General features: G+C 39.7%; 1 protein-coding gene across 3 annotated transcripts; it reads right to left on the bottom strand.

The window, feature by feature from the left end:
• Window positions 1-4,971: 4,971 nt before the first annotated feature.
• GPR19 (G protein-coupled receptor 19) lies at window positions 4,972-42,402 on the bottom strand. Of its 3 annotated transcripts, XM_043965759.1 has the most exons (4): window positions 42,196-42,402; window positions 17,067-17,241; window positions 11,629-11,705; window positions 4,972-10,585 (listed from the first exon to the last, which is right to left on the bottom strand). In XM_043965759.1, exons 2-4 carry the CDS (start codon window positions 17,181-17,183, stop codon window positions 9,316-9,318), a joined length of 1,464 nt encoding a protein of 487 aa, XP_043821694.1. In that variant the 5' UTR covers window positions 17,184-17,241; window positions 42,196-42,402; the 3' UTR covers window positions 4,972-9,315. The 3 variants fall into 3 exon arrangements, with proteins under 3 accessions (XP_043821694.1, XP_043821695.1, XP_043821696.1); XM_043965760.1 differs by lacking the exon at window positions 42,196-42,402 and having other exon boundaries at window positions 11,629-11,709; window positions 17,067-17,170; XM_043965761.1 differs by lacking the exons at window positions 11,629-11,705; window positions 42,196-42,402 and having other exon boundaries at window positions 17,067-17,206.
• Window positions 42,403-64,614: the final 22,212 nt, after the last annotated feature.

The raw sequence follows: 64,614 nt of genomic DNA, 5'->3' as shown, positions 1-64,614 counted from the left end.
TAAATCCAATTCACTGCAAGTCATGACATCATCGTGACGTCATGTTCCTCTTTGAGAATGAAGGACAAACAACAACAGCCTCTTAGAATTCCTGGTTTTCTTCAGGACTCAGCTCAAAAGTCAGTATCCACAGGGGGCCTGTTTTGATCCCCACCCACCCCCCAACCCCCACTACAGCCAATGTTCCTTCCATCAACTCTGTATTTGGTTGTCTCCTTGCATTAGAATGAACATAGTATTCTAAATAAACTTATCAAATGAATATCCAAAGTGTAACTCAATATCTTATCCCCTAATTACATTTCTCCTCCAAACTTCTCTTCACTGCCAGCTGACCCCAGCTATCCCATAGGGCTGTCTTGAGCCTCTTTCTCTTCTCCCTCTATACTGTTTCATTTTGCAATCTCATCAGCTCCCATAAATTCAGTTACCATCTCTCTACTGATGATTCTCAAATCTACTTATCTAGCTCTAACCTTTTTTGCTGACCTCCAGATTTGCATCTCTAACGGCCTATTAGACATCTCAAATTGGACATCCCAAACATCTGTCTTAAACTCAACATGTCCTGAACTCAACTCATTATCTTTCCTCCCCAAACTCTCCTCCTTTCTATACTTCCTTATTACATAAAGGGCACCACCATCCTGCCAGTCTCCCAAGGTTCTCAGCCTAGGTGTCATTCTAGACTCTTCATTATCTCTCTCCTCCCAACTTCATCCAATCCTTTGCCTGTAGATTTTTGCAGCATCTCTTGAATTCACCCCCTGCCTCCTTTTATACTACCACCATCCTAGTGTAGGCCCTCATCAGCTCATGCTTACATTCTTTTTGTGTGTGTGTGAGGCAATTTGGGGTTAAGTGACTTGCTCAGGGTCACACAGATAGTAAGTGTCAAGTGTCTGAGGCTAGATTTGAACTCAGGTCCTCCTGACTCCAGGCTAGGTGCTCTATCCCACTGTGCCACCTAGCTGCCCTCTCATGCTTGCATTCTTACAATAGCCTACTGGTTGGCTGACCTGCAACAAGTCTTTCCTCACTCTGATCCTTCCTCCATTCAACCACCAAAGTTATTTTCTTGAAAGTCTGGTCTTCCCATGTCATGCCTCTCTTCTCAGTAAACTCAGTAAACCTTGTACCTCCCTGTCACCTTCAGGATCAAATATAAAACCCTCTGTTTGATATTCAAAGTCCTTCATAACCTAACTCTCCCCACCTTTCTAGTCTTCCTACATCTTAAACTTCAGCCCCCTTGGCTTCCTTTGCTGTTCCTGGAACAAGATACTTTATCAATTCCTCCATGTCTAGAATGTTTTCCCATCTCATCTCTGCCTCCTGTCTTCCTTGGCTTCTTTCAAGTCCCAGCTAAAATTTCACCTTTTACAGGAAGCATCTTCCAATCCCCCTTATTCCAGTGTCTTTCCTTTGTTGATTATTTCCAATTTATCCTGCATATACTTGTTTCTGTGTTGTCCTCTCCCATTGGATTGCGAGTTCCTTGAGGGCAGGGACTATCTTTTGCCTTTCTTTGTATCCCCAACACTTAGCACAATGTCTGCCACATATTAGGAGCTTAGTAAATGCTTATTGACTGATTAGGGGCAGTTAGGTGGTGCAATGGATAGAGCACTGGCCCTAGAGTCAGGAGGATCTGAGTTCAAATCTGGCCTCAGACACTTGACCCTGGGCAAGTCACTTAACCCCAATTGCCTCAAACATCCGAGGCCATCTCCAGTCATCCTAGTATCTATCTTGCCACTGGACCCAGATGGTTCTGGAGGACAGAGTGAAGCTGGTGACTTTGCACAGCTCTGCCTCACTTCAATTCACTGCAAGTCATGACATCACCTCCCAAAGTCATGGTCCTCTTCAAGAACAAAAAACAATTATCTGATTATTTCTTTTTGTAACACTAGCCATCACATGGAACCCTTTGGTTGTGTGGTAAGCAATGCCTTTCTTAAGTTTATAGAGAGATATTTTATTACTGTTTAACTAGGGAAGAGGTGAGATATCTGCACTGCCCACCAGATGGTGCTCTACTTGAGGGTGTAGTCCAGCCTCTTCAATTGCCCTGGTTCATCATTTGGGAAGCTTTTTCTTAAGAAACTGCAGCATTAAAAAAAGAAAGAAAGAAAGAAACTGCAGCATTCATGCAGGCCACCAGAGGGCCATCAGCTCTAAAATGCCTAGAATATTACTGAGGTGTTGAGCCCAGGCCTGAAAATAACATGCATTAACACCCTCACTGGCTGTTTGAATTTAATTTAGGAATGAATGGGAATATTATTCAAAATATTAAAATATAATATGTTTGCCCTCCCTGGCTCAGATCCCCCCCTCATCTTTGGATCCCACTTTTCAGTTAACTTCCCACACTATTCCTAGATTCAGAAATTTAACACAGCGTGATCACAAAATTCATAGTACGTAGAATAAAGTGAAAAGCAAACCAGACCAAATGCTCCTGTATTGAAACATTTACCTCCAACCCTCTCCTCTTGCTCCTCCCATCACCCTCTCAGATCTTCTAGTGTTGCCAAAAGGAATCAAGACTACATACATTATATTATTGGCAAGGAAAAGGGGAGGGTGCTTATTCCCTATTTCAGGGAGAGACAGACACAGAGACAGAGACAGAGAGACACACAGAGAGACACACACAGACAGACAGAGAGACATATACACAGACAGATACAGAGAGACAAAGAGACATTCACAGAAAGACAGAGTTAAGGGTAAAACTTGCATCTCCCTTTAAAATCTACTACATGGGCAGCTCTTCCTGGCTCTTTGGCCAGTTTCCTTTGACACAGCCCCCTCTCCCTGCTGCCAATAGAGGGAACAAAGTATTGCACCAAGTTCTTCAGCCCAGGAGAGCTCAGCATTTCACAGGGTCCCTAGTGTGTTCTCTAATTCCTGACACAAAGGTAATGAAGCAGTCCCTGCCCTCAAGGAGCCTGTATTCGTGTGTGTGTGTGTGTGTGTGTGTGTGTGTGTGTGTGTGTGTGTATGCGCGCACATGCATGTGTATGTACATCATGTATATGGTTAAGTGAATGCCAAATGCACATAAAGTAACATAAAGTAATTTTGAGAGAGGAAGCACTTATGGGGTAGATCAGAAAAAAACTTCTGTAGGAGGTGGCACAATCAGTTACACATTTACAAAGTAGGAGTGGAGGTGTGTGTGGTGCACTCTGGGTATGGTAGACAGGGCACAGAGGGAGGACTGGAATGTGGTGGGGGCATGGAGGTGGGGGAGAGCTAGCAGGTCACTTTGACCAGAAAAGAGAAAGCATGAAGGGACGTAATATGAAGTAAATCTAGATGAATGATGGATTCACTGTCCCATGACAAACCTGGGCATATATTTTAAGAGGGAGAACAGAGATAGGCAAATGAAGGAAGCTGAAAAAAACATTGAGAGAAGAGAGGCTTGGGGCAGCTAGGTGGCACAGTGGATAAAGTACTGGCCCTGAATTCAGGAGGACCTGAGTTCAAATCCAGCCTTAGACACTTGACATGTACTAGCTGTGTGACCCTGGGCAAGTCACTTAACCCTCATTGCCCAGTCCTCCCCCAAAATAAACATATTTAAAAAAAAAAGAAGAGAGGCTTTACTCAGAAGGCATATTTAGGTCCTCAGAGGGAAGCTCATGCAAATCCCCTCAAGGGAACCTGAAAAGCCCAGCCGAAAGGAAACCAAGCGGCTCCAGAGATGGTGACAGTAGAGCAATGAGGACTTCCTTGGCCAAGCCTCTGGGGATTCATTGGAGGAGACTCTATTTTGTTTTCCTCTATGTTAGTGTCGGAGATGAGGACTTGTTCCTTTGAATGTGGAAGACATGAGTCAATTTTTATGATTCTCAGGGGAACAAACCCTTCCTTCCCATGAAGCTGGTTCCTGTAAACCCTAAGGTTTTGGTTCTAGGTCACAGATATGCTCTTGACTTGATTAACCATGAAATTAATAGCTTCATGCCTCACAGAGAATAATTTCCTAGCATTATAGAATGTGCATTTATTAAACATAATTTTAAAAAAGTATTCCTTGTCGTCCTTGACTGTGTTGTACCCAGGGTGATTGACCAATTTCCTATCCCTAGTCTCACTGCTGAGTGGGAGGCTAGGAGAGTAAAAGAAAGGCACAGGTATGGGTAAGAGTTCATGGCAGGATTGTAAACTTGGCAGACCCAATAGGATTTTTTTTTTGGCTCTGGTAATTTTTTAAAACAATGCTGGCTCGCCACAATATTTTGAGTGGTTATTTCAATTCTGCAGAAGAAATTATTTTGGAATTTCCCTCAAAGTTGAGATATTTTATATTTCTAGCACATTGATTATTAATAATTAATTATATCTGCAGTGACTTCTTGATACAAAAGAAGTTTTTAAAGTAGCTCTTGCCACTTTGTTGTTGAGAAATCTGGTACTTCCTGCCGGGGATTTTGAATAGCTGGACAATACTTACCTGGTAAGCATAGTAAAGCAACTAGCAATTCTGCTAAACCAGAAGAAAAAGGCTCTTTGAATTTTGATCAGTCTTCTGTGTACTGAACTAAAGCCCATAATCCCTAATGCTGTTAGTTTTCTAATAATAAAGAATAAATTCTAAAAAGAATAAATTAAATGAATAATCATAACTAATCACATTTACATAGCGCTTTAAAATTTGCCAAGTGCTTTACAAATATTCTTTCATTTAATCCTTACAAACATCCTGAGAGATAGATGCCATTATTATCCCTATTTTATGATGAAGAAATTAAAGCACAGAGAGGCAAAGTGAGACTTGCCCAGGGTCACATAGTTAAAAGACTTTTTTTTTTGGGTGGGGCAATGAGGTTAAGTGACTTGCCCAAGGTCACACAGCTAGTAAGTGTCAAGTATCTGAGGAGGAATTTGAACTCAGGTCCTCCTGAATCCAGGGCCAGTGCTTTATCCACTGTACCAGCTAGCTGCCCCCAAGACTTTTAACATTCAAAAGAAACCAGTAAAATAAGAAAAGAAAAAAAAAAGGGACACATCTATAGGCAGGAAGGGACTAAAAGCCTCCCTTCTTGGGACACAGCCTAGTGTAAAGAACAACCAAGTTCTAGTCTCAACTTTGTCTGCAACTCATAGTGTGAGCCTGGGGAAATCTCTTCAGTTCTCCAAGTCTCAATGGGCTCATCCATTAAATGAGGGAGTTGATCCTTTCCAATTTGAATTGTCTACCTCTCTCCTTTAAACCAAGTCAGAGTGGTGAATATTCTTAGTTATGTTGCTTCCAACAGAAGAGCTGAGGATTGCTAAGGTGCAACAGGGTAGGCTGCTGGTGTCAGTTGGGTGGCTGTAAAATGTATGTGGTCATTGGTTATGCCTCTAGGGAATGACCCCCATTTAGAGCTGCTCTTTCTCAGGAAAGATTTTGGGACAGGGCATCCATCATTTTCCTTTTCCTGCCACCATGAGTAAAGCAGTGGAGACATAAGAAAACATGCGCTTGTACTGGAAGTGAGGCTATTTTGCTGTCAGGAATAGCCCATTTCCTTACTACATGATACCTGGGAAAGGGAAAAATCAAAGACCATTTCACTTGGTGTGTGACTTTCTCCAAAATGGGGGACATGGAAAAATAGTATGTTAGAGGGGAAAAGGACTTTAGAAACGTTATGGTCCAAATTCCTCATTTTATACATAATTAAAAGAAGGAACAAAAAAGGTAAATGACACCCAAGGCAATCTGCGAGCATCTAATGCATGATGGGCAAGGAACATTACTTCCGATTGGCTCCTTGTGGCTCTATCCCAATATAATTCAGGTCATACACCCTTTGTGGACTCTTTATCTCTTTGCACAGTCAATTCAACTCAACAAACATTTATTAAATGCCTACTGTGTGCACGGCACTTGGCTAGGCACTGGAGATACAAAAATAAAAATGAAACAGTCCCTGCCCTCAAGGAGCTTACATTCTACTGGGGAACTCAACATATAAACAGATAAATTTAGTGCAAGGAGAATTGAGGAGGGAGAACTCACAAATGTGGTAGGAAGGAGAGAGGGAGATTAGGTAAACCTCAATGCAGGAGCTCAATCTGAGCTGAGCCTTGAAGGAAGCTAGGGATTCTACCAGGTGGAGAGGAGAAAAGAGTACATTCCAGGCATGGGGAACAAGCCTGTACAAAGGCACAAAGGTCAGAGATCTGGAATGTAGCATGCATGAAGGGGAGTACTATTAAATCAATCTGGAAAGGGGAGTCAGATTGTGGATGACTTTAAATGACAGACAAGAATTTTTGTCTAATCTTGGAGGCCAAAGTTATGGAAGGTTCTTTAGCAAAGAAATGATGAGGTCAGACTTATGTCTTGGAATATTAATTTGGCTGTTATGTGGATAGTAGATCATAAAGGGGAAAGACCAATTCCGAAGCTATGGCAATAGTCTGAAGTGATGAAGGCCTTGAGTAGTGGTCTTATTGATGGAAGAAAGGGAATAATACAAGAAATATTATGCAGATAGAGGAAAAAGACTTGGCAACTGATTAGATGTAGGGAGTTAAGGAGGAGAAGGAGTCAGGGAAGATGCCAAGGTTATGGATCTGTGGGACTGGAAGGATGGTGGTATCCTCTATTGACAGGAAAGTTTGAAGGGATGTCAGATTAAGGGAGAAAGATAAAGTAAGTTCTGTTTTGGATGTGCTATAGTCAAGATGCCCATGGGACATCCAAGTGGAGATGTCTAATAGTTAGTTAGCAAGTGGGAGTAGAGTTCAGGTGGGAATTTGGGGCTGGAAATACACATTTGAGTCCTCTGCATATAGGAGATAATGAAAATCATGTTTGCTTAGGAGAGCTCCAGAAGATTATGCAAGGAGAGAAGGACAAGGAGTGGCATGTGGATGATGATTTAGCCAAAGAGGTTGAGAAGGAGTGGTCAGACTGATAGGAGGAGAACTGGGAGAAGGAAGTATTCCAAAGGAAGAGAAGAATATACTGGGGGAGAGGGAGTCTGACAGTTCAACAAACTTCTTGGCCGAGAGGTCAGCTAAAATGATGACTGAGAGAAGGTCGTTTGATGTAGCAGTGGATACTGAGACTCTGGGACTAAGATGTGGGTAGGTGTGGAAATGGAAGCAATAAATACAGATAATTCTTTTCTGGAGTCTAACCATAAAATGGAGAAGAAACACAGGATGATAGTTTGCATGAATGTGACTGGTCAAATGGATGTGAGATCTTGGGGATCAAGATTTAGTTTTCTTAGTTACCCAATGAAGATGAATAAAAAACACCCACCTCCCAGCTGCTCATGTTTTTAACTCAAGCCTGTTGCTAGGCAAATAGGAGATTGAATGTTGTTCTTTGAAGTTTTGGGAATTTGTCCAAATTTTCATCCAAATGTACCACAGCTTGCTTCATTCAGCTTTAGGACTGAGAGAGGCAATAGTCTGAGAAGAGTCTGGAATAACAAACCACAGAAACCCAGAAGGGTTTGGGGAGCAAAAATGAATGGGCACATAGACTGTCTTTGTCAGCTTTGGAACTTGGGTTTTTGTTTGTTTGTTTGTTTGTTTTGTTTTTTAGTGAGGCAATTGGGGTTAAGTGACTTGCCCAGGGTCACACAGCTAGTAAGTGTTAAGTGTCTGAGGCCGGATTTGAACTCTGGTACTCCTGACTCCAGGCCCGGTGCTCTATCCACTGTGCCACCTAGCTGCCCTGGAACTTGTTAATGGAGGCAAGTGATTGAGCTTATAAGGTCAGTTTTGCTGGTGAGCTCAAGAACCCGCAGCTTGCAAAAAATGCCAGAAAAAATGGTGCTGCTTCTTTTTGACACTACCAATCCCCTCCTTCCCTTGATTCCTATTCTCTTGTTCTACCTTATCTCCAAGGTGAGGGAACTTTAGGGATATGGGGGCAGCAACTTCCTAGAGTTGAAAATGAGAAGTGTTCTCTCACCAACCCAATTGCCTACTGATAAGTAATAAGGAAAAGGGGCAAAGTTTACTAGGTTTTCTTTGGGAAGGGGTGTGTGTGGGGGGAGGGGCGCGCGCTGAGCTAACACCAAGAAGCAGCTGGAATCATTTTCCTACCATAAAGCCTGGTGGTGGAGAGTGTGGTTTGCTTATGGCCAGTAGGTCTTACATAGTAACTGCCGGCACCACTGCTCAGTGACAATGGAAGGGGAAAAGAGTAAACCAAAGCCACAGTCTAAACGTGGGGATATTTGATAAACATGCAAGGTTTTAGTATGAGCCCTTTATTTTTTAACTAAAAGTAAGTTGATTGGATGGGAAGAAGACAGATACCAGAGATAGGGGCTCAAGTCACAGGGTAGTCTAGGTCTGAAGTATGTATAGCAATGTGACCTGAAAGTGATGAGATAGAAATGGGCGTGACTTGGAAGATGCTTTCTGTTCTGGGTCCTAGGGTGTTTGGGAAGAAAGGTGGGTTCTTTAGTCTCATATCATTGTTGGGACGGTGAGGAGGGGTGGGGATAAGGGAAGCACACAGTCTCATTAAGAACTACCAAATAAAGGGAAACATCATTTGCCATTCCCACCCTTGGCATTCTCTGGGCACAGCACATGCATCAGCTAATTTGCATCAATAATATTTCAATCCAAGAAAGGAAATGAACATTCCAAATGCAACCCAGATTAGAAACAAATGGGAAGAAATTATTAAGTCAATTGCTAAACTGTTGGGGTTTCTGCAATCGCCTTAGATAAGAAAGAATTAGAAAGTAAAGTAGATAAAGAATCTAGCATCAAAACTGATCACTGACATAAGGGAACATGCTGTTCTCCAAAATTATCCTTGATTCCCACTGTGGATCCAAATGGGAGTGTCTGGAAGAATGTTGGTTACATAAAGCAAATAAATAACATTAACCTGGGGTTATCTCATAGAAGTCAAACCTAAGAAAAGTGAAAACTAAACCAAATGTATGGAAGCCCTAGACTTACAAAACAATTTTATAGAAAAAAAAAAGCAACACTTATAAAAAGTATATTCATATGTACTATATGGCCTTGGCTTGGTTTATGTTTTTTTTAACCATCAATGAACTATGACCAAAACAATCTACTTCATTTCCTTAAAATACAGTCAAACATAAATTCTAAGGTAAATGAACTTCAAAAAACTAGGAAGTAACTAAAATTATCAAAAAATACTATGTTACAATTAAACCAATGCATCTTAACAAAATAAAACATTTCTCCCTAAAATTTGTATGCGAAAAAGTAAATATCCATCCATTCCTGAAGTTTTAAAGCTTTTTAGTCTATTTGGTGCATAATAGTTATCAAAAGAATGGAGAAAAATTAGACAAAAGTATTTGGTGGATTTGAATTAATGGGCCAAGCAAGCTTTTTTCCCTTGGCTTCCCTGTCAAATGAGTCATATATTGAGTCTTTGGTTACAGTTTTGGCTGTGACAGGGATGTCTGAAATGCCAACATAATTTTTTTTGGCCACTCTTGAACTGGTTGTGATAGTATAGGCATTGCTTCGGTAGCATTTCATCGAAGACATACAAAAAGTCTCCTTCATCCCTCTCCTGAAGTTGGCATTATAAATGGAATATAAGGTAGGCTTGGAGGCTGAAGAGCTGAATGATATCCAAGTGATCACTGTGAATACCAAGGAACTTTTCCTATAGTCTCTTTCATGGGGATGCCATAGCTGGACCACATGAAAAGGAAGCCAGGAGAGCAAAAATATTAGATTCAACATCAGAAACATTTTGATAGTTTTCACTTTTGTCCTTGGAACAATGTTCATTGTCCTCTTCACTGTTCGACTGTCAATGCCTATCCTCCAAATATATTTGATGACCTTCTGGTAGAAGATGATGATGAAGAAGGATGGAATCACAAAACCCACCAGAAAGTGAATAATACTGTAGACAGTCCCATCCCAAGAATAAGGGAGGAAAAAATTACAATGATGATCCCAGCTGGAGCCGTAGAAAAAGAATACAGGGGACATAAAGGCGGCATCAAAGATCCAGGACGCTGCAATCATTTTCTTGGCTTTTTCTCTGGACACCTTGAAGCTCAGAGGGTAGACTATGGTATAGAACCTGTCTATACAGATGGAAAGGAGCACGTAGATCTGCACCCCTGGTGTGAGGTGTTGAAAGTATCTTACTAGTTTACACATAACATTACCCAGCGTCCACCTACCAGCTGTGACCTGCAGTAGGACAAAAGGAGCACTGGCCACACTGATGAGGAGGTCAGCACATGCCAATGAAACCACAAAGTAGTTGGTGGTGGACTGAGTCCTCCTGCTCCTGTGGATGACCAGGCAAACCAAGGCATTTCCAAAGACAGAAAACAACCACAGAATCCCAAAAATCACGCTGACTGCAGCGATTTCTCCGGGCATCGGTTCATATGTTAAGCTGGTGTTGTTTCTTTCCAGTTTGTGTCCCTTATATAATTCTGTCATATCATGCTCTATCAGAGGCATGGATGTCTTAGGGTGGCTGTTGTTCGGAAGTGGCACCAGTACTGTTGGGATAACCAGAGGAAGCTTGCTGTCATCCATTGCATGACCAAGAGCCATGTCCATTCTTTCTCTCTCAGCTCTGAATAAGAGAAGAGAGAAGCCTGTTGTTAAAAGGGAGACACATATCTTAACTGCTAATGAGAGCAATCTATAGTAACAAAATAACTTGGTTGGCTGCCATCATGCTGCCAGTAGCAAGGCTTTACATTGGTTGGCTGCTAGGCTGACTCTGAGCTGAAAATGACAAATATATAGGAGAAACATCTTCCAGTCGACAGCTGGCATTAAGGATTTGCTCTGGGGGCAGCTAGGGGGCGCAGTGGATAAAGTACCGGCTCTGGATTCAGAAGAACCTGAGTTCAAATCTGGACTCAGAAAACTTGACACTTACCAGCTGTATGACCCTGGGCAAGTCACTTAACCCTCACTGCCCCGCAAAAAAACCCAACAACCCCACAAACAACAACCAAACAACAAAAAAGAACCTGCTCTGGTCTCCAATACTCAGAGTCTTTAAGAGCTTTCTTAGATGACCCAAACACATATGCTCCCTCACATGTGGGCCTCAGGCCCCACTTTCCCTGCCTGAAGCTGTTATTGTTCATCCTTTATTCTCAAAGAGGAACAATGACATCATGAGGGTGATGTCTTGCCTAGTGACAGGGAGAGAGGTTTCTAAGAGATGCCAGTAGCTCCACTTTTTGGAATTCCTTCCTATTTCCTTTCCATTGGGATTTTGGGGTCACCGAGAGCCTGAGAGCAAAAATAAAAACACAAATAAACTGCTTATGTAGTGAGGATATTTTCATGACTTGAGAAGGTGCAGGAATTCTGGGCAAGTATGTGTAACATTCTTGAATGTCCTAACATGGAAGCGTTGTGTTGGTAAAAGGAGAAAACTTGGGCAGATGGGATTATGTAAATGTCACTCTGGAAAAATGCAAGAGCAGTCAGAGCATCTGGCAACCTAAAAGCATGATGTCCTTAATTGTGGAATTATTCTACTTATGAGAAGCTCACAGTCTGGCTGGTATATTGAGTATGTGAAAGAGAATGATAGAAATAAAGTTGGAAAGCTAGAATGTAAATAAAATGTAAGTCACTTGAGGGAAAGGAACTTACTTCTGTGTGTGCATCCTCCAGGGCCCATCAATGTCTTGCATACAGTAGTCACTCAGTAAAGGTTTCTTGATTGCTTTCTGTCTTAGGGAAGGGAGAAAAAATTTGGAACTAAAAATCTTATGAAAACAAATGTTGAAAACTATCTTTACATGTAACTGGAAACTAACAATATACTTTTATGATTAAAAAATAAAGCTTTCTTGAATTGGAGGGTAGATTGGGGGCAAATTATCAAGGGCCTTCAATGTCAGGATCAGGTCTTGATACATTTTTCAGTGGATACAAAAGTCCACTGAATTCCATTGGGCAAATATAGACCAATGTCATGCATACTGACTAATGACATTATTTTGAAGAAAAAAAATACTATGATGTGTAAAGCATAAAATATACTATGTTGTGTGTGTGTGTGTTCTTACAGAGAAGTAAAGACTAGGTCACATCATAAAACTCTAGAATCTAAGAGGTAAAAGGAACTGTAGAATCATCTAGTCCAATTAATACGTGAATAGGTCTGCTCTTGACAGTATCCTGACAAGTGATCATGCATCCTCTGCTCGAAGACCTCCAAGCAATGGTGAAGCTACCAAGGCAAACTACCCCACTTCTTAAACCTATCAAGAACATTTTCATCAAGTAAAAATTTGCCTCTCTTCCTCAATCAGTTCTGCTAGCCTTAGTTCTCTGGTTTCAAAAAAACTATGGTGATCCCTAACCCAAGTGACAGTCCTTCAGATATTTGAAGAACTGTTTAATATTCTTCCTCTAAATATTTTCTTCTCTAGGTTGAACATCCCTTAATTATAGATCACACTTTCTGTGGCATCCTGAGAGGGAGCCTAGAAAATGCATGGAGTTGGACTTGGACTCAAATCCTGTCTCCATTGTTTATTAGTTGTGTGAACATGGGGAAGTTACTTAGTGCCTCTGCACCTCAGTTTCTTCATCTGTAAAATGGGGATAATAAGATACTTCCTGCCAAGATGGCTGCCTGAATAGAGGCAGACCATAAGGCTCCCACAGACCTACTCTAGCAAAAATCTGAAATTCACACTAAATAATCCAATGAGAAACTACACTATATGATCTCTTTTACCCTAGGGTAACACAAAAACTCAGCCAGGAACCCACAGATATTAGAAAAAGATTGTCATCAGCAAAGCCAGGACTCACAAAGGCAAAGAAGGGTGTAGCTTCCCTACATAACTAGAGACTGGCCAAAATCACATGTAGCTGGCAGGGCTCTTAGCCTAGAGGCAGCAAGAACAGGGAGCTCCCCTACCCAAGTCCCATGGTCCTATAAGCCCATAGTGGGGGCCCTTGGAAACTCTGGAGAGCAGTATAAATCTAGAAAGATATATTTATATGGGAAATTGAAAGGGCCTGTATGATGATGTAAGACTAAAAGGAGAAAATTCAAAAGTTATTAAGGGAATCAAAAAGGAAAAACAGGGGCAGCTAGGTAGCACCATGGATAGAGCACTGGACCTGGATTCAGGAGGACCTGAGTTCAAATCCGGCCTCAGACACTTGACACTTACTAGCTGTTTGACCCTGGGCAAGTCACTTAACCCCAATTGCCTCACCAAAAAAAAAAACAAAAAAACAGAGGACCAGGGGTTAGATTTTCTTTTCCTGAGTTTTAAGAGGGGAAAGAGACAAGTAATTAAAAGGAACCTGCATTCTGCAATTGATAAGTGGTTAAGGGATATAAATAAACAGTTTTCAGAGAAAGAAATCTAACTTATTAATAGCTATATGAAAAAATGTTCTAAATTACTGATAATTAAAGAAATACAAATTAAAACAACTCTGAGGTTATCACCTTATACCCATCAGAATATGTAAGTTGGCAAAAAAGGGGAAAATAAATGCTAAAAGGGATGTAGGAAAATAGGTATATTAAAGCACTGCTGGTAGAATTGCAAACTGGTCCAACCATTCTAGAAAGCAATTTGGAACTATGTCCACAAAGCTATTAATTAGCTATTAACTAAGTCCAAAGGACTACAAAACTGTGTATACCCTTTGACCTAACATGTAACTACTAGGTCTATACCTCAAAGTGGTCAAAGATAGAGGTAAAGGACATACACACATATAGATGTATGTTCGCATACATATATACATATGTACATACGTATGTCTCAGCTCTTTTTGTTTTGTTTTATCATAAAAGTATTTTATTATTTTCTAGTTACATGTAAAGACAGTTTTCAACATTTGTTTTCTTTTTTCTTTCTTTTTTTTTTTTTTGCAGGTCAACATTTGTTTTCATGAGATTTTTAGTTCCAAACCTTTTCTCCCTCCCTCCCTTCCCTTCCCCCTTCCCAAGTCAGAGAGCAATCTAATATAGGTTATATATGTAAAATCACATTAAACATATTTCTGCATTAGATTTATTGTGAAAGAAGAATCAGAACACAAGAGAAAAACCTCAAAAAAGAAAAAAACAACAACCAAAAAGTAGAAACAATCTGCATTCAGAATCTCCAATTCTTTTTTCTGGATGTGGAGAACATTTCCTATCATGAGTTCTTTGAAATTCTCTTGGATCATTGCACTGCTGAGAAGAGCCAAGTCTATCACAGTTGATCATCATACAATGTTGCTGTTATTGTGTACAATGTTCTCCTGGTTCTGTTCACTTCACTCAGCATCAGTGCACTCAAGTCTTTCCATGTTTTTCTGAAATCTGCCTGCTCATCATTTCTTACAGCACAATAGTGTTCCATTACGTTCATATACCACAACTTGTTCAGCCATTCCCCAATTGATGGGCATTCCCTTGATTTCCAATTCTTTGCCACCACAAAGAGATCAGCTCTTTTGTAGTGCCAAAGAATTGGAAACTGAGAGGATGTCCATCAATTGGTGAGGGACTAAACAAGTTACGGTATATAAAGTTGATGGAATACTATTGTACTATAAGAAATTATGGAGGAGATGTTTTCAAAATTACATAGGAAGATTTGTATGAACTGATGTAAAGTGAAATGAGCAGAACTAGGAGAACAATTTCTATAATAACAACAATGTTGTAAAGACAACTGTGAAAGACTTAGGCTCTCTGATCAACACAATGACCAACCACAATTCCAGAGGACTCAAGATGAAATATGCTACTGACCTCCAGATAGAGAAGTGATGGATTGAAGATAGATTGAAGCTTATGTCTTTTGGATATGGTCCATGAAAGAATTTGTGGGTTTTTTTGACTATACATATTTAAAACAGGTTTTGTTTTTCTTGTTTTCTCAAAGAGGGAGGAGGAGAGGGGAAAAGGAGAGAGAGAATTAATTAGAACCTAAATCTTTGAAAAATTAATTAAAACAATTAAGTGCTTGTCGATCTGGGGAAAAAAACTTTTAAAAATTTTCAAAGAATTTACTTTTGTAGAAAGGAAGAAGGAGTTGGAACTTGCTATTTCTCATAATTGTTGACGAGGAGAAGAGTTTATAAACATAGAAGACAGAGTAGGGTGGGGGAGAGGCCATCTGATGAACCTCACTTTTATCTGAAATAAGCAAAGGTGGGTGGAACAAATACACAAATAATTTAGTGTAGAAATACAGCAATCTCAACAGGAAAACAAACTAGGATGAAGAGGTGGTATTGGGCATTAAGAGAGAATAATACATGGTAGTGAAGGGTCAAAATCAAACATACTTCCTGATCTTGAAGGGGGATTAAAAAGAGTTTTTAACTTTAGGGAATACTCAGCAATTGGGGAATAGCTGAACAAACAATAATGGAATGTTATTGCACCATGAAGAATGCTGAAAGAGATGGTTTCAGAATGAGCTGAACCAGGAGAACCATTTATACAAGGACAAATGTAAAGAAAAAATAACTTAGCTAGACTTAAGAACTCTGCTCAGTTTATTGACCAACGAAATCTCCAGAAGATCTATGATAGCATTTCATTTCTTGACCAAGACGTGTTAGACTCAAGGGGCAGAAAAAGACATATATTTTTGGACATGGCCACTGTTGTGAATGCATCTTACTTGACTCTACTTATTTGTTACAAGTGTTTTTTTTTCTTTTCTTTTCTAGGCTTCTTAATTGGGAAGTGTGATTGGGGAAGGAGGTTGCTAGTGATAGTAATGCCAGAAAGGACCACTGAAGAATTTTTTTTTTAATTTGCAGATAAGAAGAGAAGCCTGGTACTTAAAAAAAAAAAAGCAAGTGGCATGAAACAGTGGTTCACAATTTCATATATGATTATTTTGGTTATCTGCTATTGTTTGGAAATGCTCTATTTTGATGTTAAAGTTCAGAATAAAAAAATTTTAAACAAAGAAAATGGGGATAAAAATACCACATATAGGTACTATCTACCTCATAGGGTGGTTGTATCATATATATATATATATATGCATATGTATATGCATATGTATATATGTATCCATATACATATATTTGCACATTTTAATGCTGCAAAGTACTTTACATATTTTATCTCATTTGATTCTCACAACTCTGTGAGGTAGAGCTCATTATTCCCATTTTAGAGATGAGGAAACAGGCTGAGAGAGGTTAAGTAACTTGCTAGTAAGTATCTGAGGCAGGATTCAAACTCAGAACTTCTAACTCCCAATCCACTCTATCCACTGTGCCACCCAGCTGTCTTATTATTGTTATGACATGATTTCGAATCCCATCTGCAGCTTGGTTTTCTTCCTCTAGAGATATTCTGGCTTTTCAATGGCCTTCTTGGATGTAGGGTCCAGAGCAGAACACATGACTCTAGTTATATTGTAGGAGAATAGATTCAGAGAGAGAAGTGACTACAGAGTTTATCTTATCCAACTTCCCCATTTTACTGATGAGAAAAATGGGTTTCTGAGAGGATAAATGGTACGCAAAACATCACTAGCCAGTGAGTGACAGAGTTGGGTTTAACTGACTTCAAACTTAGTGTCATTTCAACTGCAGCCTGTTGTCCCTAGTGTATTCTTAGGGCTCATTTTAGCATAATTGTATACTTTATTTGGCATATTTTGTTTCTATTAATTTGGGGGGCTGTCATGTCCTCCAACTGACTCATATTTGGCCTTTCAGTTCACTGAAAATTCCAGATTTTTCACTCCACACAAACCATTGTTTCAACATGCCTCCCTAAATACATATGGTTGTTTTTTTTTTTAATACAGGTTTGAGATTTTACATTTATCTCTATTCAAGTTAACCTTTTTAGAATTCACTCATCATCATAGCCCATCAAGATATCTGGATGCTGATTATGTCATTTACCATGCTAGCTAGCTCTCCTTCCCTCTTCAGTTTCAAGTATTCAGAAATTTTATCAATATTCTGAACATCCATGCCATACAATGAAATTATCTACCATTGAATGGAAAAGGGTCAATAACAGGGTTCCATGAAATCCCACTAAAGTCCTTTAGAGAGGTTGAAACGAATCCGTTAATTACCATTCTTTGAGTCCAGTCACTGAACCAGTTCCAAATCCACCAGATTATACGATAACTCAGCCCACATCTCTCCATTTTGTCCACAAATATATCATGAAAGACTTCATCAAATGCCATGTTGAAATCCAGGTATATTATGCCTGTGGAATTTTATTGATCGTCCCATCTAATAATCCTGTTTAAAAAGAAAGAAGGAAATGAAGTTAGCCTGATATGATTTACTGGCTTTTTAACACTTTCCTTTTCAATATGTTTGCAACCTGTCCTTATAAAATCCGGGCTTATAGAATGCTGGGCTTAGAGTCAGGAAGACCCAAATTCAAATTTGATTTCAGACACTTACTAGCTGTGTGATCCTGGGCAAGTCACTTTAACTCTATCTCAGTTTACTCAACAGCAAAATGGGGATAATAAGAGGATCAACTGAAGTAATATTTGTGGAAATGCTTAGCCCAGTGCCTGCCACACAGCAGAAACTTAATAAATTCTTGTTCCCTTCCACTTCCCCTTTTAGTTTGAAAATCCACTGTCTTTCCTCTTTTGAAAACCCAGGTAACACTTTCCCAAAGCACCTCTTTTATTCTCTAGAAATTTTCCTATTCACAAGTCTCCTTCATATCTTGTGTTGTAGTTCATCTGGATCTCACAACATGTGTTCTTTTTTTTTTTTTTAAGTGAGGCAATTGGGGTTAAGTGACTTGCCCAGGGTCACACAGCTAGTAAGTGTGTGTTAAGTGTCTGAGGCTGGATTTGAACTCAGGTACTCCTGACTCCAGGGCCGGTGCTCTATCCACTGTGCCACCTAGATGCCCCACAACATGTGTTCTTACAGAATTGTGGCTTCTCAGAGTTGGAAGGCACCTCAGAGACCATCTAGTCTCAAACATACCTGTAGAAACTTCTGTATAACATAAAATGATCCTCCAACTTGAAGGCCTCCAGTTAGGGGGAATCTACTTTCATCTAAGTCAGCCCCTTCCACTTGTGGATAGCCCTGACATTAGGTGCATTACTTTATGAAACACCTGGGGATACTCCCTTAACTCAGAGTGAGTCCCTCTAGACTAGGCTACCCTCAATTTCACATTCTCTGTGGGTCTAAACTCACTAAAAACCATAGTTTAGAAGTACTCATAAATTTGTACACCTTTATGGGTCAGCAAGGGCAGCTAGGTGGTGCAGTGAATAGAGTGCCTAACCTGGAGTCAAGAAGAATCATCTCCCTGAGTTCAAATACAGCCTCAAATACTTATTGACTGTGTGACCCTGGGCAAGTCACTTAACCCTCTTTGCTTCAGTTTCCTCATCTAGAAGATGAGCTGGAGAAGGAAATGGCAAACCACTCCAGTATCTTTGCTAAGAAAACCCCAAATGGGATCACAAAGAGTCAGACAAGACTCAATAACAACAAAAATTAGTCAGCAAGAGTACACAATTAATTGAAAGCAAAGACATGTAATGAAATAACAGTAAGAAAAGTAGCAATAGATTATTTTCCTCATAAACTTAGGGTATATGTGTGTGTGTGTGTGTGTATATATATATATATATATATATATATATATATACTCACAAATATGCATGCTATTAGTGGGAAGAGTGGACACGCATATGGAAAACACGTTGCTGGATCTAATACATGGATAAGCAATTCATGCCTCAAAAGAAGTCCAAAGTACAGTCAATCTTCAACTTTTTCAGGGGTAATTTTCCCAGAAAACAGTGCAAAACTTAAAAACGTGAATGTTGATACATTGAATTTATGGGAAATTGGGGATTAGGTTCCTGAAACCACAAAAACCTAAAATCTTTCACTAGAAATTGCTGATAATATACTTGTATGCATATAATTCTTCATAACAAAACATTAATTCTGATAATATGCACTTTCCTTAACACAGTAACCATGAAAAAATCCATGAAGTGCAGTAAATAAAACAAAATTGGTAACATGCAAAACATTTTTTCTTGCTATAAATTACCTAGTGAGAGAAGTGATTAATAATTAATGATTTGGGGAGATTCAGAGTTCCCCCTTTTCTCTATCCTCATTTCAAGACCTCAGTTTCTGAAGGCTGAGCTAACCTTCTCTTTTATCCCAGTCCACCCATCCTTATAAGGAATTTCTCTAGTCTAAGGTGACTGCCATTCCATCAAGCTTGGGTGGACAGACCCTTTCGTTTAAATTGTCTAAGGCTGTGGGTAGTCTGGGTATAGAAATAGTCTCTTTGTCCAAGGGTGACATGGTATTACTCTCAGCCCCTCATTGGAATAAGCCTACTTCTTTCACTAATTGTTAGCCAATCAGAGTTGGTTGCCAACTTGGAGAACACCTACTCTTCCAAGGACATAAAAACTGTGAGTCCAGTCACCATCAGGGTCTTTGGTTTAAGAGAGAAATATCCAAATGACCACCCTTTTATTAAAACACTGGCATTTTAAATAAAATGATTAAATTACCCAGAAATTATGTCTCTCAAATCTTTTAAAATACACTAGAATTCTGTGACCTTCCATGCTAACATCTCAACAACAACAAAAAAATTTCAGACAATATTCACTTTTCATTACACATGAAATCTACAGTACCATAAATACTGTACAACAAATAAAATTCTTAAAACTGAAACATTTTGGGGCAGCTAGGTGGCAAAGTGGATAAAGCACCAGCCCTAGATTCAGGAGGACCTGAGTTCAAATCAGACCTCAGACACTTGATACTTACTGGCTGTGTGACCCTGGGCAAGTCACTGAACCCTCATTGCCCCACAAACACACACACACACACACACACACACACAAAACAAACTAAAATATTTTTTTAACTTGAATCTTACCTTCCACTGTATCAGATGGTGCTATAGAGTTGTATTGTCTATGCAGCCAACAGTGGCTACAGACATTCTGGCATGAAGTTTATCTAACACCACCTTTATTTTCTAACTAAGCTACACCTGTAAATGCAGAATATCAGGAATAGCAGGAATAGCAAACATATCCTTACTAAACATAATGCAATAAAATTATATTCAATAAAGGATCTTTAAATAAAATCTTAAAACTTAATTGAGGGGCAGCTAGATGGCACAGTGGATAGAGCACCGGCCCTGGAGTCAGGAGTACCTGAGTTCAAATCCAGCCTCAGACACTTAACACTTACTAGCTGTGTGACCCTGGCCAAGTCACTTAACCCCAATTGCCTCACTAAAAAACAACAACAACAAAAAAAAAACAAAAAAAAAACTTAATTGAATAATCTAATCCTAAAGAAATGGTGTATCAAAGAACAAATATAATATAGTAAATATAAGAACAAATCATAAAAACAATAGGTAATTTTACAAAAGAAAATTATAATGAAACAACATTAAAAAAAACCCTTTGGAATATAGCCAAAGAAGTCTTTAGAGAATATATCCATTTCTAAATACTTTCATCAAGAAAATTAGCTCAACTCTTTTTTGAAAGAGATCATATCACTTCAATGAGGCTGAGGCTGAGGGAGAAGGGAGTAATTATTTCCACTTGCAACTCGCAAATGCTAAGGAGGCATATTGAGATAGAACCCCAGAAAGACCTGAGTTCAAATCCAGCCGTAGACACTTATAAGCTGTACGCCTCTGGGCAAGTCATATTACCTCTGTATTGCCTTAGTTTCTTCAACTGTAAAATGGGGCTAATAATAGCATCCACCTCCTAGGGTTGTGGTGAGGATCAAAATGAGAAAGTATTTGTAAAGCACTTTGCAACCCATAAAGTGCTATGTTAAAATTAGCAATTGTTATTCACTTAATTTCTTAAACTCGATTAGTCACAGTGTTGCTTTTCAAATGGCTCAAATGAGCAGTTGCATAGGGTTTTCTTTAGAACGGAAAACACACTGTATATTCTGCTCACCTTAAATTGTACCTAATGAAGGTCCGTTTATGAATCATGAGCAGGATGATGAGCACATGGTCATCATTTTCAAGTCCATGCAAGGTCACTAAGGCCTGGGTTTGCTGTATTCAGAGAAGAAGCCTATTATTGGGATTTCACTGACTCCTCAATTCAGGGGACATCTGTTATTCCACCCTAACCTCCTATGTAACAATCATTTATCTCTCACTCACCCACAGATACATCTGTTTTGGCATGCTAGAAGAGGTAGATGTGACATATTGAAGGTCTGAAAAAAACATGATCACACCCGCCCACCATGTACCTTCACATGTTGATCTAGAGATGCTCATTGGAGCTTCTAGGTAGGAAGGTATAATGGAATGGGTGTTGCCTCCGACAACAGAGGACTTGTCTTCAAATTCTGATTTGGATGCCTCTTTCCTGCATAACTTTGGGCAAGTCACCACCCTTTCAGACTTGACCCTCCTAGTCTTTAAAGTGAGGGGGTGGAACTAGATGGCCTCTGAGGTCCAAGTGTAAACCTATGGTCCTAGAAGAAGGAGCGGTCAGCCTTCTAAACCCCAAAGGGAACCTACAGTTTGGATCCGAAGGAAGAATTCATTAAAAGAATCACATGGAATAGGAAAATTCCACATTGTTATTTAAAGTTTGGATTAAAGAAGTGAAGCAGCATAGTGCAGGAGAGAGACCAGTAGAGTTAGAGGATGTGGGTTTCAATCCCAGCTCAATTCCTTTTTCCTTTTTAAATTTTTTGGTTTTAAAATATATGTATGTATTGTATAACCTATATTCGATTGCTTACTACCTCAAGGAGAGGGGAGGGGAAAGAGGGAAGGAGGGATAAAATTTGGAGCTCAAAAACTTTAAATAAAAATGTTTATTATAGAAAAAATATGTGTGTGTGTATATATATATATATATATATATATATATAATAAATTCAACATGCATAGTTTTTCCTCCCTAACAGCCATCCTGCTTGACTGTTTTCCTTTAAATCTCCTGTTCACTTATGTACATTTAAAAATGCTTCATTGATATTCTCTTCTTCCTCCATCCCTTCCATCTTTCCCTTCCTCCCTCCTTCCTTCCTCCTTTCCCCTTTTCCTTTTCCCTTCTTCCTTCCTTCCCTTTTTTCTTCCTTTCCCTTTTTCCTTTCCTCCCTTCCTCCTTCCTTCTTTCCCTCCATTGTTCCTTTCCTTCTTTTGTTTCTTCCCTCTCTCCCTTCTTCCTTCTTTCTCTCCCTCCTTTCCTTTCATCCTTCCCTCATTCCTTCCATGCTTCCTTCTTTCCTTTTCTCTTTCCCTTTTTCCTTTTCTCCGTCCCTCCTCCCTTCTCTTCCTGCTTCCTTTCCTCCCTCCTTCCTTCCTTTGTATATTTGCCTTTGCTGTATATTCCTTTGTAAAAATTAATCTATTAGTAGGTAAATGGAACTAGGGTGCAGAGGAACTCTACAAATGGGAGGAGGGGGTCTGGAGTCAATGGCAGAGACTAGACATTGACAAATCTACCCCCCCCACACCTTAAGAGTACTGAAAACTCAAGGGGAGGGGTAAAATGTCACTTATCTGGAATCCAGGCAGTGAGAGCCAGAGTAGTCACTGTTACATGTATAATATACCAGCCAAGGATATAGCCCAGATATCTATTGAATGCATGCTACATATCCATCACTGTGTTAGGTATCATGAAAGATTTAAGATAGATATGACACTTGCTCTCTGTCTTCAGGGAGTTTACAGCCTAGTTGGGGAGAAAAGACCATCGCAGAGAGAAAGACAAGACAACACAGAGTAAGAGTGATGAATTGTGTGTTGTGGAGGCACACATACATCTTTCTTAAGAGACAGATTCAGGGGCAGCTAGGTGGCGTAGTGGATAAAGCACTGGCCCTGGATTCAGGAGTACCTGAGTTCAAATCCGGCCTCAGACACTTGACACTTACTAGCTGTGTGACCCTGGGCAAGTCACTTAACCCCCATTGCCCCGCAAAAAAAAAAAAAAAAAAAAGAGACAGATTCAGTATTATATCTCTGTTCTGTACAACACTTATCAGACTATATAGGTGGTTCTCAACAGCTTCCAGCTGGAATCTTGGATTCTTGTATTTTTAGGTCTATCCTCTTGGGGGCCCGATTCAATCTTCCAAGCCTAGCCTTCTGTTCCCTCACTGAACTTTGTTTACAGCTTGGCAGTTACTCAGCTGCAGGTCAGATTCTTGTAAAGCTTGCAGCTTTACATATAGCAATTGGAAGTTGAGGAGGGATGGAGAGACTTTGGAAAAGTTACTTTAGGAGGGGAGACTAGGTATGAGAACAATTGACAATAACAGGCAAATGTAAAAATATTTTGAGTTTTCTGTAGTTGCTCTATTAGTTTCCTCTCCAAAGCCAAGAACTTTCTTTATTTCAGAATTGTTATATTTGGTGCAAAGGCATCATCATTATAATTTTTTATTTAGGATTTTGATTTTAGGGGTAGGAGGAGCTAAACTGGATTGTCACTGTGCTAAGACTATATCAGAGTCTCCCAGTGTGAAGCTGCAGTAAAAAAGTTCTAGGCAAAGGGCTAGGGAAAACATGATACTATTGGCATATCAGTTAAATATGAATCAGTTTGCCAACAAAATGTCCAGTATTATTCCCAGGCTTGGAATTAGGCAGTGGCAGATGTGATAAAGCTATCAAAGGGGACCATTCTGCTGCATTTACTTTACTTTAAAATGCTTATATTGCATTTTTAAAGAGAATTAGAGGTTTAAAAAGCAGACTTTGAAGACCCACAACACAGAAAGTACGCTGTGTGTGTGTGTGTGTGTGTGTGTGTGCGCACTCATGCGCGTGCATGCGGAATGGGGGAGCAGGGAGAATCTCTAAAGGATTATGGCATGAACATATTTTAGAGCCAGTGATGGAGAAACAGGAATGGTATGTGCATGCATACATATAGGATCATAAGATCAGCCAAGAGCATGGGCAAAAGTAATTGGATATCATAGCCTAAAGGGGTCTTGGCTAGGGTTCTCTTTGGTCCATTGTGTTAACAAATGCTACCAGTTAGGCTAAGCAATGCCAATTGCTGCCAAAAAGAAGAAGAAGGGTCAAAGAAAGAGGAGATGAAGAGAAAAGGAAGAGGGAAGAGGGAAGGGAAGGAAAGGGAGAAGGGAAGGGGTGAGAGAGACAGAAAGAGGAGTATGGCAGAGAGAAGTGTTGTCACTCTTTGGACCCTATTCAGTAGGTTGTCCTAACTCCCCTTCACTTCCCCACCATTTCCAGCCTATCTACTGGGGTTAATTCATGTCAAGAAGAAAGAAAATACCCCGGCTTTTACATTTATGAATCGAAGAAGGAATATGAGACATAATTACTATCATTCACTGAAAGGGCTTTTCCCATAAGACTGGGCAGCTTGCCCCCATGGGTCCTTCCTACACAGATCTATCTTTACCATAATGCATGAAGTTAAGAGCATTAAAAATCATTCTTTAACTTCACTACTCTGATCAATACAATGATCCACAAGACAATTCCAAAAGGCTCATAATGAAAAAATGATAACTAACTCCACTTAATTTTTCTTGTTTTTTAAATAATATGGAAACATGTTTTGCATAATTTCATATGTATAATCAATATCATTGCTTGCCTTCTCATGTTAGGGGGGATGGGAAGAAGGGAGAGAATTTGGAACTCAAAATTTAAAAAGAAAAGAATGTTAAAAATGAGTAATAAATTAAAATGATTTTTAAAAGAAATAATAATTATTTAAAGACTTTAACTAGTATGGGGGAGAGGGGATGGTACAATGGGAAGGGCAATGAATTAATAGTCAAGAATCCTGGGTTCTAGTCCCACCTCTTTTACGATGACTTTCATAAAGTCATTAAACCTCTCTAGCCCAAAGATTCCTTATTTGTAAAATGAGGGAGCTGAGTGTGGTAATTTCCATGTTCCTTTTCAGCTCTGAAATTCTTTGACTCACAAAACATTTTAGATGAGTTAAGGCACCGTTTTCTGGAATATGTAGTATAGTCACTAGAAAACATATTAATAGCAATTTGAGTATATGATCGATTTATTCCCCACCATTGCTATCTAAAATAAATGCAGTAACTAAGGGAATAAGAAACAGGTGGAGTATATTTTGTTGGAGGATGGACAAGAAAGAAATAGGGCCCATGCTGGTTGAGGACTGAATGAACTCATCTGTAATCTGGTTCTAGGTAGTTAGCATGTCATCATTACCATCCACAACAACATCAATGACAACAACATCATTATCATCACTTCTAGTAGTAGTAACAATAATTCACATTTTTATAGCACTTGACAAAGTGCTTTCCTCATAACATCTCTGTGAGGTAGGTAGTGCAAATGCTGTTTCCCCCATTTCCTAGATAAGGAAATGTATTCAGAAAGGTTAAGTAAACTCACTCATTGTTAAGTAGTAAGTGAATGTTGGAGTCAAGATTCAAACCCAGGTCTTCTGACTCAATACCCAGTGTTATTTCCACTAAAGCACACTGAAGTAGGATCCTCCAAGAAAGGATAGAGATTTCAAGACAAACTACTTTTTTTTGTTTTTGTTTTTTTGCAGGGCAATCGGGGTTAAGTGACTTGCCCAGGGTCACACAGCTAGTAAGTGTTAAGTGTCTGAGGCTGGATTTGAACTCAGGTACTCCTGAATAGCTGGATTTGAACTCAGGTACTCCAGGGCCAGCGCTTTAACCACTGCGCCATCTAGCTGCCCCCAAACTACTTTTTAAAAAAGAATTTGCCTCGGGCCTGCCCTGCTCTCCTTTATAAACACACACAGCTCTGCCAGCATGTAATTACTTTTCCTTTCCAAAAGATGGGTGTAGGAGGAAAAAAGCCAAGCTCTATAAGTTATATTCCCATTTCCTTTACTTCAATACATCCCAGAGAATTGAAATACTTTACACATCTTGCTCAATGATTACTACATGACCCTCCATTTTTGGTTAGACAGTTTCTTTTTCTTTCTTTCTTTCTTTTTTTTCCCCCAGGGCAATGAGGGTAAGTGACTTACCCAGGGTCTCTCTGCTAGTACATGTGAAGTGTCTAAGGCTAGATTTGAACTCAGGTCCTCCTGAATCCAGGGCTGGTGCTTTATCCACTGAGCCACATAGCTGCCCCAGTTAGACGGTTTCTAATTTTAATTAGAATTATAATAATCAGTCACTTATAATTATCAAGATAACCAAAAATGAGGAAGAAGAGATAGTCATTTCAGTGTGCAGAATTCAAGAAGATTTTTTGAAAAGCAGATATTTGGTATTTGGCAAGAATTGTAATCACTCAATGTTTTTTGTTCATAAGCACTTACATATTCTGTTCCACACGACAAGCATGTCAACAAGCATCAACAAATTGACAAAAATATGATCTCTCTGTCTGGCCCACTAGAGATTTCCATAAAGTCCTAACTTTCAATTTCTTTATCTGTAAGATTACTGATTTGGGCTAAATGATCTCTAAGGTCCCTTCAATGCTATTGAAATAGTACAAATATGAGGTGATGAGGGTCTGCATCAGAGTGGCAGCAATGTCAGAGAGAAGGAGATGTTATGTAGGTAAAACTATAAACAAAGGATACACGTGAGTCTACATTAAATAAGCATCTATTTTGTTGTTAGTTAGTCATTGAGTCATATCCAACTCTTTGTGATCCTGTGGGCCATACTGTCCATGGGGTTTTCTCGGAAAAGTGGTTTGCCATTTCCTTCTCCAGTGGATTAAGGTAAACAGAGGCTAAGTGACTTGCCCAGGGTCACACAGCTAGTAAGTGTCTGAGGCTGGATTTGAATTCAGGTCTTCTTGACTCTCAGCCCAGTGACTCTATCCAATGAGTAACCTAGCTGTCTTGGGCTGGCTGGACAAAGTATCAAGGCACTCCAAGCAAGAGACAGGAGGATGCATGGGCAAGGTGAGTCAAACAACCACCAGCTACTCTCCTGACACTACCTCTCCTCTGACTCCAGTGGAAGCTCTCCAAGACCCTTTGCTTAACAGCTCATCAGTATCATCATCCCCTCATGGTGTTGCTTCTAGTGTGGTCCCTGCCACCATCATTCATGACAATAACTCTTGGAAAGACTCTAATAGTCAACTGCTTCTTTAGGTGCTGCTGTCACCTCTTCATCAGCCACAAGCCACTGACGACCCCAAAAAGAAAGTCCTTGGCACTAACAATTAGTACAACGCCTGAGATGGATCTGGTTTTATCAATGAAAGCAACAATAAGGAGGGACAGGCATGGTGGTGCATACCTGTCATCCCTGCTCCCTGGAAGGAGTTCTGAGCTGCAGTGGACTGAGATGATCAAGTGTTTGCACTAAGTTCAGCATTAATAAGGTGAGCTTCTGGGAGCAGAAAGGCCATCAGGAAGCTTACAAAGGGTGAACCAGCCCAATTTGGAAATACAGCAAGTCAGTACTCCCATGCTAATCACAGAGGGGAAGGGCTCATGAATAATCCTGGTATTTACAGCCCAGGTGAATTAGGGAGACCCTGTATTTTTTTTTAAATTGGTATAGTGGATAAAGCACTGGCCTTGGATTCAGGAGGACCTGAGTTCAAATGTGGCCTCAGACACTTGACACTTATTAGCTGTGTGACCCTGGGCAAGTCACTAGGTTGCCTTGACAAAAAAAAACAACCCAGAAACAAACAAACAAAAATTGCCTAGACACAGTGCTTTGCACAGAGTAAACAGTGGAGGCTTATTCATTCATTCATAATCTGTACATAATTATAAATAAATGCAAATACATTTAAAATATGTTTTCATATAGACTTTGCCTGCACATATAGTAAGTAGGTGGTTAACATTTGTTCTGTTGCTTACGGAAAAAGGGGATCAGTCAGAAAACATTTATTAAATACCTACTATGTGCCAGGCACTGTGCTAAGCACCAGAGGTATAAAGAAAAGCAAAAGACAGACCTCACTGCTGAGCTCACAGCCTAATGAAGGAAACAACATGAAATTAACTGTGTACAAACACAACATATACAGAACAAATTGGAGATAACCAACAGAAGGAAAACACTAGCATTAAGAGATAAGCCGGGAAAAGCTTCTTGTAGAAGGTAGAATTTTAGCTCAGACATGAAGGAAACCAGGGAAGCCAAGAGTTGGGGATGAGAAGGGAGAGAATTACAGGCATAAAAGACAGTAAGTAAAAATGTCTGCAGATGGCAGATGGATTGTCTCGTTTGAGGAATCAGCAAGCAAGTCAGTGTCACTGTATTACAGAGTATGTGGGGGTGATTATGGTGTAAGAAGACTGAAAAGGCAGGAAGGGGGCAGGTTATGAAGGGCTTTGAACATCAAACAGAGGATCTTATATTTGATCTTGTAGGTGATAGGAAGCCACAGATGTACATTTAATAGTGGGGTGACAAGGTCACATCTGTGCTTTAAAAAAGATGAATTTGACAGCTCAGTGGAAGACAGACTGGAATGGGGAGAACCTTGTGGCAGGGAGATCAATGAGCAGACTACTGCAGTAGTTCAGGTGTGAGGTGATAGGGGCCAGCACCAGGACGATGTTGGTGTCACAGGGGAGAAGGGGGCATTTACTAGAGATGTTATGAAGGCAAAAATTGACAACACTTGACAAAAGATTGGCAGGGGGGGGGTTGGGGAGGGGCAGAGAGAATGAAAGGTTGAGGATGATATCTAGGTTGCAAGCCTGAGTGACAGGGAGGATGGTGTTATCCTTGTAGGGAAGTTAGGAAGAAGGGGAAGGTTGATGGGGGGTAGGGGTGGAGAAGGGGAAATGAAGAGATATTAATTCAGTTTTAGATATGTTGATACGGTAGATCATCCAGTTCAAGATGTCCAGTCAGTAGTTGGAGATGTGAGCATGGAGGTTAGGAAAGATTTTTCAAGTGTAAATGCTATTATTGCTAACCACGCTTAAGGTTATAATTTCTTGATTTTTCTTTAATTTAATTTAATTTTCTACTTACACATTAAAATAGTATCAAATTCCCTACACTATAAATGTATTGACAAAGGCAACACTTTTGTTGCTGGAGGGAATTAGGGCAAAGGTCACCAGCCCTTTTTGGTATTCTCTAACTAAGTTAGCTCAGCTCTTGTGATTGGATGGTGTCCAAGAGGCATGATGGGGAGTTGAGAGGTCTCTCCTCATCCCGGCTCATTTGCAATTTTGAGCTCACAGAGGTCATTTGCCATTTTGCTATTTGGAACCCCTGAGAATGATTTGGGAAGACTATAAGTATAATAGGAAATAAAAATAAAAATAATTTCTTGACAATACAATGATAAAATAACAGGTCTGTGCCAACAAAACCAAACCAAATGGTAACAGACTGAGAGATGTAATATGTTGGGTCATAGAATTGGAGCTAGAAGAGACCTTAGAGTTTCCCTAGTCTAACCTTTTCATTTTACAGATAGGGAAGCCTACATAGGTTAAGTGACCCACCCAATATCACATAGATAGTAAGTGGTAGAACCAGGAACCAGGAACATGGATACACTGAAAGCCCAGAGGTTCTATCCACTGCATTACATTAACTTGGAAATAGCAACTTGATGGTATAGTGGTTAAATATTGGATTTGGAGTCAGGTAGACCTGAGTTTAAATCTCATCTCAGAGGGCAGCTAGGTAGCACAGTGGATAAAACTGGCCTTGGATTCAGGAGGACCTGAGTTCAAATCCAGTCTCAGACACTTGACAGTAACTGTGATGCTGGGCAAGTCACTTAACTCTCATTGTCCTGCAAAAAACCCCACCCCAACCCCCCGCCCCCCAAAAAAACCAAAAACCCCACAAAAACAAACAACAAAAAAACCCCAAAATAATTCCCATCTCAGACACTAGTTGTATCACCCTAGGCAAGACACTTGACCTTTCAGCCTCAGTTTCCTCACCTTCAAATGGGCGATAATAACAGCACCTACCTTTCTGGGTCATTGTGAAGATAAAATGAGATGGCATATGTAAAGCATTTTGCAAAGCTACAGAAATGCTAGCTATTATTATTAGCAATTGAGGAGAAATGAAGTTTAAAAAACAAGGTTTTCCTAATGGCTTTTTAGGTACCTAACTGGGTATAGCAGACTCTGGTCTCAATGTTAAAAGGGGTAAATACTTTGAAGCTATGGGATTTTCAGAGATGAGGTCCTAACTACTGCCATCTCTGCAAAGAAGCTGCATCATAGTTGAAGACCAACAGATGGTAGCAGTGAGCAATCCAGGTGACCTACCCTGCAGAGAATAGCTGTTTTGAATGTTCAACAGAGAACTCAGTGGAGAAGTATAGCAGAAAGCAGTGTGATGATGTTAATCAAAGGCTAATTACTTTTCCTTTTTGACATCTTCGGATTTCTTTAGAACCATCTATATTTATTACTAGAAACTCCCATTTGGCATATTCAAAAGGCAAAAAAAAAAAAAAAAAAAAAAAAAGGTTCTTCAGGCAATTATTAAGTCCCTGCAAAGGTTCTATGGTTTGTGAGCCCTGGCTTACGTGTGACTTACCCCTAGAATAGAGAGGAGAGGTTCTTTTTCTTTGTCTTCCTTTCATACTGCTCAGTCCATTAGGCTTATTTTGGATTGTAGGTCAAACCCAAAGCTAAATGTCAGAGTATAAAATGCCTTTTTTCACTTCCTTCCTATCCATACTTCTCTCCTTTAAGACTCCTTCTTAGGGGCTGCTACGTGGCGCAGTGGGTAAAGCACCAGCCCTGGATTCAGGAGGACCTGAGTTCAAATCTGGCCTCAGACACTTGACACTTAGTAGTTGTGTGACCCTGGGCAAGTCACTTAACCCTCACTGCTCCCTCCTCCCAAAAAAGTTATCCTTCCTATTTAACAGGAACCTTCTGGAGAGAACACCTTTACTCAAAGGAATAAATGTGATGGTAGGCATTATATGCAGAGTGAGGGGGCGTAGTGTTGAGCAGGTACTTTTAGTGCCCTCCCAAGTGCTCTATTTAGGTATAAAAATTGCCTCCTCTGAGTAGGGCTTGCTCTTTTTAGCCACATTATTAGATCTAGCTTAATTACTGGGCCAGATAGCTGGACAGGCACATTTCAGTGTTAACGTTTGGTCTGGTGGGGAAGAAGTCTGGAGGAAGTAGAGTTTGAATGAGGTTCAAAAGCCAAGAATAATAATGATAAGAGCTAGACTTTATATGGTGCTTTAAGTTTTTCAAAGCACTTTATAAACTTTATTATCTCATTTCATCCTCACAATAACCATGGAAAATATTATTATTATTATTAACTGTTTTACAGATGAGGAAACTGGCTTGCTGAGGCCACACAGCTAGTAGGTGTTTGAGATCAGATTTGAATTCAGGCTTTCTAGACTCTATACATTGTACCACCTATGTGCCTCAAAGTTTGGACATATTCCCTGGCTAAGTCCTATTTGAACCTGGAAATTATCATAGTAACTCTGCAAATATTGTACAGCAGATATAGTTGAACCCTGTTGTTAATAAGGGATCATATTTATGGTATGCTTTTCAGTTTATGAAGTAAACCTTTCTCAAAACAACCCGTGTGAAGAATTGCAAATGCTGCTAATCCCCTTTGACTTTTGAGGAAACTGAGGCTGAAGTGAGTGATTTATCCACATGGCTAACAAGCAGCAGATCTGGGGCTGGAATCCAGGCCTTCCAACTTGAAGCCTAGTGCTCTTTCCACTATACCAACTGCCCTAGTTGACGTGCAGCTCATTATAACGTCCATTCGTATGACCCATTAAAACCCCAGAAACAAAACAATTATATCCATTGAGATCATGGTTGTAGCACAATAGCCTAATAGGTAGGTCTTAATACTATCCCCTAATACTAACATTTTAAAAGGATTCTGGGCTGTACTTTACTATCTCTTTGCTTTTTTAGCACAGGGACAATTACTATTCCTACTAACCCAGAAATGAAATAATAGAATTGATTATTGTGGCATTTAATGACAAGGAAACAGAGGTTCTGGCTGGTCATGTGGTTAGAGTCAGAATATGAATCTAGGCCTCCTGACTCATCAAGCTAGATGAGAAGAGCTAGAGAAACAGAATCACAAAACGTGGTTCAGAAGCTGTGGGGATAGTTTGTCTTAGCACATCATGTACTAAAGACACTGTAGCTCTACTATGCAGTCAGCCTCTTTCTGTTGTGGGGAGCCATACCGTACATAAGGTGCTATTCTGGTTTGTTTCTCTTATTTTTTTTTAATTTTTTTTTTTTTAGTGAGGCAATTGGGGTTAAGTGACTTGCCCAGGGTCACACAGCTAGTAAGTGTGTGTTAAGTGTCTGAGGCCGAATTTGAACTCAGGTACTCCTGACTCCAGGGCTGGTGCTCTATCCACTGCGCCACCTAGCTGCCCCATGGTTTGTTTCTCTTGAACAGATATAACCCTGGAGAAGTAATTGATAACCTTGTGTCACACTGGGATTGAAGGGCCAGTCCTATGGTATTTTCTGGTTTTCTTTGTTAGTGTCCTTTTATTATCGAATGTTTGAAGGTGAATTAGACAGTGGCAATGGGAGTAGGGGGATGTTATTAGCATCTAGGTGAAATGGGAGGCATGTGACTTCTTCACTACTGCCTGCCCATCTGCCAAAAATGGGTGAAAGATACACTGGCTGTTATCTTATATACCTTTTGCTCTTTTCAGAAAGTAGTTATTGGACAAGAAAATTGCCAGCACAGAGTGGTAATTGAATAAACTTTAAGAAACTAAGCCCAGTGCTTTAATCATATAGAAACCATAGACTGCTAGGCACCTCAAACTCCAAGGACACACTGGGTATTCTTGGAATTGGCCCAGGGGTTTAAATGGAAATTTCTACAGTATTGGAGCAAATATTATGGTTCCTAAGTCCAAATGAATTCTGAATGTCTAATGATTCTCTAGGGATTACGACTGTTGCTGCTTCTTTGGCTAGCATTTTGTGGAACTGAAGCTGGTTGTGGCAAGATGAGGACTGCCTGGGACAGCAGCAGACTTCCTTGGCTGTCCATCTTTTGTCATGGCTCCAAATACCTTCAGCGGTTTGGGGGTGGGTCTTGTTCATTGGTGAGAGGTTATTTTAATTGGCTAGCCCCAACCATTGAATCACACCACCTTCCTTCTGTGCCAGCACATTCTTCCCTCTCCTCCATTCCCCTTTTCATCTCTTGTTCTATGAATAGTGTTCATAGAACTGGGAGTGAAGGGAAGGGAGTGAGTGTTTATATACCCATCTACCATGTGCCAGATACTGTGTTAGGCACTTTTTACAAATATTATCTCTATTGCTTCTCATTCAATTGCCCTTTGGCTCTACTCTCTATAAGAGTGATTTCACCCTTCCCTGCCCACAATTCCCCTATATGTGTTGTCTTTCCCCATCAGAATGTGAGATTTTTAAGTGCAGAGACTATGAGTCTTTCATACTGGTATTCCCAGCACTTAGCCCAGTGCCTTGCATGTAGTAAGCACTCAATAATGACCATTCATTCATTCATTCATTCATTCATTCATTCATTCACTCTAATGAAACAGATTATAGGTCCATAGAAAGAACTTCCTAGTTACTAATGATATCCAGAAATGTACTTTAGCCAACTTTGTGAGCTCCTTATCATTTGAGGCATTCCAGAAAAAGCTAGATCATAATGTTGGGAGAGTTTGTATAAGGGATTCATCTATTAAGTAGAAGTCTGAATCAGTAGCTCTTTCCGGGTACCTTACAATGCTGAGACTCTATGATTCTTTAATCTCTTTTATTCATCTACCCCTGAAGATGTGCAGGAAATGACAAAAAAGATATCTCCAAATCTCACATGATTGCAATCATTTTCTTTTCTCTCTCTCTCTCTCTCTCTCTCTCTCTCTCTCTCTCTCTCTCTCTCTCACACACACACACACACACACACACATATATCTTTCATTAAACTTTTATTGAACACCTCCTGTGTTCAAGGAGTGTGTTGTATTAGAAGCTACTCATGACCTTGTTGGCAGATATTTTGGGTGTGTGTAGTTAATTCAGGTTAATTCATTGGGCACTCATCCAGATGTATTTGTCTTAATCCAGAGTGAAATATTTATTTAATTCAACAAACACTTACCATCCTCCCCCACCCCCACCCCAGTCCCTACAGCATATGCAGAGCACTGTGCTGGGAACTCATGATTTATTTTCACATTGGATATTATAACTTTTAATTTATTGCTATAGTCCACCAAATACTCTCCAAGTTTCCCTAGAGCTAGATTCCAGCATGTTCAATGGAAACTGCAGATTTGCCAGCTCAAGCCTTGTTCAATAAATATTTATGGGCTTAACACTTTAATCAATGATTTGTATCGATCAAGGTATAGAAGGTCCTTTTATAAAATATTCAGATAACACAAAACTGGAAAGGAGAGCTAACAGACTAAGAGTAAAGATCCAAAAAGACAGGCTAGGACACCGGACCAAATGTAATAGAAATTTAATAGGGGTAAATGAAAAGCTTTACACTTGGGTTTAAAAAATCAGCTTCACGAGGGCAGCTAGGTGGCTCAGTGGATAAAGCACTGGCCCTGGATTCAGGAGGACCAGAGTTCAAATCTAGCCTTAGACACTTGACACTACCTGTGTGAGCCTGGGCAAGGCATTTAACCCTCATTGCCCCAGAAAAAAAAAAATCAGCTTCACAAATACAAGAAGTAGGTGTGGTATGGCAAGGCACATGAAAAAAGTTTGTAAGAAAAATATGGGGGCCCCTAGGTGGAGCAGTGGATGGGGCACCGGCCTTGGATTCAAGAGTACCCGGGTTCAGGTCCGACCTCAGACACTTGACACTTACTGGCTGTGTGACCCTGGGCAAATCACTTGGCCCCCATTGCCCCGCCAAAAAAAAGAAAAGAAAAGAAAAAGAAAAATATGGGGGTTTTGGTATATATGTCTATTTATGTATATATTATTTACTCATTTAGCATGTAAGCTCCTTGAGGGCAGGGATTAGTTCCCCTTTTTCTTTGAAGACCCACTCTTTAATACAGTGTAAACCCTGTAAGCAAATAGCTTGCTGACTAACTGATTAAGTGACTGATTAATGGACTGAAAGCTCAGTTGAGTTTATATTGTGATAGGAAAGTCGAAAATCTGAATGAAATTTGGGGCTACTTTAAGAGGAGTAGCTATACTCTGTCCTGGTCATGGAGCCTTAGATGTAGAATTGGAAGGGAGTTTAGAGGTCAGTTTGTTACTTATTTTGCAGATGAGTAAACTGAGGCCCAGAGAAGTTAGGTGACTTTCCCAAAGGGTGGTAGGTGATAGAGTTGAGATTTGAGCCCAGGTCTTCTAGAATCCCAATTTAATTCTCTTTTCACCATACCATGTTGCCTGCAGGTAAAGGATTGTGTTTAGTTCAAGTCACCACATTTTTGAAAGGAGATTGAAAATGTAGAGGAAGCTCACAGGATTTACAGAATGTTGTCTGGAGGCTATCCAGAAAGGTGAAAGGCCTTGTGTCAAGCAATAACCATAAAATATCAGTTGAAGGAACTGGGGTAAGACTGAATTGAAAACTCTCTTCAAGTATTTTAAGGGTTGTATTATGGAAGAGGAGGTCGGATTGTTCTGTTTGGTTCTGGGGCACAGGATTAGAAAAACAAGGAGCAGAAATTGAAAAGAGCTAGCCAAAAGGTTAATGGGCTCCCCCCCACCCCCCACTGAAAGTCTTTAGGCAGAGGCTAGATGATCACTTTTTGATTATGCTATAAAGGGGATTCATTTTTAGGTGTGGGTTGGACTAGATGGCTATTGATGTCCTTTACAACTCTGAAATTCTCAGATTAATTAATAAGCTCTTATAGTAAAATAGGAGACAAATGATAGATAGGGTGTTAAAAAGAGAAAGTTATTCATCTGGGGCAGCAAAGTGGTCCTTGGGCAAAATTATGAACAAGGAAAATTTGGTTTTTGTTGCACTAATCTTCACATTTTGTGTATTTTTTAACCCTCAAAAGAGTCCACTTATCCTCATATTGAGGTCCCTGGTCTCCTTACCATGTCCCTTATATACCTGTCAAAACCTTTGGTCAAGTATTTCATTCTTACTAAGTATGACTTTGAAGAGCAGCAGTTCTCTGGAACTACCTCTATGTTGTTGGACAAGTTACTTAACTTTTCTAGCCCTGTTTCCTCAGTTATAAAGTGAAGGGGTTGGATTTGATGGCTTCGGAGGCCCCTTTCAATTCTAAACTTAAGATATTCATCTTAAAGCCTAGAGAATGAAACTCTAGTGGTAAATTAGTTGAGTAGATGAGTGGGGGGTTTTTTGGCCTAGGGTGGAAGAGAAGAGTGAGACTTTAGAATATGCATTCATAATCTGGGATCTATGAACGTGTGTGTGTTTGTGTGTGTATAACTATTTCATTATAATGGGTTTCTTTCAAAATTCTCCATATTTTATTTTATGCCTTTATTCTGAGAAGGCATCCAAAGACTTCTTTGAAATGCCAAAGGGGTCTATGGCACAAACAAGGTGAAGAAGTTCTGCTTTACTCCCTAAGAAAAAATCTCCAGGGCTAGATGGGTTTACAAATGAATTCTATCAAACATTTAAAGAACATTAATTCCAATGCTATACAAACTATTTGGAAAAATGGGTGAAGAAGGAGTTCTACCAAGTTCCTTTTATGACACAAATATGGTGTTGATACCTAAACCAGGCAGAGCCAAAACAGTGAAAGAAATTACAGACCCTAATGAATATTGATGCAAAAATCTTAAATAAAATATTAACAAGGAGATTGCAGCAAGTGATCACCAGGATAATACACTATGACCAGGTGGGATTTATACCAGGAATGCAAGGCTAGTTCAACATTAGAAAAACTATTAATATAACCAACCACATCAATAACAAAACTAACCAAAATCATATGATTATCTCAATAGATGCAGAGAAAGCTTTTGACAAAATACAACACTCATTCCTATTAAAAACACTAGCGAGCATAGGAATAGGTGGAGCTTTCCTTAAAATAATAAGCAGTATCTACCTAAAACCATCAGCAAGTTAGAGGACTTCCCAATAAGATCAGGGGTGAAACAGGGATGTCCATTATCACCTCTATTATTTAATATTGTACTAGAAATGTTAGCTATAGCAATTAATTAATTAATTTAATTAAGGAATTAAAGGAATTAGAATAGGCAAGGAGGAAACAAAACTTTCACTCTTTGAAGATGTTATGGTGGTATACTTAAAGAATCCTAAAGAATCAACTAAAAACTGCATGAAACAATGAACAACTTTAGCAAAGTTGGAGGATATAAAATAAACCCACATAAATCATCAGCATTTCTATACATGACCAACAAAGCTCAGCAGCAAGAGATAGAAAGAGAAATTCCATTTACAGTAATGGTAGACAATACAAAATACTTGGCAGTCTACCTGCCAAGACAAACCCAGGAACTCTATGTTTTGGTTTGTTTTTGTTTTGTTTTGTGGGGCAGGGAGGGTTAAGTGACTTGCCCAGGGTCACACAGCTAGTAAGTGTCAAGTGTCTGAGGCCGGATTTGAACTCAGGTACTCCTAAATCCAGGGCCAGTGCATTATCCACTGTGCTACCTAGCTGCATGCCCCGCCCCGCGTCGCCTCCCCCCCCCCCCAGGAACTCTATGAACATAATTACAAAACACTTTTCACACAAATAAAATCAGATCTATGTAATTGGGAAAATATAAATTCCTCATGGATAGGCCGAGCTAATATAATAAAAATGACAATTCTACCTAAATTAATTTATCTATTTATTCAGTGCCATGCCAATCAGACTACCTAAAAATTATTTTATGGAGTTAGAAAAAACAATAATAAAATTCATCTGGAAAAAGAAAAAGTCAAGAATATCAAGGGAACTAATAAAAAAAATGCACAGGAAGATGGGCTAGCCATACCAAATTTGAAGCTATACTATAAAGCAGCAGTCATCAAAACTATTTGGTACTGGCTAAGAAATAGAGTGGTGGGGGGCAGCTAGGTGGCACAGTAGATAAAGCACTGGCCCTGGATTTAGGAGTACCTGAGTTCAAATCCGGCCTCAGACACTTGACACTTACTAGCTGTGTGACCTTGGGCAAGTCACTTAACCCTCATTGCCCTGCAACAAAACAAAACAAAACAAAAGAAATAGAGTGGTGGATCAATGGAATAGGTTAGGCACAGGAGACACAGTAGTAAATGATTATAGTATAGTATATGCATTACACTAAGGCATTGTTGGTGGAGCTGTGAACTGATCCAACCATTCTGAAGAGCATTTTGAAACTATGCCCAAAGGGCTATGGGACTGTTCATACCCTTTGACACAGTGGTACCACTGCTAGGTCTGTATCCCAAAGAGACCATAGAAAAGGGAAAAGGACCCACATGTACAAAAATATTTATAGCAGCTCTCTTCGTGGTGGCAAAGAATTGGAAATCGAGGAAATGCCCATCAATAGGGGAATGGCTAAACAAGTTGTGGTATATTAATGTAACGGAATACTATTGTGCTGTAAGAAATGATGAGCAGGAGGAGTTCAGAGAAACCTGGAAGGACTTACATGAACTGATGCCAACTAAGAGGAGCAGAACCAGAACATTGTACACAGTAACAGCAACATTGTGTGATAAACAATGGTGATAGACTTGGCTCTTCTCAGCAGTGCAATGATCCAAAACAGTTTCAAGGAACCCATGATAGAAAATGTTCTCAACATCCAGAAAAAAGAACTATGAATTATGAATCAGATTGAACCATACTGTTTCTACTTTTGGACTGTTTTTTTTCCTTCTTTTTTTGAGGTTTTTTCCTTGTGCTCTGAGTCTTCTTTTACAAGATGACTACTGTAGAAATATGTTTAATGTGATTGTACATATACAACCTATATCAGACTGCTTTCTGTCTTGGGGAGGAGGGAGGGAAGGGAGGGTGGGAGAAAAAAAAATTTGGAACTAAAAATCCTGTGAAAACAAATGTTGAAAACTATCCCTATATGTAACTGGAAAATAATAAAATACTTTAGAGTGAGGAAAGATAGAAGCGGAGTATCCTAGAACCTGATCTGGTAAAGAATCACATATAACTTATGATCTGGTCCATTCCTTTTCTCTTCATACTGCAGATCTACTTGTTTTGTTTAATATGCTCAGAATAAACCCAACACACACCACAATTTCTGTGGACAGAGTCAGGAAGAGTCATCAAGGGGAATGGGAGATGACTTTAGTCTCTCACAAAAGTCTGGGTATAACAGTAACAGTTAATTAAACTGACTAACATTTATTAAGTGCCGACTATGTGCCAGGTATCTGTTAGATTCTGGGCTTTATGAAAACAGAAATCAAAGTCCTTGCAATGAAAAAAGCTTACAGTCTGTCAGGGGAGACAATATATTCATAAAATTTAGGATAGAATGTAGAGTATACAAAATGAATACTAGGTTAAAAAATTTTAGGGGGGAAGAGGAAGGTACTAGCAGCTAGGGTATCAGGAAAGACTTCTGGCAGGAGGTAGCATTTGAGGGGAGCTTTTAAAAGAACGGGGGCCTCTAAGAGATAGGAGTAAGGAGAGTGTGTATTCTAGGCACAGGAGACAGCCAGTATAAAAATGTAGAGAAAGAGGATGGAATACTGTGTATGACGAACAGGAAGAGGCTAATTATCTGGACCTTGGGATGTGTCAAGGGTAGTAAAAAGGCCGGAAAAGTAGGTCAGAGCAGGTTGTAAAGGTCCATAAATGCCGAACAGAGGAGTCTGCATTGAATGCTTGAGGGAATAGGGAACTTATGGGGGTGGGGGGAAGAGGAAGAGAGGGGGGAGGGGAGACACACAGACAGAGAGAGAGAGAGAGAGAGACACACAGAGAGAGACACAGACACAGGCAGAGAAAGAGAGTCCAAGAAATCAACAATATCAAATGCTCCAGAGAGGTCAGGAAAGATGAAGATTAAGAAAAAGGCAATTTAATTAATTTGGCAATTAAGAAATTGATTGGGCACCTTGGAGGGGTCACTTTCAGTTGAAGGAGGAGGTAAAAAAACAGATGTAAAGGGCTGAATAGTGAGAAGAGCTGAAAAAGAGAAATTTCAAAAAACTCTTTCTTTAGCTTATTTTAAACATAAAAAATATTTTAGTTTATCAATGGAAATATTAGCTTATTTGAAAGCATAATAATGGTTTATCTTTTTTAATCAACAACATACCCAAAGGCCAAATAATAGATTTAATATGCATTTCATATTTTTAGATTTATAAACTATTTAACTATAGAAACAGTCCCCTTACTGAAAAAATCTAGTTAAGGTACCTGGTCTTTAAATGAGGAATGTTTTTTAAAAGGTTGCATTAAATGTCCCAGAGACTGTTAAATTTAACATGCCCCAAATTGAGTGCATTATCTCCACACTCCCCTCCAAATTCTTCCAAACTTCACAATTTTTATATTAGGCCCAACCATCCTCCCAGTCTTCCGGGTTTATAATCTCAGCATTAATAATAATAGCTAACATTTATATAGCACTTAATATATGCCAGGCATTTTGCTGAATGCTTTAAGTTATTATCTCATTTGATCCTCTCAACAACTCTGAGAGGAAAGTGCTATTATTACTCCCATTTTACAGATGATGAAATCAAGGCAGAAAGATTAAGTGATTTGCCCAGGGTTACACAGCCAGTAAGGGTCTGTGTCTGGATTTGAACTCAAGTCTTCTTGACTCCAGGCCCAGTACTTTGTCCACTGAACTACCTAACCTTACCAAAGACTCACTCTCCTCTTAACTCACCTATTCAATCAGTTGTCAAATCTTTCTATTTTTATCTATAAAACATCTTTTGCATACGACCCCTTCTCTCTACTAAAAAACCACATCATCTTAGTTCAGGCTCTCATTTGTCTCTCACCTGTACTATTGCAATAGCCTTCTTTCTTGATTGGTCTTTCATCCTCGAGTTTCTCACCATTCCAGTTGATACTACACATTGTTGACAAAGTAATTTTCTTTAAATACAGTTCTGATCATGTCACTCCCCTACTTAATCAACTTCACTGGTTCCTTGTTGACCAAGATTAAATATAAATTCTTCTATTTAACTTCTAAAGCCCTTCATAATCTGGCTCAACCCAATTTTTCCAGCCTCAGTGGACATTTGCTCCCCCTCCAACATTCTTCTTTTCAGGCAAACTGACCTCTTTGTTCTTCACCCAGGAGCCTCTATCTCCAGTCTCCAAGTCTCTGCATTAGCAATTCTCTGCCTAGCATGCTCAGCTTCTTCCCCTCTACCTCATGGAATCCCTCTCTTCCTTCAAGATGCAGCACAAGTATCACCTTCTACATGAATCCTTTCCTGATTCCCCCCACTTGCTATGCCCTCCCTCCCCAACCCTCTAGTATCTAACTATTTTGTATTCATTTGGATTTGTTCTGCATATATTTTTCTCTGTATTTGTTGCCATTAGAATGTAACCTACGTGCCTGTAGGGATTATCTCATTCACTCTATCTGTATTCTCAGTGCCTAGCACGTTGCCTGGCACACAGTGGAGACTTCAAAAATGCTTTTTGATTCATAAAGAGAGTCTCAGCTTTTCTTTTTCCAAGATACCACAAAAGGTTCTCAGGCCAGGTGAACACCAGACAAAAGGAATGAAAGGTTGCCTCTTATTAGGTGATTGGGGCTACATAGGCAGCCACCTGGGGTGTAATTAACAATGCACATAATCCATTCTAAATGCTTCTCTAAGGCATTTTTAAAAGCAGATCAACCAGTTATAAATCCCTAATTGGCCAAATTGACTATATATCATTTGAAATAATCTGGTGATTACCAACTCTTCATTTCACTCTGTGCTGTGTAAAATGGTGAGATTTACTTAGGTTAATGTCTACCACAGTGATTCTGTCCCCTCTTCCCCACATGCATACCTTCTAGGATTACATGTAAACTAATTCTGTCCTTTTCTGTTGGAATCGAGGGATCGGCTTTTCCACACAATTTCAGTCAAATTTGCTCTCAACAGAAGTCTTCCTTAATTTATTTTATGTTTCACATAAAATCTCCAGTCTAAAAGACCCTAACCAGGACCCAAGTAGTTCTCAATTTCCAAATTTCCTGGAGGAGGAAAACATGTTGTGTCGTCTGAGACAGATTTTAATCCCTTTGTTGCAGAGTACCTATCACCTACCTTGCTCATGACCCAATCTCTTCAGATGTCTTCTCCTTGGATGTTCTCTGCCGGTAATTCCCCTTGAACAAGAGTCTAGAAAAAGCCACAGATCACGGGAGAAGCTTTGGAGCACATTCATGTCTATTCTCTGCCTTTCCCCTGGCTCATTGCCTGCTTCCTGGTACAGAGACAAGATGACGTTTTGCAGGGTTGACTGCTAAACCATCCTCCCGCCCCCATCCCCACTCTTGTGCCCCTCCCTTTTTCTTTCCAGGGCTCTGGAATGTGTCACATGGGAAATCGATCATGTGGCTTAGTGGAAGAATCTAACCATCTCCCTACCCCCTTCCTTTCAGCAACAAAGCAGCAGAAATATCTGAACTAGATTGGTTGGTTCTATGCAAGAAACTCAGCATGAAAAGGGAAGCCTTTACTAGCGCGCGGGCACACACACACACACACACTATTCCCTTTCTGTTTTCCACCTCAGGTTTTCATCTGGGTTTTCCAAGATTTACAGATTAGGGATGAAAATAGTACTTTTCCCCCCTATCATTATTCCATCCTACTCTCTAATTACCATGAAGACTGTGTATCTGGTCATTGAGGAGAACAGTTACTCTGACTTCAGAGCTAGCAAGATAAGATGTTCCTCTAATTTGTCTCAGAACATTCTTACCCCAAGAAGGACAATATCTTCAGCACCAAGGACAGCATCATTCTACCTGCCCCAGAGGTGATTAAAGGAATTAGTTGATTTCACCATTATGTGAAATAAAGTGTGGTTTATTGCCCTGCCAGTAACCATGAGTTAGAACATATATTTAGGATCCAGATTTCCCCTTCCATTAATTGATTGATTATGCAACACAATGGGCTTCATTTCCTTTTGAACCAGAGGTCACTCCTCCCATGCCCTTCCCCCTAACCAAACTTAAGACCCCTCTACATTTTTGCCATTGACCTGGATTTGTGGGGCAGGGGAGGTTTTTATAGTAGATAGGTGTCATAAGATATCTAGATTTACACCCAAATTCTTGTATACATATATTTCTATATGTACATGTGAACTGATGTGTTCTTGTGCATATTTATGAGCCTTTATCCTCTTCCCTAGGGCCTCATAAAGAGTAGGTTTTACAAAGTAGGAAGGAAGCCTCTGGCTGTGTATTTAGCGTCTATTCAGCTCAGCTGATGTCCCAGTTGCCATGGTGTTGTGTAACTGCTGAAGAGGATGATTTCTTTCAATGATGGTCACCAAGGGACCCCAGCAACTGAAGAAAGGCAGAGGGAAAAGGATTGAATGGGTGAAGGGGATTTTCAATTAACATTGTTAAAGCTAAATTTACCTAATGGGCCCTTTCACTACTGGATTGTTACTAACCCTATACCCTGAAAAGACTGCAGAATTAATATGGAGACTGCAAACTTAACTCATCCAATTCTCCATCACTTCTAGCCCAGAGAGGCTATTTAAAATTGGATGAAAGATCTGGCTTCATAAAATGATCCTGGAAAGAACATAGAAATAGATTCTTATTCTGAGTGGAATATCTGAACATTTTAAGCTTAATCTCTAAGGAATGAATGATAATTATTTTATTTTCTTCAATAAAAAGTGGTAAGTACCCTAAAAATGTTGGCTGAAAGAGATACTAATTTTTTCTTTTCTTTTCTTTTTGCGGGGCAATGGGGGTTAAGTGACTTGCCCAGGGTCACACAGCTAATAAGTGTCAAGTGTCTGAGGCCGGATTTGAACTCAGGTCCTCCTGACTCCAGGGCCAGTGCTTTATCCACTGCACCATCTAGCTGCTCCGATACTAATTTTTAAATGAATATCAAATTAAAATTTGAAAAACATACTTTTTAAGGTGTCATTTGGACTATTTTCCTGTCAAAAATCAGGCACAAAGAATTGCCATTCTCTTTAAGATTTGCACTTGGCTGACTTCTAATCACCTTATATTATTATAATTACCTTATGATAATTATAAGCATATGCATTTGGTGAAAATACTAACTTTCATTTGTAAAAATGTAGGTCCCAGCTGGAGGTGTCCTTTTCATATGTTATTTTAAAAATCACACTTGGCTCAGTGTACCATCTTCTAAAAAGAACTTTCTTTTTTAACAGAAGATTTTAGAAAAGCAAAATCCATTTAATCAAGCATTGTAAAATATACAAATTATCCATTTTGGTTTGTTCTACATTTAAGAAAATCTATTTTTAAAACAGCACCAGAGGTTATCTAGCCCAATATCTAATCAAATCATAAATCTCATCTACAACTCAAGACAAAATTATTATCTAACCTCTGCTTAAAGACCTTCAGTCAAAGGGAACTCACAATCCTCTAAGTCGACTCAGTCCATTTTAGGTTAACTGTTATCAAGTTTTTCTTGTGCTGAGACAAAATCTGCATCTTAAACATAAAAATATAGCTTCTAAGTGTCTTTACAGAATTGGGTGTACAGATATGCTTCAACACATTTCACACACATCATAGAGACAGCCAATATAGAAATCATGTTTAAAATGTATTATCCTTGGGCAGCTAGATGGCACAGTGGATAAAGCACCAGCTCTGGATTCAGGAGGACCTGAGTTCAAATCTAGCCTCAGACACTTGACACTTACTAGTTGTGAGACCCTGGGCAAGTCACTTAACCCTCATTACCCTGCCCCCCAAAATATATTATCCTATTCCATACTTCTAATCCTATGCTCACATCTGCCCAAATATATCATATTTTCTTTAGGAAAATGAGCCAGACAGAATGAATAAATCAAAATATAAAGTTGTTCTCTTATTTGAGTCTCAGATCCTCTTAAAAATTCTCATATATCATTATTATATTGAATCATTTAGGTTGTATCTACACAGCAAGGAATGAAATGGATATTTGAGTTTTTTGGTGTAGTTTTGATTAGTAGTCCTAGTATGGGTGTGTGTAATCAAACGTTCCTGAGGAAGGAAATTTAAGACCTGTGGAATGGTTCTTTTCACCTCACAAAAATAATCTTTCCTGTTACTGATTTAATTAATTTTATTTATTTGTCATCTATTAACTTTGATTTGTTTTTGGTGAGGCAATTGGGATTAAGTGACTTGCCCAGGGTCACGCAGCTAGTAAGTGTTAAGTGTCTGAGGCCGGATTTGAACTCAGGTACTCCTGAATCCAGGGCCAGTGCTCTATCCACTGCGAAACCTAGCTGCCCCTTAACTTTGATATTTATAAGTTTTTGGAGACTTAAGGCTTTTTTGGATTATCTGTCATTCTTATTACCCACACTTCTATCCTCCAGGATTATTTACTATATAATTTCTCTCTTCTCTCCATCTTATCATGTGGAACCAAGTGACTGATTCCAGAGCCAGTGGAAAAAGTGATGGCTTTGAGAGAATACCCCTGATGCAGCTAGAAAAAATGGACAATTAGAAATGTGTATAAAATGTACCTTTTAGAAAATGGCAACATTAAAGGACAACTGGTAATGCTCAATCAGGATAGCCATTGATAAAAGCACCTAGGATGAGCCCCTATTACATCCTTCCCCATGCAGTTAGCTCTCAGGACACCTTTTTAAGGTACCCAAATGAACTTTTCTAACACTGGTACAATTTTACCTGAAACCTACAGAATTTCCTCATGAACCAAACAAGGATGGTGTTTCTGCTCTCAAAATTATCTAGACATAAAAATTATGAAAACACAGCCAATCATTGGTAGATTTCTGAGGACTTCAAGGAGCTACTTAGACCTAGTGAGACCTCGGATAGTTGATAATTGTTTTCCATATCTATGACAGGGATATGAATTAGTGGAATAGAAGTTCAGCTATGGCCCTTAGACCAAATCCATCCTGATTCCATTTTTTGTAAGGCCTATGAGTTAAGAATGGTTTTTAATTTGTAAATAAAGTTTTGATGCATTTAAAAATGTAAAAACCATTCTTAACTTACAAAAAACAGATGGTAGCTGGATTTTGGCCCATAGACCATACCTGGATGAGATTTACACATCCTTTGGAACAGTAATCTAAGGCCTTGGGTACAGTGAAGCCACTTTGCTAGACTAATTTAGGTAGGTCTTGGTGGACTCAATTCAGGACAAATTCAATAACGCAAATTTCATGGGGGACTAGACAATGAGAGCTCAATCCTTGGGGCATGTGCAGTATATTCTGCCTGCTGGTAATTTGAGTGGAAGCTTGTTTGGTGAGGATACTTCCAGAAATGTGTGATAACCTATAGTGATTATCATACTGCCTTATCCCTGTTTCAAAGCATAGGTATTCTGTGACTTGCATGGTAATGAAAAGCCTTTTAATTGGCTGCTGAGCTAGAACTGTGGGTCCATACAAAAGGCTTAGAGGAACTCACTTCCCTACTATCCCCCCCCAACCCTGCTCTCTAGTGAAAAGGGAGAAATGATGAAATATTCTAGGTAGTAGAGTCTCTTCTACATGTGGTCACCATGTGGCTTTGAACACATGGTGTTTTGTTTCTTTTGTCTCTGATGTGTTTATTCTTTCCTCATCCAAGGTTAATGAGCATCATATATAGAACAGTCTTTTGAGCTTCAAAAAATTAGAAGAGTCACCAGTGGTCCACTGATGGAAGTTCATAGCAGAACCTGCCATAGCTGTAGCAGCCTAGTTTGGTGAGGAGCCAGCTTTGAGGAGCAACCCACTTGATCTGATTTAGCTGTGAATTGATTGGGTAGTACAACGTGAAAATTTCTTAAGTGACTACTGCATGCAGAGAATTGTGCTAGGTACTGGAGGTACAAAGACAAAATCAGATAGTTGCTGCCCTAGAAGACCTTACATTTAATTTGAGGATGCATCAGGAGTCCAAGTAAGTGTCGAGTACAAGAAAAACCTGAGGAAAAAGCATTCATAACTAGGAGGTGAGATGGGGTAGGATTAAGGAAGGCTGCATGAGAAGTGGAGGTGACATTTAAATTGATCCTTGTTAGAAGACAAGGATTCTGAGAGGCAAAGAGGTAAGTGCTTTCCAGACATGGTGAACATCTTGGATGAAAGCACGGAGACAGGAGATGGAATATTAAGTTCTGAGATCAGCTAATAGGACAGTTCAACTGGAACAGAGTTAAGGGGAGTGGTATCAAATCTAGCTGGAAAAGCAATTGGGGACAGATTGTGGAGGGCATTAAATGGCAAGGTGTCTGTATTTTATCAAATGAATAATGGAAAGACATTGAAGTTTTTGAGCTGGAGAGAAGCATGGTATAACTTGAGCCTCAGGAAGATTATTTTGGCAATTGTATGGAGAATGAATTGCATGGAGGAGACTGGAAATGATTCCAATTGGGAGGCTATGGTCATTGTTCAGGAGAGAGGCAGGGAGGGCTTGAATTATGGTGGTGCATATGTGATTGCAGAGAAAGGGACAAGATAAAAGTGTCAGACTGAACAAACTAGTCTCTAACTTGTGGATGGCTGGACCTAAACAGGAGAGTTAGGAATCAAACAGAAGTTTAATTTCAAAGTGAGGAAAATGGCACGCAAACAAGTAGGGGCTACAGACACATGTGCTGGGAGCCTACCTCTAGTGGGGGGACCTGGGGCAGTGTGGAGAGATCTCAGTACTTATACCAATGGCTATGCAGTGAGCTGTAGTCCTGACAATGAGAGGTAACAGCAATAATGAGACAAGTCAGATTCATAGCAGGCTTCATGACTGGAATATGGGTACTTGTCTGAACTTGTCCAAGCTCAGAGAACACCTGGTGCTGGTCAAAGCAATACAATAATTATGTGATTTTGCCAGAGGGTTAAATCATCCAGAGGGTGAGAGCAAAGGACTGTTGTTATGCCAAGATCAGGGTACAGCTTGCTTGCTGAGCCTTAGCTCTGGAAAACAGGGTGTCTCTTAATATCTTGACAAAAGAGATGTCATGGAGATGCATTAGTAAGACTTGGCAACTAATTGGATATGGGGGATAAGAGCAGAGGATTAAGTTAAGTATTACTCTGAGATTATGAAGTTGGTTTATTGGGAAGACAGTAGTGCTTAGCATAGTGCTCTGTAGAATATAATAGTGGTTTAATAAATAAATGCATGTTGATTGGTGCCTTCAACAGAAATAAGTTTGTATAGGAGGGACAGGGTTGGGGGATGGAGGGAGAGTGGAGGCAGAGATAATGAGTTATTTTGTGGCCTTGAGTTTGAAATTCCTACGAGACATCCAGGAAGACATATCTTGTAGTCAGTTGATAATGGATTACTTTAGATCAGGAGTGATATTGGGGAATGGATATATAGACTGAGAAGTCATTTGGGAAGAGATGATACCTTATGGATACATTATGGAAGTGATAAAATATTTAAGAAAGAGAGTATACACAGAGAAAAGAAGAAAACCCAGGACAGAATCCTAGGAAATACCCATGATAAGGGGGAAGTTGATACAGGAAAGGGGTCTGAGTAGTCAGACAAGTAGGAAAACCAGTAGAGTTATGCCATGAGGCCAAGCAGAGAGGGTTAAGTGACTTTCCCAGGGTCACTGAGCTAGGAAGTGACCCTGTTTGCCTCATCTGTAAAATGAGCTGGAGAAGGAAATGGCAAACTACTTCAGTATTTTTGCCAAGAAAACCCCAAATGAAGTCAAGGAGAGTCAGACAAGACTGAACAACAACAACAACAACAACAACAAATCAAGCACTTAGATTGTGCCGGGTGCTAGGAACACAAAAACAAAAATGAAATGCTCCTTGCCGCCAAGAGTTTACATTCTATTCGGAAAAAACAAAATAGGTTTCAAAATCGAAATTCATTGGCCTTTCTCATTCATGAACACTACTTCTGTGTACACAAAAATTAAATAGAGGAGGTATAATTTAATATCTACCTTGTCTATATTCCTGGGAAGGAAAACACTAGTAACCAGAAGGAGCTCCTTCCTATAGGAAATATCACTTGAGCTAAACATTGAAGAAAGGAAAGAAGAGGAGAGAATAAGTACATCCTAGACATAGGAGACAGCTTAGGGATTGGCACAGAAACAAGAAAATGGAATGTTGTCAATGGGAAACCCTAAATTAGTCCAGCCTGGTTGTGGCATAGTGTGCAGAATTCAATACTTAATGTCAGTACACCAGATTTAGAATCAACTTGCTAGGCCTATTTCTATTAGTTTTAATTTTCTCAAGGGTCACCTGAAAATCACTTAGTTATTTTAATACCCCTACTTCAATTTGCTCAGTGATGGAAATACTTCACCCTGTGTCTTAAGGAACATTTTTTTTTCTGATAATTTACAAATTGATGGACATCCTTTACCTTTAGAAATGCTTCTTGACCTTCCTGAGAAATTGTTAAGGTCTGTTTTGTAGAAATTATTTTTCTTACACTTAAAGGGGCATTTACTATTTAAAAATATGTCATTATTAGTAGTGAATTTTGGGTTTCAAGATCAAGTAAGTTTTGAAGGAAAGGCTGTTGCAGGAGTGAGATCTCCCAGTAGGAGATTGTGCATGGAAACCTGGTCAAGAGTGAAATGGGGATGCTGCAGGATAGATGGCTGAAGCCACTGCTGTCTTCTGTGGTACCATTCTGGGACAAAAACCAGGGGTCTCCAATTAATTGATTTCAGAAGGAAATAGGATGAGATGAGTTGGTTAATAAACATTTATCAAGGCGCAGTTAGGTGGTGCAGTGGATAGAGCACTGGCCCTGGAGTCAGGAGTACCTGAGTTCAAATACGGCCTCAGACACTTAACACTTACTAGCTGTGTGACCCTGGGCAAGTCACTTAACCCCAACTGCCTCACTTTAAAAACAAAACAAAACAAAAAACATTTATCAAGCACATACTATGTAACTAGGCATTGTGAGCTCACAATCTATTGTGGGAGATGACATACAAATAAGTATGTTACAAATCAGCTGTATAGTAATTTGACTGGAGATCCATGGCTTTGGTCCCTGTTCTGAGAGGCTAGGGCAGAGTGAGTTTTAGATCCTTGATTATTCCAGTTCACACTTGTTTATGACCCCATTGGAGTGCTAGTTCACTTCAGAACTATTTGCAGGAGCTAATGTTGGCTTATCTGGAATGGTTCTTATCAAACTTTTCCTCTCAGTCCATTTACCCTAGTCCACTTGTGTAACTCCTCTACCAGCTTCCACAGGGTCTTGTTGTTGTTGGGCATTTGTGTGTGTGTGTGTGTGTTTTTGGTAATGCAGTTTGGATTAGTATTTCTTTTTCTCTTTGAGTTTCAATTATAAAGTTGATGTATGTGGGATCTTATTCATATATTATCTGTGGTGTGTGTGGGAAAGCTGGGTTCCAATATGACCCTTTATGTTGCAATCTTGACTAAAAGTCACCCAAGATGACTACCTGTGTCGCTCAGTTTGTCTTTATATAGGGCAATGGTCAGTTCCCTATAATTCCAATAGATTGATTGAGGAATTTTCTCTTTGTTGTAAGGCAGCACCTGGGAAGTGCAGGAAAGGCTGGACTCGGAGATAGGAAGACCTGAGCTCCAATCCAACCTTAGGCACTTCCCAGCTGTGTGACCCTGTACACTTTACTTAAAATCAGTCTGCCTCAGTTTCCTCCTCTGTAAAATAATATCACCTCCCTCCAAGGGTTGTTGTGAGGATTAAATGAGATAATATTTGTAAAATGTTTGGCAAGCCTTAAAGTGCTATGTAAATGCTATCTATCTATACATCCATCTATCTTATTATTATTATTATTATTATTAAAGTTGCCAGAAAAAAATTTGATCAGATCGTTAGAATCTCCTTTACGCAAATATAAAGTATTATGAGGATGATCTGAGTATTTCAAGTAATAGGCTTGGCTTAGAATTATGAATTAGAACTATATTTGGATTTCATTGTTTCAAACTTCTGCTGCCCTCTAGTGTGCATTCCTCAATGTGGCAGGTCCTGGTAGAGCCCTCATAATCTCTTCAGAGCCTCATACAGTCTTCTAACTAAAGCTCTCCTGTCCTCCAGTGGCCAAAAATGGCCTAGCAAATCATTGTTTCTATTCCATTAGCAAAGTGAAGAACAACTGTGATAATATAATAGTTTCTATGTCAGAAAAGTGATTTATGAGTAAAGACAAACAAAAAATCGAAACCTCTGGAGGAAAAAAAAATAACTTAATCCAAACTTTAATCAGTCTGATTTTCCCCCAACCTCAACAGAACAAGAATTTGCTCAAAAGCAAGAGTTAGGCGAGATACAAAGGTCACGTATTATAATGGAAAGAAAACTAGATTTGGAGTCAGAAGACATAGGGTTAAATCTGGATTCTGTTTTGGTAAATCAATTATTTGGGTTTCATTTTCCTAATATGCAAAATGAAGGGCTGGGCTAGATTTTCTCTAAGGTCTCATTCAGCTATTAGTTAATTAAAATGATGTCAATGAATATATATTAGCTGGCCTGCTATGTACAAAAAAAATATGCAATGTGCTGGGGACATAAATTTTAAAAATAATACCTGCTCCCAAGGAGCATATATTTTAATTATAATAATATGATGATGATGCATTAATAATCTTTAATATTTACTACTTTAGCAAAACAGTCTAGCAGGAAGGGAACAAAAGGCCAAAGAAAATAGAATCTACATATGTGATATGTCCAGAATTTAGAGTGTAGGTTCACACGGATATGAATGTGTATTTATCCTGAGTGGTAAAGTGTAGAGATTGTTGGCCCTAGTGTGAGAAGGACCTAGGTTTGAATCCTGCCTAAGATACTTACTGTGTGACTCCTGGCAAGTCAATTAACTATAAGTTGCAGAGAAGGTACCAATCTATATTGGCAGAGATTTTTGTCATCAGGGAGATCTCTATACCAATTATATCCCAGGACCAGTCTGTCTGTCTGTCTGTCTGTCCATCCATCTCCATAGCTATGAAATAATCTCTGTGTAATCAGCATAGGCAGCCGTTTTGGGGATAGAATGGAATGGAAGGAGGGAATAGATCTTCTATTTCACTGGAGTGGGGAACTACCAGGTGTAGAGAGCAACTGATATGCAACAAATTGCCTGGAAAAATGAGAGCTTAAATGATCTGTCCAAGGTGACATAGCCTATACATGTCACAGGCAGACCTTGAACCCAGTTCTTCTTGACTCCAAGGCTGGTGCTCCATCCATCATGACACGGTGGCTCTCAAACAACCGTAGGTGATAGATGGAAAATAATAGCTTTGCATTTGAACCTAACTTTGTCCAAATGAAAATCTGAAAGAATTGGAGAAGGGATTTTGAGGAGAGCTTCCTTTCTATGATCTTTCATATACAAAAAAGATAATGAAGTTGAGTAAATGTGAACTGGTGGCAATCATTCCTATCCTTCTGTTTCTGAATTTCAGCCATGCAAAGTTGTCCCACTTATGTTTTGAATATTAAGCCAATATTTGTGATGATTATTACTATTATTACTGAGACTGAAGGCTTTGTTTTTCCTGTTAATTTCCTACATGTATTTTTGGCACTTTTGTACTTATCTCCTACATTTTACTTAGACATTAGGATTCTTTGCCTGAAGTAACAACCAAAGTTAGCTTTATATTTTTCTTTCTCTTTCAAATATTTATCCATTGATTTATTCAACACTTATTAAATACCTCCCACTTGCCAAATATAGTGCTAAATGCTGTGGGAGAAATAAAATCTAGATCAGTTTCAGCTCTTCTCATGGAACTTGGAATAGGACATAAATATTAACAACTGTAATATACAATATTATATGATGAATCCAGTTGAAAGAGATATGTAGGGTCCATGGGTAGAAAATTGGTACCAACATAGGAGATCAGGGAAAGTTTCATGTAATAGGTGAGGTGGCACTTGAATTGGGGAGAAATTTGACCAGCAAAGAGAAAGAAGGAGGATATTACAAGGTAAAGAAAATAATGTGAGCAAAAGGGGTGGGATTGTTGTTGTTGTTTGTCCTTTGCTCTTTTTTTTTGGTGAGGCAATTGGGGTTAAGTGACTTGCCCAGGGTCACACAGCTAGTAAGTGTTAAGTGTCTGGGGCCGTATTTGAATTCAGGTCCTCCTGACTCCAGGGCCAGTGCCCTGTCCACTGTGCCACCTAGCTGCCCCTTTTTGAAAACTTTTGCTGCTGTTGCTCAGTTGTTTCAATCATGTCCAATTCTTTGTGACCTCATTTGAGGTTTTCTTGATGAAGATACAAAAGTGGTTTGCCTATCCACTGCACCACCTAGCTGCCCCTGTCCTTTGCTCTTGAAGAGGACCAGGGACATCAGGAGAGTGATGTCTTGACTTGCAAATGAATTGGATTTAAGTGAGGTAGGGCTGTGTAAAGTCACCAGCTTCACACTCTCCTCAGGAATCATCTGAGTCCAGTGGCAAGACATAGTTCAGGATGAATGGATATGGCTCCAGATGCAGTGGGAGACCTTGGCCTTTTTAAGCTAAAGTCTCAGTTTCTCTGAGGCAACACCCTTTCAGTATATAGAATATGTATGTATGTGGAATAATATGAGCAAAAGATGTGGGAAGGGAAGCAGCAAAAGGAGAAGAGGGCAAAAGGAAGAAGAGAGTAGAGAAGGTTGGGAAAGGTAAAAGGGAAGGGAGGGAAGGAATTCCAGGATATAACTGACAAATTAAAGCAGAATATGACAGGCAACTTCTGGCCAAGATGGTTACTTGAAGAAGAGGCAGACCATTCAACTCTAATATATCTAAATTATCAACACCCTGAAGTTTGTACCAGACCTAATAATGATGAAGAAATCCAATTAAAAACTGCAGTATATAATTTCTTCTACCCCAGAGCTGCACAAGAGATCTGTTGGCTCCCTGTGGGCAATAGAAAAGGCGGTCTGTCAGTACTAGAATAGGGTAGACTTGTAGCACCAACCAGATATTGCTAGAGATATGTGTAGCCTGCAAGGAAGGGTCCAGAACTGAGGTAGCAGTCACAGAGAGCTCCCCCAAGAAAGCCCCAAGGTTATCAGAAAGCCCCATGATACAGATCTTGGAAGTACTCTTGGAGCTGCAGTGAGCAATGGCGGCAACCAGTACACAGCAACGTAGTGCTCATATTGGGATAGCACCCTGTCTTGAAGTGCCAGAGAGGACCTTGAAGATCCAGCACTTTGAGCCTTAAAGATCAAGGAAGGGGTAACTCTTCGAGGTAAAGGTCAGCTCAAGAATTCAGGTGATGATCACAAGAATATCGCATCCAAAGTATGGCAAAACCTGACCATGTTACAGAGCACTGGCTCAGGAACTAAAGCTGGAAAGAAGAATAAATCAAAGAAAACACTGATCAGTAGAAAAAGTTATTGCAAATCTAGTGATCTAGCAGCAAGCAGACTTGAAGGAAAAAATGAACTTTCCACCAGAACTATATGAATACCTACAAGAAATGAAGCAAGAAATTAAAAATTTAAATAAATGCAGCAGAGGAAAGAATTAGAAAACAGGCAGTTAAGTGATGCAGTGGATACAGTGGATACAGCACTGGTTCTGGAGTCAGGAGAACCTGAGTTCTGGGCAAATCACTTAACACCAATTGCCACTCCCCCCCTCCTCACCTCCCCCCACCCCCAAAAGAAAGAGAATAGCTTAGAAGAGAACATGGCAAGCATTACCCAGGAAATGGATTCCTGAAAACTAGGTCAAACAGAAATCAATGACTCTGTGAGACTGAAAATAAAATTAAAATATTATAAAAATAGAAGAAAATGTAAGAGATTTTAGCTTTTAAAAATTCACCTGGAAAATTAGGTCAGGAAGGAAAAATGTAAGAATCAATGTATTCCCTGAAAACTAGTAGTGGTGCAAAAAAATGGGGTCATTGAAATATTTTTGTAAATACACAGAAGAGGATAGAAAGAAGTACAGAGAAGCAGGAAAAGTCTAAAAGTAATGTATTGAATTTATTATATGTGTAAAAAAACAAGCTAAATGGAGATTCATAGTTACATACAATATCTTCTGTTTGTGTTCTATGTGTATGGAAACTTTTTTTTGGTTCAGAATTTTTTAAAATAAGTTTTTAAAATGACAGACAATAGGATCAAGGCTAAGTATAAAGCAAGGGAAGCCAGAAGCTTTATTGTGAATGAGAGAGTGGAAGAGATAGAAGTATAATGCAGCCTATGCATGCACTGGAGTGTCCTTAGCTCAATTTCTATTCCCATTGATAAGTCTTATTTAGATCTTAGCTAGCTAAATATCCCCTTTGTTATGGCAAAATAAAGAAATTGAATTGTTACATCCAGAGAACTATTTATTTAACAATGCATGTAGTTGCAAAAACAAACTGGGTCCAAGGCTCTCAGTAGCCAAGGACTCAGAACCTTGTTTCTACACAGTTAATATACAATTTGGAGGGAATAAAACAACAACAGGATTATAGGGATTGAGACACTTCATTTCTTATTGGTGGGGAGGATTGAGAGACACAAGTGAAAGGAAGAGGGGTAGTTTTGTGACATTTCTTAAGTCAGGTGACCTTAGGGAAGGGGAGTAATCTTGTGATTTATTTAAAATCAGGTGACTTACAAGCAACTGAAACAACTTCACAAAATGGCGGATGAAGGCAAAATAGAGTTACTAATGTTATTTTTCATGTAACACCTTTAGCATTATAAAGATAGTCTTTAGGGTCAGGAGATGATTATCCAATGACATTGGCTTGAGCCCCAACCAGTGTATTTTACCCCAAGATTATCAGTTGAGCATCATTTAGTTAGGGAACATTAAGTAACTTTCTGAAAGGGTAGTATTTACCAAGGTGGTATAATAAGAACAGTTTTTATAAAACATGTCCCACTAAAGTCTGTGATACATTTTCCCTTAGGGCATATGGAGTCCAGAGAAAAGTAGGCTCAAACTTAGAAAGTCTATGTGGCAAACAAACAACAGCACTTCTCTGCTGCAAGTCATTTTCTCTCATTCATGGAATGCTCAGGAAGTTTCCCATATACATGATGAATCTGTGGCCATCTATTCTTGGCTCCTCATGCAGACACTACTGACAGGTGGTCCAGGGACAGTGCTAGTGCACTGATGGGAACAGGAGGAGGTCCAATACCCTTCAGAATCTTGGAAGCTGACGTCCTTTTGTCAGAAGAGGTGAGAATAGGAAGGAGATCTGACTAATCCTGAAGCTGAGGCCTCATCTTCTCTTCCAGTTTTTCCCCAGTTAATTCTCAGGGGAATAGCTAGAATTTCACACTTATTCCCATTTCTGGAAAAGCTTCACATTTAGGCTAATTCAATGCTTTTTATCTAGAAGCTAGAGGATATAAAATCTATCAGACAATTGCAACAAAAATCTTGTCTGATGCTATTTCATCATATCAAATATCTTCCAAAGACTTTCTGTACTTTGTATCAAAGTCTATAATTTTTGGAGAAGGAATTCCCAAGGGCACAATAGGATGGACTAAGGCACAGGCAAGTTGTAGGAAAAGTAGGACTGAATAGAACATGAATGAGATTTAAGGAAGTAGTATAGTCAGGCTGCTTGTAACTAAATTGATGAGACTGGATGAAGGGAACTGGGAAATCAGGATATCAAGAGATAGATTAGAGGGGCAGCTAGGTGGCACAGTGGATAGAGCACTGGCCCTGGAGTCAGGAGGACCTGAGTTCAAATTTGGCCTCAGACACTTAACACTTACTAGCTGTGTGACCCTGGGCAAGTCACTTAACCCCAATTGCCTCATCAAAAAAAAAAAAAAGAGATAGATTAGTCTGACATAATCGATATAGAAATTCAAGGATGAAAGACTTGTATTGTTAACAATGCTACAGATTTCAAGCATGTCCCAAAACTTCAAAGCTGTAGAACTTGTAATGTTGGTGTTTTGGTAACTACAAATATACTCTTTGCTCTTTCTAGCCAAGTGAAACTCTTCTTTTTCCCAGACTCTTTCTGGAATATCAAAGAAATTAAAATATTGTGTTTGAAATCAACTTGAAAAACTCCCAGTTCAATCCATCTTCTATTGGGAGTATCATAGCATTAATACTGGACTAAAATTTAGGAGTGCAGGTGTACTAATCCTTGCCCTTGGACAGGTCATTTAAACTCTCTGTATATCAGTTAGAAATGATAATATCTAGCTAATTGGGTTGTTGTGAGATCAGATAAGAACATATAAGAAAGTATAAAACACTATTTTTGTTTCTTTGTTTTTGTTTTTTGGGGGGCAGGGCAATGAGGGTTAAATGATCTGCCCAGGGTCACACAGCTAGTAAGTGTCAAGTGTCTGAGGCTGGATTTGAACTCAGGTCCTCCTGAATCCAGGGCTGGTGCTTTATCCACTGAACCACCTAGCTGCCCCCCAAAACACTACTTAAAAGACACAATGTTATTAATGGAAATAACAGGAACTCTGCATGGTCTTGTCCCATAGCCTTGGTTATATCACATTTGGAGTATGGTATTCAGTTCTGAGCTGCACAGCTTAAGAAGGACATAGCTGGAGTGATCAGAAGAACTCTTGATTTGCTAAACAGTGGCATCTCTAATGGTCCCCTGCTGAGACAGGTGATTTGCTGGGATGATACACATGATGATTAAAAATATGAAAGACAGTGGGGCAGCTAGGTGGCACAGTGGATAAAGCTCCAGCCCTGGATTCAGGAGGACCTGAGTTCAAATCCAGCCTCAGATACTTGACACTTGCTGGCTGTGTGACCCTGGGCAAGTCACTTAACCCTCATTGCCCAGCAAAAAAGAAAGGAAGGAAGAAAGGAAGGAAGGAAGGAAGGAAGGAAGGAAGGAAGGAAGGAAGGAAGGAAGGAAGGAAGGAAGGAAGGAAGGAAGAAGGAAATAGTTTCTGGGTAATTTAATAATTTAATCAAAAGGCCAGCAGGTCATTAATAAAAGGATGATCTATGGTTGTCTCTCTCAGATCAAAGACCCCTAATGGTGGTGGGGTCATAGTTCATATATCCTTCTAACTGTAGAAGGTCCATCACATAGCAATGAAATCTAATTTGTTGACATGATTGGAGATGTGTTATATTAAAATGAAGTCTGGGGATACACGACTTAGGTCAAAGGGGTGGTGAGTGGAAAAAGTTTAAGAAGCCCTGACAGGTCACTCAAATCTTGTTTTTTTAAAAAAGAAGACATCAAAGAAAGAATGTAGAAACAATGGTTTTCACCTAGGTATGGTTTGGTACAGGCTAAATCTCATCAGCAAAATTCTTCAGCCATCTAGATAAACGGATTTGTCTCCAGCTAAGACTCTTTGACTCAGATGAATCCCACTTTCAAGTAGAACTGGACCTTGGAGCATGGGAAGAGGATTAAGGAAGAAGAGGAAAATCATTGACACCCCCCCCCAAATATAGGTTATAATTATTTTTCATACACAGAACTCCTAATTGGTCCCTCAAGTTGTCCCCCAAGCTGCTTTGGTGATGATTGAAAACAGTGTCAGGGGAGATGAAAACTTGTTGAGAAACAGTTTCTTCCCCAACCCCACAGAAGGAGCTGAGGAAAAAATGGCACTACTATTCTCTTTTTGGACTCTTTCCCAGTACTCCAGTACTTCTCTCCTTTTGCATCCCAAGAAAGTGGGAGAGCTGTTGTCTGCCCGGTTTTCCCTCCCCTTAAGCAGGAAAAAATAGCTTCATGTCTCCAGCTGCCTTCTTCCAGCTTTTTGTTTTATTTCATGAACTCAGATCAGCAACTACAATCCTGAGAAATGGACACTTCCAAGAATCCTGGGAAAAGGGCATTTCCATCAATGGTGGTTACTTTATGAGTTCAAAAGTTCCTGAATGGAGTACCAGGTGCACATTGGGAGATTTTCTTATTAGCATGCTTCTCAAAGTATATGATCATCATGATTTTCTTGTAGAAGAAATGACTCAGGTTCTTACTCTATTAGTTAAAAATCAATGTTAGGATGAAATGAGGCACTTGTAGGTCACTCAACCATTAATAAAAAGTTTATTTAGTCACACATAGGAAAGATATTCAACAAGGATACTCCAGTATTCCAGCACTCAGCTTGAGAGGATGCAGCCTTCTTACCCTCTTATCTCCACGTGGAAATTCATCTGGTCAGCAAGACAGGGTATATAATATCTTGTGATTTCTTCCAAGTCTGGGGGACCCTGACCACAAATAGATAGGACTTTCTTGTTCCCTTAGATGACCAGGAGGCCATGTCAATAACTTCCTGGTTAACCAGGAAGTTGCATCTAGGAAAGTATAGTGTAAGCTTTGACCCATTCTTCCCTTCCTCTCACCCCCAACCCCATCAAGTCCCAGGCAACAGTTTTGCCACATATCTGAGAAAAACTAGCCTAATTTATACTAGGGGGAAGGGGACCTCTGGCAAATGTTGGGCAAATTAAGTTAAAGCCACAAGCATTTATTAAACACCAACCATGTGTCAAGAATTGGAGATACCAAAAAAAAAAAAAAGGCAAAGCAGTCTCTGCTTTCAAGGAGCTTGAAATCTAATGGTCCTATCATAGGTGCCTTGGCTGGCTAGCAGATCTGAACTTTGTAAGTGAAGGTCTGAAGTGAAAGTTCGGCAGGTCCATAAAGTTCTCTTTACTTTCTGAGGAGGAGTAGAATGATTATAATGAGCTATTGTTGTCTATATCTGTTCATGAGTACCAGTGAGTCTTTTGGCATTCTGTGCTGTTTCTGTGGTTTAAGAAACAAACAATTGTCCTATACTCATGTTGAAGGCAAGGCTCTAATGCTAGCTTCCTTTTAGTTCAGGTTTCACAATAGGGTGAAATGAGGCATTTGTCCATCATTGGACATTTAACAGAAGAGATTTACTTTGCCCTAAAACAGTAATATGAAACAAGGCTACAGTGGCACTTAGTTTTTCTGGAAGTGGTCCCTCTTAACACCATCTGGAAAAGTGTGATGGTCCATGTAGTAAAATCTGGCCTCTAATGATATGGTGACTCATGTGGTGTTAGGTACATATTAAGTCAGAGAGACCAAGACTCGATATACCTAGGACATTTTATGTGCCTAGCTGATGAGGAAACTGCCTCAGGGGAGTAGGGGCCAATCAGTTCAGGTCCCAGGAGTAGCTTGTGGATGGAAGGAAAGAAGCTGCATCAGGGAAATGCTGGTCCTATTACTGCTTGATACCCAAATTGTATCCTAAATACTTTCCTTAAAAGGAACCCTCTTGCCCATATTTTAGGGAGAAGAGAAACATTGACTAAATCTAAGTTTTGTATATAATTTCATTTCCTGAAAGTAGTCTGGGGTAGGGCCAGCATCAGAGATAACATACCACCCAGAACAAGCCAGTGTCTTGAGCTTAGAAACCATAGCCCTTGTGCCATATGGTATATTACCAACCTGCAAAAACAGATGACAACTAAAATGGTGAAAAGCCTTGAGTCCATGACAAATGAGGGTTAGTTGAAGGAACTGGGAATTTCTAGCCTGGACAAAAGAAGACTCAGGGGAGACATGATAGCTATTTTCCATTATGTGAAAGGCTATCATGTAAAAGAATGATTTGATTGGCTCTAATTGGCAAAAATTGCAGATTTAGGATTGCTATAAAGCAAAACTTCCTCATAATTAGAGTCATCTGAAAACAGAATATCCTGCTTCAGGAGGTGGTGAGAGGTCTTCAGGGAAGTGCTGGATAACTTCTCATCAAGTGTATGGTAGCAGGAATTCTATTTCAGGGGTTGGACCAGCTAGATGGCCACCGAAGTCTCTTATAACTCTGAACTTCTGTGATTAGTATATGAACTAGGAGTATCATTCATAGTCACATAAATAGGTACTAGGTCAGTGTGCCTATTACACTTGGCAAATTCCCCATTGCCTCAATGAATCCCGCTGAATTGGTAGTGTTCTTAAAAGGGAATGTGGTAAGAGCAAAATCCTAACTCCTCCCCCATACAAGTTAGGCTTGTTTTCCTTAAAAGGTATTGAGACTATCCTGGAAATTTGGTTGACTCGGGGGAGTAAAGGCTCAGACTACTGACATCACTTCCTGGACACCTGAGCACAAAACAGCCACTTGGAGCTCCTGGCTTACTTTCTGAGGCTTGGCTGATGGAAAACAATGGGCAACTCAGACAAGGGCACTTGGATCAGCTGAATTAAGTTAAGGTTTCCTCAGTTCTTATTCTTGTTCAATATCCTTTTCTCACTACAATTTTTGTTAATTATTGAATGAGTTATGAGTGTCTCAATTTGTTCCAATACGGAAAATGTTGTTTTTCCTTCTTTTTTTTTGCTGGGCAATGAGGGTTAAGTGACTTGCCCGGGGTCACACAGCTAGTAAGTGTCAAGTGTCTGAGGCCAGATTTGAACTCAGGTCCTCCTGAATCCAGGGCCAGTGCTTTATCCACTGTGTCACCTAGCTGCCCCCTGTCCTTCATTCTTGAAGAGGACCATGTCAGATATAATGACTTGCACTGAATTGGATTTAAGTGAAGCAGGGCTGTGCAAAGTCACCAGCCTCACTTTCTCCTTCAGAGCCATCTGGGTCCAGTGGCAAGGTATGTTATCAGAATGATTGGAGATGGCCCTGGATGCTGAAGGCAATTGGGGTTAAGTGACTTGCCCAGGACTAGCAGAGAGATTTGGTCTGAGGCAGGCCCAATCTAGAATGATTGGTGTGGTCGTGTGGGCTTGGAATGTAATGAGTTCCTCGAAGGGGAGAATCATTAGTGCAGAGGAAGGTGAGCCAGGATTTGTTTTCATATTTCTGGTGGTGATTTTGGTGATACCTTTAGAAATGGTTGCTCACCCTGAGACTCTTTTCTCATCTGGGATATTTGAGAGTCAACTGCCTGTGGTCATTTTGCAAGGAGAGAGACCATGTGCTCTTTCCTTAAGAATTGTACCTAGAGGGGCAGCTAGGTGGCACTGTGGATAGAGCACCAGCCCTGGAGTCAGGAGGACCTGAGTTCAAATCTGGCCTCAGACACTTAACATTTACTAGCTGTGTGACCCTGGGCAAATCACTTAACCCCAATTGCCTCACCCCCCCCCCAAAAAAAAGGAATTGTACCTAGAGAATAATTGCAGTAAGCTGACTTTTAGGCCTTGTAGCTGGGTTGAATCTTCCAATCTGATAATTTAGGACTCCCCCAGGTTTTGTTTGTTTGTTTTGGGTTTTTTTTTTTTTTTTGGTGAGGCAACTGGGGTTAAGTGACTTGCCTAGGGTCACACAGCTAGTAAGTGTTAAGTGTCTGAGGCGGGATTTGAACTCAGGTACTCCTGACTCCAGGGCCGGTGCTCTATCCACTGTGCCACCCAGCTGCCCCTCCTCCAGGTTTTACTAAAAATCACTCTTCAGAACTTGGTTAATCTTCAGAGAAACCTAGAACTATATTCTAGGGGACTGAAAGATATTTCCTTTTATTTTTTGGAATTGGGAATATGGACAATTGTGCCAATTGCACCCCAATTTAATTAGCTGAGGACAGGTAGAGGTGCTGCATTGGTTTGAGAGGTTCCCACTTTCTCCCTTGAACTGCGAACTGTGAATTTTAACTCTCTTTGGAACTTCCAATAAGGGGCTCCTGCAGAATGCATAGCTCAGGTCTCAGATGCATTTTCTCAACCCCAACAGAAATGGATATTGTTTGCCCATGGCAAATGAAGCTTACAGACTTGCCTATCTTTCCATCTTCCTCCCCCTTTTCTGTGGCTTTGTGGCCTTTCCCTAGCACAGGAGGTCAGAATTAGGTCCCAGCAGTAACAGCACCTGAAGTGCTCCTTCTGAGCATAGGGGGCAATGGTTGCAAGGATCAACACAGGGCAATAGAACCCTGGTTCCAGTAGCAGAATTTGTCCTGCCCCCTGGTGCAGAAGCTCAGATTCCATTCGGGCCAGGGCATCCACTCTGGAAGAACAAGGGTGCCAGCAGTGGTGAGAGCAGAGCAGCTCCAGGATCAAGAGTGAACATTGGAATGAGCAACCGCAAAAGGTAGGTCCATTTAAGGCCATTGCTTACTGTAATGTGGAAATGATTGACTCTTCACATTACAGTCAGTATGACACCCAGTCATCACTGTACAACTTCCCCATCAAGGGCTTGGAGGACCAAGGGGTGGCATTATTGGGAAGGGGTTTGGTTCCTGGCAAGAAGAGAGTTGAAAATGTCTAACCAACCCCTCTATGCTAAACACTAGGGATTAAAAAAAAAAAAAAGAGGCAAAAGATAGTTCTTAATTTCAAGGAGCTCACAATCCAATGACAAATTCAATCTAATTAAACCTTTTTGTTAACTGTAGAATGACCTATGAGTCTCATTTTGTTCCAACATAGAAATTAAATTAGTAGGGAACTGATTCAAGTCAGGCTTAGTGGGGGCAATGCCTATATATTCCTTTTATCCTTTTCTTGAGGCTTCAGTGAGTGACATATTTTAGCTCAACTTCTTAAGATAAGAGCACATCTGTGACTGGGATGAACTGGTTTATAAATGCAGTGCTCTGGGGAGCAGGGGAATGGGTCTTTTCTGTTCATAGAGCAGGACTTCTCTGAGAATCAACTTGTATAAAGTAAGTGATCAGGGGAATCCCTGGTCATTTTGATGAGTTCTACCAATTCACTTGATGAGATTTGGAAGGGCACCTCCTTTGTTGGAAGGTCACCTTTCATAGATGGAGACAGAAACCCTAGCTTTTTGCTGTGAGAGAATACAGGGAAATGCTCTGATTGGTCCTACTGACTTAAGCTGCTTCCAAAATCACTGGTCATAGAATCTGGGAGGATGGCCACTTGTCAGAGATGCCATGCTCTCCCCCTACTCTAGATTCTAGAGTGAGCTGTGAAATGGCTCATTTCTTTTCCTTTCCTGTGCTTTCTCTTCATTTCACCTTAGAAAGAAATACTACAAGGAAAGGGAAAAGGGAGAGAATTCTTACTTCTCTGCAACCCACCCCAAGCAGAAAAGACTTAGAGAAGATAGCAAGTGGTCTATTCTTGCCCATGTAACCTGAGAATAGTTTTGGCACTTATATTTCCTGGATGTCATCTGTCTTTCCATTTTCTTTTCTTAATAGGAGTGAGAAAATAGAATTCATGAGAATTCACCTAGTTTGGTTCTTTACATAAACAATGAAAGACAAAAAGCCACACCATTGGAGAAACACTTGTTCTTCACGCTATGGTAAAAATGGCTGAAATAATATAAGGAAAACAATATGGCGAGAAATTAAAATATGTTCCTTTGTCAGTCAATACTGTTGGCAAACACAGAAAACAAATCCAAAGATTTGAAGAAGCAAGTATTCAAATGACAGTGTGTGAGGTTTGCTAAAGCTGATAAAAGTAGAGATGTTTCTAGTATGTCTGAGGTTTTTGGCATTTGCTATATTGTTTCAACTATAAAATACATGAACTCCTTTTGGGGGGGGGGAGCTACTAAAAGAGAGATATAATAGAAAAGATATATTCTTAACAGTAAGTTACTTCT

The sequence above is a fragment of the Dromiciops gliroides genome, chromosome 5 (genome assembly GCF_019393635.1).
Source record: "Dromiciops gliroides isolate mDroGli1 chromosome 5, mDroGli1.pri, whole genome shotgun sequence".
Lineage (NCBI taxonomy): Eukaryota > Metazoa > Chordata > Mammalia > Microbiotheria > Microbiotheriidae > Dromiciops > Dromiciops gliroides.
This window is presented reverse-complemented; position numbering and strand designations above follow the sequence as displayed.

Excerpts from the sequence above, each read along its gene's own strand:
- GPR19 (XM_043965759.1), bottom strand. The coding sequence starts at position 17,183 with ATGGCATTTGATGAAGTCTTTCATGATATATTTGTGGACAAAATGGAG. Across the intron at positions 11,706-17,066 it reads GTGACTGGACTCAAAGAATG|AAAGCAATCAAGAAACCTTT; the intron begins GTAATTAACGGA and ends TCCCTAAGACAG. Across the intron at positions 10,586-11,628 it reads TGGAGGATGCACACACAGAA|AGCTGAGAGAGAAAGAATGG; the intron begins GTAAGTTCCTTT and ends TCTCTTATTCAG.